At 45.5% G+C, this 72,089-nt stretch overlaps 3 pseudogenes; all 3 read right to left on the bottom strand.

The window, feature by feature from the left end:
• Positions 1-10,528: 10,528 nt before the first annotated feature.
• On the bottom strand, positions 10,529-14,141 carry LOC147724724 (uncharacterized; annotated as a pseudogene).
• A 3,951-nt stretch (positions 14,142-18,092) lies between these two features.
• Positions 18,093-21,762, bottom strand: LOC147724723 (uncharacterized; annotated as a pseudogene).
• Positions 21,763-26,021: 4,259 nt separating this feature from the next.
• On the bottom strand, positions 26,022-60,055 carry LOC147724722 (uncharacterized; annotated as a pseudogene).
• Positions 60,056-72,089: the final 12,034 nt, after the last annotated feature.

Genomic DNA, 72,089 nt, shown 5'->3' with positions numbered 1-72,089 from the left:
GAAAAGCCTTTTGGCACTTTTTGTAACTTAGGGTTCGTTAGGGTTAGCCCTAGCAGCAGGATTGCATGTGTTTTGGGGTGTTCTAGATTTTTGTAACTGAGTTCTGGGGTCTTAGAGCACTCGTGAGAATGTGAAATTTTGGTTGCAAGTCATTTGAAGAAAATCCATGGTAGGAAAGGGGGGATTTGGCATAGTTAAAGAAAGCCTCTGCCACTATTCTTAACTTAGGGCTCGTTAGGGTTAGCAGTAATTCTATTGCATGTGTTTGGGTGGGGGGGTTTTCGAGTCTTGGAGCGATGCTGGCTATGGATAATTTTGCTTGCTTGTAAGTGGTTTGAATACAATCCACGGTGGGTAAGGGAGTATTTGGGCCTACTTTTACTTTTGAAGTACGTTTTGTCACCAGTTTTCTGCTAGGCCTCGTTTTTTGAGATCTGATTGGGGGTCTTCTACATTTTTGCAACTGGCTTTAGTAAGGGTCTGGGTGGAAGCACTGCTGGTAAGGTCTAATTTTGCTCTAAAACACAGTTTACAGTACAGCTAGCTTGAGGGGAAAGATCCGCTAAATTAATTCGCCCATACTTATTTATCCTTGAAAAAGTGACTCAGACAGAGTACGCACTTTCAAAAATGTTGTACTGTCTATTAGGAAAATCAAAGTGTGACTTTTTGCACTACACAGCGTACATACCTTATATTTATTTGTCAGTGGTGTTCTAATATCACTGTTTTTCGTTCAATAATTACAGGCCAGGTTTCAGTCTGCAATGGGGAAAAAAGGATGGAGTCAGGCTTCACATTAGCGAGCCGCAATTCAGCATCCGCCAGGCAGGCAGTGTACAGGGTGACTTCTGGTCACCAACATTGATGGACGAAGCGTCAGCTGGAATGGAGGAGTGCCGCTAATAAGAGGAATTGTTTGCTGCATGCAACTTACTTACCAAATTCAACAGGACAACTACAACAATACAGATACAGTATCCATTATTTTATTCAATGAGTGTGTGTGACTGCATTTCTTGGATCTCTCTCTGCTTCTAAATTGATCCCTACAGCCATTCTGTTTTACTTCGGCAATTTTTTTAACCTAATTTAATGTAGCCCTGTACTGTCGCATTCTGGCATTCACGGTTGTCGAAAGTACTACTTACTTTTCTGTAACAATGCATTCAGTAGTGCATGCACTTCCTTTATGTCACGTAAAAGATTTATGGTTAGCTTTGTAACTAAAAATGTCTTTATGTTCAATTATTGTTTGTCCATGCTGTGCTTTTTTTTTTTCTCTCAACAAAACCTACCCAAAAAGAAACCCCCATTCCTATCCATTTTACAAACCCTAACCCTCTTCCCCCGGGTTGTGTGGTTTTGCTTGATGTGTGACTAACTGACATCAATAATTCCACACACTTGCTGGGGAGGATAAGGTCATAGCAACAGGCTGGTGAAGGAATCCGAGGATATATTCTAGACGTACTCAGCTTCAGTACTATTTCTTGTAGTATTAGCCAATGTCAAAGAAATCCTACGCAAGTACAAGTTATACTATAATTATTTTACCATTTGTTAGGCTACATTGTGGCACTGTTGTAGTCTAGTGTACTGTCACCTGCTATATTCTCTATCGTACAGTTGTAATGCTACAGAAAGGACAAACCAGGTTTCATTTTCTTTTTTTCCATAGGCATGCAACTGCCACTGTGTCAAACCACTTGTACCACCGCAGTGAGGACATTTCATCCGCTCTGGATTGCCAACCTTATTCGCTGTTTCCCGTGGAGCCAGCCCTGGGCCTAGCCCTACTTCCAACCCCCCAAAAGTCTCTAAAAAAGGGGCAAGGGACACTATGGGTGGATGCTGTTGACTTTTTGGGCCAGGGCATCAAACTCCTCGCGGAGCAAGGCGTGCTCTAAGCGGAGACCCTCCAACACGTTGGTAAAGTGTTGGAGCTCCTGCTGAAGGCAGGACACCCTCAGGGTACTGCGGCGCAGGCGTGCCTTGTAGTTGCAATGGCTGTGAGAGGCAGCTGTTGTCCTTGCTGCTCGGCGTTTGGCTTTGGCAGCCCGGCTCGGTCTGGCTGGAGCACTGTGCTGGGTGGCAGCCCGTGGGGGCACGGAGGCCGATGCAGCCGACGTTGTTATTGTGGTCGACTGCGCACTTTCGTCGTCCTCCAGGGCCACCAGCCGCCGATATTCAGCAACAGTGGCATCGATCCTCCGTTGCCGGGCCGCTCTAGCCAGCTCCTTCCTCCTTGTTGGGTTGGAAGGAGCATCTATATGAAGAAAGAAAGACATAGTCTGTAACCAATGCTCTTTAAGATTAACTCAATCATTCAGCAGAAATTGTGTTACAGTACAACTAGCAACTTGCAAGCGCATTACATAACTATTGAGGCCAGTATCTATCTAACCTCCCACTTCTCCATCCTTGCTCTAACAATAGTGGGAGTTTAAGGAACAAATTCTACGAGCACTATGGACTTCCATTGGAGTCGACTATGAAAGTACACCAGTCTTATTCTTCTTCTTGTCTCTTGTTTAGGAAAATTGGTACGTTATCTTCTGCAAGCCGGCATAATGCCAGCGCAGTGAACTTGCACCCGAGAAAAAGAGATGCACGCCATGATGAGTGACCTAGACTTGCGTTACTGTACCGGTCCAGTACATGCGGGTGGTGAAGCTCTTACTTTTCTATTATGGGTGGCACTGAGAATACTCTGTTACAAGGGCTACTGCTTAATTAATTTAACTTTCACCCTACAGTGCAAATGAGTACTAGAAATGGAAAATGAAGAAGATAAATAATCTGATTATCTATCACTTCACATGGGATGTTTTTGCTTACATATGGGATGACTTTAGGTGCTTTGCTTTTTATTGAGTGACCAGTGATACATCCACACATGAATGACTGAGTACTACTAAACTTATTAAGAGAGGTAGGGAGTGGCCACCGTAATAACCGGATCTATGCTGTGCTTGCAATACAAACTACTGCTACTATTGATGGTAGTATTTGGACAAAATTACAACTTCTTTTCCTTGCCTTTCCTACACTGGAACGGACGTGCGGGTGCAGTGTTACATGCTCTTCAAAGTTACACTTAGTTCATCCACTGACCGTCTACTCTCTCTAGATCATGGGTACTCACAAACTTTCTCTCGGGGGCTAAATTTACAGTGTAGTTTGTGGCCGAGGGCCGCACTGGTGGGGGCAGAGTCAGAGGGGGCGGGGCTAAAGCAAAACGAAAACTTGTGACCATGAGGTTGCACACAGGTCCCTGCAGCAGATGCCTTCATCCACTGAGCCACCAGACCCAGCATTTACATACATTTCTCTCCCTCCTGCTCTCCCTCCTGCCCTCCCTCTCCATCTCTCTCTCCCTCCTGCCCTCCCTCTCCCTCCCCCTCTGTCATCTCACTGTGTGTGTGTCTGTCTGTGTCAGCCTTCAGCCCGGGTTGAGACAGCTTCCTCAACGCGCACACACAGACAGCCACACCAAAGTACTTAACAGGTCTTTAAAAGACCATTAACATATTATTGAGGCTTTGTTTGTTGTAGCGCCCCTGCATCTCCACCCTGACAATCACTGCTCGCCCGGCCCCACAGAGCAGAGGCTTTGTTCTATTTCACCTCTTTGTGGCCCTGCATCTCCACTCTGCTCTGTGGGGGCCAGGGGAGCAGTGATTGTCAGAGTGGAGATGCAGGGGCGCTAACAGGTGAAATACAACAAAGCCTCTGCTCTGTGGGGGCCGGGGGAGCAGTGATTGTCTGCAAGGTCTGCGCACCGCCAAGGAAGGCTTGCCGGGCCGCCACCGGCCCGCGGGCCGTACTATGAGTACCCCTGCTCTAGATACACATATGCTATTTAAGAGTCAGATAGTAGCATGATCCAGGTATATGGACACATACAGTTTCTGTGTCACCCACCCAGGCTGTTGTCCTTCCACCCATCATTGCTTCATCATTCACCCAGCCATGCATCTCATATTCTTTCCTTCCCAGCCACGTCTTCAATCTCAATAAGTAAGGAATATATAAGAGCTTACCGCTGCCCGCCACCACCACCGTCTCAACTCTCGCAGCCGGCACTACAGCCGCCGCCTCCTCCCCTGAAGAATTGCCCTCCGCCTCCGTGTCCAGCACCACCACCTCCACGCTGGCCCCGCCACCAGATGTTCCACCTACAAAGTACATTTAAGAATGTTAGAATAAACCACTCACTAGTATTTGGTCTAGGAATGAAGACATGTGAAAACAATGTAATTTGTGACTGTCTACTCTAAAGTAAAAAAAAAGTCCCATTTTTCTCCACACAGACAGAAGATGGACTTCTAACAACAAGATCAAGTTGAATCCAGGTGAGAGCTCGGCTCGACCACAAGAAATGTCTTCAATTAATAATCAGCACTAACCACTTTTCCATTATCAGTTAAACGTTTAGTTTTATTATGACTTCATTTTAATAAATGTGTTTACTTTTAATAAAGCTTTTAAACTTAAATAGACTCTGTGTTTTTTGGTCCAGACTAGAGTGACTGAGCGAAAGGTTTTGCAATTTTTGCAAGCATGAGTCCGTGCCTCTGACACTTCTTGACTCTGACTCCGTACTCTTGAGCTACGTTGGATAATCATCATTGGGGATCAATCATCGATGAATTCGGGAGGTAAATGACTGTGCCACACTATGTAGTCAGTCAGTAAGGACATTGGGGGTTCAAAGTCTGTTATCACAGAGATATGTGGAAACTCTAACAGCGCCTATTATAATTGATAAGCAATGCACTATTTATTGTCCATAGTTCTGTTTCTGCAGAAGAATTGTCCCCGCAACAGTAGTGGTATGGATTGTCCTCATATCCAAACCAAAAGGTAGTATCTTATTCGTTCTTGGTGGTCATTCACATTTTATAGTTGGTAATTTTCAAAGCAGATAGAACACTTCAAAAGACATTATGGACAATCCCAGAGGACTGCACTAAGTTGATAGAGCTATTGCTGACTAGAATGGGAGTTTCGCCAACCATACAATCTTAGTTAGCTACACAGACAGACTAATAAGAATAAATAAGTAATACCACAGGGAGTCATAGTAGAGGCAGGATAAGAATTTAGATACAGTCTACAAGAAGATCAAAGACGATTTTGAAAAAATCAAATGAGGAACGCTAGGAAAAATAGGTACTAGTCTAAAATGAAAACCATGGTGCGGCGTATAATATTATAACAACGTGATGCATTTGGGAGATGCATCCCGTTATAAAGCCCTGCGCCATCAGGGGGCGTTCCGGCGCAAGGGAGGGCATTCCTGCGCTGGAACACATCCTAAAAGTGGCTGAGGGAAATCTAAAAAATTTCAATCAGTCACCTTTAGGACAATGATGCATCACACAAACCCTGCACCTGCTTGAAGCAGACGTACGGCTTGACCCAGCATTGGGGAGATAGGGTACCCCAGAGCATTGCTGGAGCTGCGCCATCGTTGCGACGCAACTCCAGCAGTAAAGCTTCGGTGACGTTTTGGGCCCATGGTGCGCCGCATTGCAAATACGGCGCACCATGTTTGGTGGTGGTAGCCGGCCGCACAATTACTGGCGCATCCCTGCTACTTTGCAGGGATGCGACGGTAAATGCAATTCTGTCCCTTAGGGGCATACGTACTTACGCGTTCTGGCGCATCTCAAGAGATGCGCCAGATCAAATGCGTCACACAAAACTACCCTTGCGACACGGCAGATGCGCCTCATTTACAATGCGGCGCGCCCTGGCGCAAGGGTAGGCACTTGCGTGACGCATCTCATCACGTAAGAGCGGCGCATCGCTGGAGTCACGTCGCCAAAGCAATGCAACTCCAGTAATGCTCAGGGCCACCCAATACTTAACATGCTGTGTCAGTCCTGTGTCAGTCCGTACGCCTGCTTCAAGCAGGCATAAGGAATTGAATTGACGTAGCAGCGTCGCAGAAGTGCCTGCGTTAAATCTTGTAGATTTCACGCAGGCACTTTTGTGAGGTGCACAGCCGCTGGACCGCCCACCCTGCGTACTAGGAACGCACCCATTGTGGCGCAGGCCCATGGCTTTATAACGTGACGCATCTCCCTAGATGCGTCACGCTGTAAATGACTCGCAGGGATGCGCCACGTTTAACCGCTGTTGCGTCACGCAAGGCAACGTAAACGTGGCGCAAGGGGCTTGTAAATGTAATCTGCCCCCTAGTGTCTAGCATTACGCATTTCTGTAAAGTACACTCATACATAATAGTTACTCAGGCCAATGAGACCACAAAATAGAAAACAAATAAGCATAGTACCAATGCCACTGAGAAGGAGAGCAGTGCACCTGAAATGCACAGAAGATTTTGAAATATAATTTAACTACAATGTAATCATCAGCAGCATTATTGGCTTGCTCCATGTAAAAAACAAATATTTACAATACAACAACACAGAGCAGGAGAAAACATAGTAGAAAACATAGTAGTGAGTGATGAAATAGCTACTACTACTCACCAAGCCCGGGGATCTCCAAGCCGAGCTGGTCAAGCAGGTCGCTCTCCCGGTCCAGGAGGTCCGTCCAGCGGTGGGTGGCCTGGCTGTAGGTGCGCTGGACCCCGGAGAGTTGGGATATGGCCCGGCACACCTTTTGCCACCGCTTCCGGCGCTCCCGGATGTTGTAGCTGGCCGCGATCCTGCCGCCTCCCGCGATGGTCCTGGGCAGGCGGCGCTGGACGGAGAAGACCAGCGCGCCCACTTCCTCTGGGCTGAAGATCTCCCGTCACGTCACCTGCTCCCCCCTCAATCGCCCGCATGCTGTCCTCGCACGGGGTCCAGGAGTCCTCCTCCCCGCCGCCGCTGCGGCCCTCAAGTGCCTGGGCAGCTTCACGGCGCCTGGCTTCACCATGGTCTGGGCAGGTAAGGTAGGAAGTAGAAAATTAAGAAGGAATAGGATAGGGAAGAAGAAAAGAAAAGAGTTTAAAAAAGTAGTTTTAAAGTAAACAAAAATAGCAGAAAAGACAAAAGTATACAGCTAGGAAAAGAGAGGGATAGATAAGAAGCAAAATCGTTCGAAAAAAAAATGAAAACAAGCAAAGGATGGCAAAGATAGCAAGAGGATAAACACCATGCCCAGACACAGGAAATGAATGAAAAACAAGATGGCCGCCCGTTCACGAGCGCGAAAGTAAGTTCGCACGCAATTTTCCTCGCGATCTTGCGCAAACTTGTACTCGCAATGCGCTTACTTTGCGAGATTATACATAGCGGGCGGAAACGGAAATACGTCACGCAAACAAAATGGCCACGCCCATACTCGACCTTGGGCTAAATTCGCGTGTTGCGCTGCAAGCGGCTCACGAATACTGCAAAAAACATCACAAAATAACACGCCGCAAAAAAATATAAAGCTCATTCACACGAATTGGCGGCTTCCGTGGTCGGTTTCGCACGACGCCGAGCCTCGCAAATAGCGCGAAATTACCAAAAAACGATTTTTGCAAAAGCAAAACCAATGAGCAGGTGCAAAAGGTCAATCTCATGATTTGTAACGATTCCCTGTAGTGCTTCCTGAGGGGGCCCTCCAGAATTCGGTTGCCTACTTGCAACTATGGTGTGACCCTGCTCTGACCTTAACTGTATGCCACAAAGGTCCTGATTTACAGCTAAGGGAGCAGACAAGCAGGTGCCAGGCTGGAACTTCAAATTCAGTGACACATTAATTAGCCCCTAATTCATTATTGTCAAATAAACTAACCCCAAATTAATTCATGTCAGTTGAAGCAGGGCAGGTGTGCTTGCTTTTCCCCCCCATCTTCTACAGTGATGATGAACCAGAGGGTGGTATTGATGTAACAGAGGGTGGCATGGGTGAAATAGAGGGTGGCAGTGGTGAAACAGAGGGTGCTGGGAGGCAGTGATGATGAACCAGACGTAGAAACAACATAGTCGCGACTGTTGCGAGCCGACAAGTAAGTTCGCAATTGCGAACTAGTACCAAATCCTCGCGAACTGGCAGAAACCCTTGCGAACACAAAAAAAAAATCCGAGAATTCGCGAGAATTCGCGGATTTTGCGGATTGCGAGTTCGCAAATTCGCAAAATTCGCGAACGCCAGATTCGCAAAATTCGCCCATGCTTAGTCAGCTGTCTGTTGATAATCTTGAAGGTGACTTGTTCTGGGAAGGGGAACAGAAAGATGTGCAGGAAGTTCGAGAGGTATTTGTGGTCCACCTTAGGTTTATTCAGTAAGGCGGTTATCACGACATTCTCCAAGCTCCCAGTAAAGGTTGTTGTCTGGAAGGAGATGTAGGATATGTTTGCGGAGAAGGGGTGAGATGGCTTATCTGGCTTGGTTAGAAAGGTGGATATGCCAAGGGTCAGATGGGGATCCAGAGTGAATGTAGTCCTTGCTCATGATGGTCTTCATTGCTGATGTTGTAGCAGGCAATCAGGTGAATTGAGTGGGTGTTGGTCGCAGGGGGGGCGTTCTCGTTGTGAATGTGGGGCTAGTGGAGTAGAAGCTTTTGTGTATGTCGATGATCTTACTGTGAGCGAAGTTGGCCAGTGAGTCACACAGGTCTTGTGATGGTGAAATGTCGTTGGCGCTGTATTTGGCTTTAGAGAGTTGAATTGCGATGTTGAAGTGCTATTTGCTGTTGTGTGCGTTGCTGTCTAGCCGGTCCATGATGGGTGTCCTGTTGTTGGTCCTGATGAGTTGGTGGGGTCTGCGGGTGGCTCTCTTGTGTGCGTTGTAGCTTTCTGGTGATTGTTTGCAGTGCGTGCTCCTCTACAGCTTCCGACATGTGCACTTGGAGGTCCTGGGTTCTTTGTTGAACCATGCAGCAATTTTGCCGTTGTGTTAGGTGGCGGAGGACTTGAGTGGGGCGAAGGTGTCTGCGTAGTCGTTGACCCACTGTTTGAGGCAGATGGCAGGGGTGTGGGGGTAGGTGGGGTAGGCTTGTGACCCAGGGTAAGGTTGGCTGTCAGTTAGTCCTCGGTGAGCTTGCACCAGCAGCGGCGTGGCATGGTTCATGTGCCAGGGGGTGTGGTGGGTTTCCTGAAGGTGAAGTGGACGCTTCTGTGGTCTGAGCAGTGGTGTTAGGTGGTGTTGTTGGATGAGACGTGTGGCGTTTCTGAGAAGATGGGGTCCTGTGTGTGTCTAGCAGTGTGGGTGTGGGTTGTCACGAGTTGTTGTAATCCAAGGTTGGCAAGCTTGTCCATCAGGGCGGTGGAGTTTGCGTCATTGTTGTTATGACAGTGGGAGTACATTTCCCCAAGGAGGATGTAATCCGTGTAGGCGAGGGCGTGCGTGCTGATGAGGTGAGCGATGGAGTTGATGAATAGTGGTAGTACTCCAGGTGGTCTGTAGATGAGTGTTCCTCTGAGGGTGGTGTTGGTGTGGATCTGTAAATGTATGTGCTATGCGGTGGGGAGGGTGTCGTTGGTGTTGGTAGTGACTCTGGGAGTGTTAATGTGGATGATGGCAATTCCTCCTACCACTTTGTAGGTGCGGTGTTTGCGGGAGTTGTCATTGCCTTCTGGTATGTCTATGGTGATGTCTGTTGGCAAGGTGGTGTTCAGCCTGGTTACCGTCCCCAACACCAGCCAGCCCAACTACAGTAACAACCTCTACACAGGAACAAGAACCTGACTTCTGGAGTACTTGTGGAAATCCAGGGTGCATGCACACATCTGATCCTCAACATCCCCTGCTACTGCCACATGAGCATCCGCCTGAGATACCTACATTGGTCCCACAGTCAAATGCAGGTTCACCTTCATACTCCTCAGCCACACTCAGTAGGCACTCCACAGACCCAGACAAAAAAAATTATATGGACGTCTACCATCTAACACCCCATTGCCCACAGTCCGTCTTGGCACCCTTCGCCAGACCATCAATCTTCACATCCACAGCACAACAGCATGTGGCTGCTAGTTCTCATACCTCATTACACAGATCCTGGTGCTCCCTCCATGGACACCTAAATATAAGCCATGCTCTTGACACCTCACACACTCTTCTATTACTGTCTGTCATTGCAGTATTTCAAGTAAACTCCATCTTCTGCAGGTAGTAACGATCACGGGTGAGTATTCCCATCCATGTATGTAGTTTTGGCTATCCTGTGACCTATGTGTGTCCACAGCCAGACTAAGATCCCAGTGTGTGGATGGCTAGAGTTTGCAGGAGACTGTGGCATTTGAAGAAATTTCACCTCACATATGTATTAGAATCTGGGTACATAAAAATACATCAATGAATTTGGTGCTAGTTAGATTTATTTTTGACTCTTGTGCGTGTAACGTGAGTAGGTGCTGTACAACAAGGGGGGAATCCAAAGTTCACAGCGAGAGATGTGATGCCTTACAGTATGAGTCAACAGAGTCGAGGCCACAGTGCTTGGCATCATTGGGCACACCTTGACCAGCAAGTCCATGTGGGAGAGTCTGAAAGTCAATAGGGTAATGCTGTTTCCCACAAAGGCAAGATGGCAGACCTGGTGACCTGGGAGTTTTGCATGGCCCTATGCCTCTCAACGTCTGGTGCGTGGATGACCCACCTTCCTTGGGGGACCTTCACGTGCAGGCCTTGACGATGCATGGGATTCTCCGTCTGACAATTCCTCATCCACCTCCCTCCCTGTGCCTGTTGTTGGTCTTTGCCTAGATGTTTCTGGCCTTGTGACACAGAGAGGATGCTGCATGTTGACAGCGATCAGACGGAGTGATTGGTTAATTTCCCAATGCACCGTCATGAGCTCATCCAGTCTTGCCTCCATCCGTCCTTGGTGTCGTTCTTGACTGGCATGTAGCTGGGCCTGCTGATTGGTCATTTTGTGGAGAGCCTCCACTACCAGGCTGAACTCCCTGGTGTCCCGCTGGTATGCATCCATGATGTCTCTGAGTTCTGCCATACCCGGCCCTGCAGCTTGCTGGTCAGGTTCTCGCCTCTGCCTTGCGCCACTCCCACCACCCCTGCCCACATGAGCCGGGCCTGCTTTTGTGGGCACATCATGTCGACGGGACCCATGAGTGCTGGCAGTGGAGGTGTCATCTGCCACCTCATGGGTGCACAGTGAACCATATCCCTCATTGTCAGACTGGCTCTGTTGTGGATTATGGGCAGGGCTCCGAGCTGTCTGCTGGAATGTGGTGGGAATGGGTGTGGGGGTTGGCACAGATGTATCTGTTCCAGCTGCTGCAGGGGTTTGGGATCCAGAGGGGCCTGGTTGTTTGGGGTCATCCACAGTGTGTTGAGAGGCCTCGCTGATGGTGGGGTCAGTGCCGTGCTGAGCCTAGGACTGGGATCCTTCTCCCCCCTGGTTAGGGGTAGTTTCTACATGTTCCCCTGTGGGTGTGAGAGACAAACACTGTTAATGCACTATCATGCAACATCCAAATTTAAGATCCATTGTCGTTAGCAATGTTCCCCCTGCTTTGGATTTTTGAAATTGTTCACTTGTGTATGGGTATGTTGTGGGCTGAGATTGACATGTGCTCAGGGGTGCTTGACATGTTGGGTACTGTTTACGATGACTGTCACAGCCATTGCTGTGGCTTGTGTCGCCAGCACCACACAGATCTGGCTGTGCTCTGTGTGGGCCAATCTGCACAATGCAGTGTCAATATTTATGCCTGGTTCAAGCATGCACAGGGTTTTAATGCAGCATGCTTATGATGGCAACTGAGTGGAATTTTACAGATTTCATCCAGCAACTTTTGAGAGGTGTTGCAGTGCCGTGACGGCCACCCACTGCCAACCCCCCTGGACCAGTACACCCTCTTCAGGCACTGAGCTTTAGGACGTGGCACTTCTCCTAGATGCATTACCTTGTCAATACCCAGGTCCATATTGCTACTTGAGTGCATCCACAGCATCACAGAGCTGTGGCAACAGCATCGTGTGAGAGGCACAATGGACTTGTGATTCAGCACTGTGCTTTATTTGTTTTGATACGTCATCAGATTAGTATTTTTGAGGTTGTGTTACATGACGATTGTGAGAGTGGTGCACTCCATTGTCTGTCTCCAGGGGCTCAGTTTCTGTAAGGGGTGTGTGTGACAGGCCATGCTAGTAGTTTGAGTGTGATTGGCAAGTGGGCGTCCATTGTGGTGTGTCTGTCCCCCCCCATGAAGCATGCTGCCATGATAGTGGTTGTGAGTTCCTGTGCAGGATATCTGACCTTGTCCTGGTGTTCGTGTTTGCAATGGACATAGGAGGTCCTTGTGCTGCCTACACTAGGACCCAGTGTCAGCTATCTTGTCAATACTTTCACACTCCCTGTGCATTGAGCATGGTGCATGGGTGTGTACTTGGGCCATATGGGTTGAGTTCAGCCTCTTACCCTATACCTTGAACCCTCTCACCCTCCCCTTGCAGCCTTCTGCCACTCCCCTTGCACCCCCTACTGTTAGGTACTGCTGGGAGTCATGGCCACACCCCCCCAAACACCCCCATACTGTTAGGCACTGCTGGGAGTCATGGCCATACCCCCCAACCCCCCATTCTATTTGGCACTGCTGGGAGTCATGGCCACCCCCCATGCCCCCCATACTGTTCGGCACTGCTGGGAGTCATGGCCACACCCCCCACACCTCCCCTACTGTTAGGCACTGCTGGAGTCATGGCCACACACCCCCATACACCCCCTACTGTTCGGCACTGCTGGGAGTCATGGCCACACATCCCCACATCCCCCTACTGTTAGGCACTGCTGGGAGTCATGGCCACACACTCCCTACTGTTCGGCACTGCTGGGAGTCATGGCCATATACCCCCACCCCCCCTACTGTTAGGCACTGCTGTGAGTCTTGGCCACACCCCCCTACTGTTCGGCACCGCTGGGAGTCATGGCCACACCCCCCCACACCCCCCATACTGTTAGGCACTGCTGGGAGTAATGGCCACACCCCCCAACCCCCATACTCTTTGGCACTGCTGTGAGTCATGGCCACACACCCCCACACCCCCTCCTACTGTTAGGCACTGTTGGGAGTCATGGCCACACCCCCCTACTGTTCAGCACTGCTGGGAGTCATGGCCACACCCCCCCATACTTTTTGGCACTGCTGGGAGTCATGGCCACACCCACCCACACCCCTCTACTGTTAGGCACTGCTGGGAGTCATGGCCACACCCCCTCCTGTTCAGCACTGCTGGGAGTCATGGCCATACCTCGCCACACCGCCCATACTGTTAGGCACTGCTGGGAGTCATGGCCACAAACCCCTCACCCCCCTACTGTTTGGCACTGCTGGGAGTCATGGCAATACCGCCCCTAGTGTTCGGCACTGCTGGGAGTCATGGCCATACCCCCGATACTGTTTGACACTGCTGGGAGTCATGGCCACACACCCCCACACCCCCATACTGTTTGGCACTGCTAGGAGTCATGGCCACAACCCCCCACACCCCCATACTGTTTGGCACAGCTGGGAGTCATGGACACACACCCCCATACTGTTAGGTACTGCTGGGAGTCATGGCCACACCCCCCAACCCCCATACTGTTTGGTACTGCTGGGAGTCATGGCCCGACCCCCCCCAACACCCCCACCTACTGTTATTCACTGCTGGGAGTCATGGCCACACCCCCTATACTGTTCAGCACTGCTGGGAGTCATGGCCACACACCCCCACACCCCCATACTGTTTGGCACTGCTGGGGGTCATGGGCACACACCCACACCCCCCCTACTGTTAGGCACTGCTGGGAGTGATGGCCACACACCCCCACACCCACCCCAATGTTCGGCACTGCTGGGAGTCATGGCCACACACCCCACATTCCCCTACTGTTAGGTACTGCTGGGAGTCATGGCCACACCCCCCTATTGTTCTGCACTGCTTGGAGTCATGGACACACACCCCCACACCCCCCCATACTGTTAGGCACTGCTGGGAGTAATGGCCACACACCCCACACCCCCCATACTGTTAGGAACTGATGGGAGTCCCCCCATGGTACATGAGTTGCTTGTATACTCACCAGGCTCAATGGCTCCTCCGATTCCGTGAATTCCGACCGGTGGTAGCAGGGCCATGATTTTCTCCTCCCAGGGAGGGTATTGTGCAGGTCTGCGGAGAGGCCCACCTCCAGTGTGATGAGCGTTGGCATAGTCCTCATCCATCTTGCGCTTGACCATCCTCCGCAGATCGTATCACCTGGCCAGGCAAACCGCCCTGGTGCGCCTGATGGGTGCAACAGCATTGACCTTCTCGACCATCCTCTCCCACAGGCGTGTCTTATCAGCTATGCTGGTCTGTCTGACCAATGCACCAAACTGCTGTGGAAAGACTCTGATGACTTCATCTGTAAGGATCTCCATCTCCGGGTTAGTGAACTTTGGATTCTTTGGTGTGGTTATGGTGTGGGGTGTAAGTGATTGGGGGGGGGTGATGGTGTGTATGGATGAGGGTGTGTGGGTCTGATTGTGAAGGGGTTGTGTGTGGAAATGAGATAGGGTGTATGTGTGAAGGTGTGTGGCTGCAGTTGTTGGTGTGCTGTCAGTGTCTTTACACACATAGGTATGTTGCAAAGGATGATGGGTTGTATGTGTGGGCCCTTTTATTGGTCCATTTTTGAGTGTGGCTTATTTTGAATTTTTTTGTGGGTGTGTAATAAGGGGTGGCTGTGACTTGGGCCCTCTGTGTGCCTGTTTGGATGTTGCCAGGACATTATTTTCCTATGGTGTTTAGACTGTAGACTTGTTTTGTGGGTTTGTTGAGTCGTATTTGTTGGTGCGGCTGGCAGTTACGGTCGTTCATCGGGCCCGGGGTACGTGTATGCTTGATTGTGGGGTGTGCGAGTTCTGTTTGTTGGTGCGGCTGGCTGTCACGGTCATTTATCTGGCCCGGGGTATGTGTACGCTTGATTGTGGAGTGTGCGACTCATAGTTGTTGGTGCGGCTGGCTGTTACGGTCATTTATCGGGCCGGGGGTACATGTACGCTTGATTGTGGGGTGTGCGAGACAGATTTGTTGGTGCGGCTGGCAGTTACGGTCGTTTATCGGGCCCGGGGTATGTGTGCGCTTGATTGTGGGGTGTTCGAGACGTATTTGTTGGTGCGGCTCGCTCATACGCGATGTTTTCCGTACGAATCGTGCTTCATGCGGGACTACGTTTGCCCGTACAAATCGCGTACTTGGTCCCTGGTCAGGATCATACTTGTTAGTTCGTACGCATGTTTACAAATCGTACGGTTAGAGTTCCTACGACATTTCGTACGGGTCTTCGATTGTGGTTTGTACGGTTCGCTGATATTGGTACGTATTTTCGGAATTCGGATCGTACTACGCAATTCGGACAGACTTTTTTCATTCGTACGGAAACGACTACGAATATGAATCATACGACTTTTTTTTATCCCAAATTGAAATCGACCACTTAATGTTGCAAACCAAAGCAGCAAGTGTGTTTGACTTCTCAATACTCCAGCTTATCCTGTGCAATGTTCTTTTCAATGACTTTTTCTAAACCAATTGTATTATTCCTTTTAAAAACCAGTAGTATGCACCCTAGTTTTCAATGTTAAATTATCGGAAACCACCAATCATGTCTTTGTTTTTCAAGTGCACTGAATCTCATCCACATTTTTTTCTAAACTCCAAGTTTTCAAACTGCCATTTCATTTCCAGAGCCCATCTGAGTACAACCAGATCTGCCTTCAGGATGCTTAGAGTGTGGCTTGTAGGACAGAGCTATATATTCTGGAGAGAAAGGTATGAAGCAAATAGATGCTTTCTCAACCTTGATTTACCAAATATGGATATTATGTGGATTGGCCAGAGAGGTTTAAGATGTCACCAATTGATTCCATTGGTAAAATCCTTTTTGCATCTCCCACACCCTGTCCTCATAATTGTGCACTGTAGTGGCAATGACCTAGGCACTTTGACTGGGGTAGGTCTGAAAATGCTTTTAAAGGACACCTTTGGGCAATTGATGTCACTTTTTCCACAAACTGCCTTTGTATATTTTAATATATGCCAAAGGCAAAAATGGAACTGGTCCAACCAAAATTGTCCGCAGATTAAGAAAGCAAGGAAACATGTGAATAAGTCTGTTTCTGCTTTCCTCAGAGACTATGGTATGGGTTCTATATACCATAACAACTTGCGTTATAACATGCAAAGCATCTATAGGAAAGATGGTGTACATTTCACAGATGAGGGGAATAGAGTCTTCCTTTTAAACTTTAGACTCTGCATCGGTACTTACTTGTAGGTACAAAAAACACTCAATGAACACAACCAATATCTAAACACTTGTAATATAACTGTCTTTTTTTGTTGGTTTTTTTCCACTGTGCGTGCACCTCGCAATTTTTTACAAGAAAAAACGTTTTTTTGCCCTTCGAGGTCCTTCAGGGACCCCCTGAGAAGGCCTAGGGGGTTAGGGAGACTCTACCCTGCCCCCTTTTCACGTTCTCCACTTTCGTTTTTCCCTCTCTTCTGAAACTACACAAAATGGTGGCTGAAGCGTGCGCTCAACGTGCGCGCACCTCAGTATTTTTTATTTTTATTTATTTTTATTTTTTTGCCCTTGGGGGTCCTTCAGTAACCCCCTGAGAAGGCCTAGGGGGTCAGGGAGACTCTACCCTGCCCCCTTTTCACGTTCTCCACTTTCGTTTTTCACTCTCTTCTGAAATTACACAAAATGGCGGTTGAAGAGTGCGCACAACGTGCACGGACCTCAGAATTTTTATTTTATTTTATTTTTCTTTTGCCCTTGTGGGTTGTCACGAGTTGTTGTATTCCAAGGTTGGCAAGCTTGTCCATCAGGGCGGTGGAGTTTGCGTCATTGTTGTTATGACAGTGGGAGTACATTTCCCCAAGGAGGATGTAATCCGTGTAGGCGAGGGCGTGCGTGCTGATGAGGTGAGCGATGGAGTTGATGAATAGTGGTAGTACTCCAGGTGGTCTGTAGATGAGTGTTCCTCTGAGGGTGGTGTTGGTGTGGATCTGTAAATGTATGTGCTATGCAGTGGGGAGGGTGTCGTTGGTGTTGGTAGTGACTCTGGGAGTGTTAATGTGCAAGATGGCAATTCCTCCTACCACTTTGTAGGTGCGGTGTTTGCGGGAGTTGTCATTGCCTTCTGGTATGTCTATGGTGATGTCTGTTGGCAAGGTGGTGTTCAGCTTGGTTACCGTCCCCAACACCAGCCAGCCCAACTACAGCAACAACCTCTACACAGGAACAAGAACCTGACTTCTGGAGTACTTGTGGAAATCCAGGGTGCATGCACACATCTCTTCCTCAACATCCCCTGCTACTGCCACATGAGCATCCGCCTGAGATACCTACAATGGTCCCACAGTCAAATGCAGGTTCACCTTCATACTCCTCAGCCACACTCAGTAGGCACTCCACAGACCCAGACAAAAAAAATGATATGGATGTCTACCATCTAACACCCCATTGCCCACAGTCCGTCTTGGCACCCTTCGCCAGACCATCAATCTTCGCATCCACAGTACAACAGCATGTGGCTGCTAGTTCTCATACCTCATTACACAGATCCTGGTGCTCCCTCCGTGGACACCTACATATAAGCCATGCTCTTGACACCTCACACACTCTTCTATTACTGTCTGTCATTGCAGTATTTCAAGCAATCCCCATCTTCTGCAGGTAGTAACGATCACGGGTGAGTATTCCCATCCATGTATGTAGTTTTGGCTATCCTGTGACCTATGTGTGTCCACAGCCAGACTAAGATCCCAGTGTGTGGATGGCTAGAGTTTGCAGGAGACTGTGGCATTTGAAGAAATTTCACCTCACATATGTATTAGAATCTGGGTACATAAAAATACATCAATGAATTTGGTGCTAGTTAGATTTATTTTTGACTCTTGTGCGTGTAACGTGAGTAGGTGCTGTACAACAAGGGGGGAATCCAAAGTTCACAGCGAGAGATGTGATGCCTTACAGTATGAGTCAACAGAGTCGAGGCCACAGTGCTTGGCATCATTGGGCACACTGTGACCAGCAAGTCCATGTGGGAGAGTCTGAAAGTCAATAGGGTAATGCTGTTTTCCACAAAGGCAAGATGGCAGACCAGGTGACCTGGGAGTTTTGCATGGCCCTATGCCTCTCAACGTCTGGTGCGTGGACGACCTACCTTCCTTGGGGGACCTTCACGTGCAGGCCTTGACGATGCATGGGATTCTCCGTCTGACAATTCCTCATCCACCTCCCTCCCTGTGCCTGTTGTTGGTCTTTGCCTAGATGTTTCTGGCCTTGTGACACAGAGAGGGTGCTGCATGTTGACAGCGATCAGACGGAGTGATTGGTTAATTTCCCAATGCACTGTCATGAGCTCATCCAGTCTTGCCTCCATCCGTCCTTGGTGTCGTTCTTGACTGGCATGTAGCTGGGCCTGCTGATTGGTCATTTTGTTGAGGGCCTCCACTACCAGGCTGAACTCCCTGGTGTCCCGCTGGTATGCATCCATGATGTCTCTGAGTTCTGCCATACCGGGCCCTGCAGCTTGCTGGTCAGGTTCTCGCCTCCGCCTTGCGCCACTCCCACCACCCCTGCCCACACGAGCCGGGCCTGCTTTTGTGGGCACATCATGTCGACGGGACCCATGAGTGCTGGCAGTGGAGGTGTCATCTGCCACCTCATGGGTGCACAGTGAACCATATCCCTCATTGTCAGACTGGCTCTGTTGTGGATTATGGGCAGGGCTCCGAGCTGTCTGCTGGGATGTGGTGGGAATGGGTGTGGGGGTTGGCACAGATGTATCTGTTCCAGCTGCTGCAGGGGTTTGGGATCCAGAGGGGCCTGGTTGTTTTGGGTCATCCACAGTGTGTTGAGAGGCCTCGCTGATGGTGGGGTCAGTGCCCTGCTGAGCCTAGGACTGGGATCCTTCTCCCCCCTGGTTGGGGGTAGTTTCTACACGTTCCCCTGTGGGTGTGAGAGACAAACACTGTTAATGCACTATCATGCAACATCCAAATTTAAGATCCATTGTCGTTAGCAATGTTCCCCCTGCTTTGGATTTTTGAAATTGTTCACTTGTGTATGGGTATGTTGTGGGCTGAGATAGACATGTGCTCAGGGGTGCTTGACATGTTGGGTACTGTTTACGATGACTGTCACAGCCATTGCTGTGGCTTGTGTCTCCAGCACCACACAGATCTGGCTGTGCTCTGTGTGGGCCAATCTGCACAATGCATTGTCAATATTTATGCCTGGTTCAAGCATGCACAGGGTTTTAATGCAGCATGCTTACGATGGCAACTGAGTGGAATTTTACAGATTTCATCCAGCAACTTTTGAGAGGTGTTGCAGTGCCGTGACGGCCACCCACTGCCAACCCCCCTGGACCAGTACACCCTCTTCAGGCACTGGGCTTTAGGACGTGGCACTTCTCCTAGATGCATTACCTTGTCAATACCCAGGTCCATAGTGCTACTTGAGTGCATCCACAGCATCACAGAGCTGTGGCAACAGCATCGTGTGAGAGGCACAATGGACTTGTGATTCAGCACTGTGCTTTATTTGTTTTGATACGTCATCAGATTAGTATTTTTGAGGTTGTGTTACATGACGATTGTGACAGTGGTGCACTCCATTGTCTGTCTCCAGGGGCTCAGTTTCTGTAAGGGGTGTGTGTGATAGGCCATGCTAGTAGTTTGAGTGTGATTGGCAAGTGGGCGTCCATCGTGGTGTGTCTGTCCCCCCCCATGAAGCATGCTGCCATGATAGTGGTTGTGAGTTCCTGTGCAGGATATCTGACCTTGTCCTGGTGTTCGTGTTTGCAATGGACATAGGAGGTCCTTGTGCTGCCTACACCAGGACCCAGTGTCAGCTATCTTGTCAATACTTTCACACTCCCTGTGCATTGAGCATGGTGCATGGGTGTGTACTTGGGCCATATGGGTTGAGTGCAGCCTCTTACCCTATACCTTGAACCCTCTCACCCTCCCCTTGCAGCCTTCTGCCACTCCCCTTGCACCCCCTACTGTTAGGTACTGCTGGGAGTCATGGCCACACCCCCCCAAACACCCCCATACTGTTAGGCACTGCTGGGAGTCATGGCCATACCCCCCAACCCCCCATTCTATTTGGCACTGCTGGGAGTCATGGCCACCCCCCATGCCCCCCATTCTATTTGGCACTGCTGGGAGTCATGGCCACACCCCCCACACCTCCCCTACTGTTAGGCACTGCTGGAGTCATGGCCACACACCCCAATACACCCCCTACTGTTCGGCACTGCTGGGAGTCATGGCCACACATCCCCACATCCCCCTACTGTTAGGCACTGCTGGGAGTCATGGCCACACACTCCCTACTGTTCGGCACTGCTGGGAGTCATGGCCATATACCCCCACCCCCCTACTGTTAGGCACTGCTGTGAGTCTTGGCCACACCCCCGTACTGTTTGGCACTGCTGGGAGTCATGGCCACACACCCACACACCACCCCATACTGTTTGACACTGCTGAGAGTCATGGCCACACCCCCCCACACCCCCATACTGTTAGGCACTGCTGGGAGTAATGGCCACACCCCCCAACCCCCACACACTTTGGCACTGCTGGGAGTCATGGCTACACACCCCCAGACCCCCTCCTACTGTTAGGCACTGCTGGGAGTCATGGCCACCCCCCCCTACTGTTCGGCACTGCTGGGAGTCATGGCCACACCCACCCACACCCCCCTACTGTTAGGCACTGCTGGGAGTCATGGCCACACCCCCTCCTGTTCAGCACTGCTGGGAGTCATGGCCATACCTCGCCACACCCCCCATACTGTTTGGCACTGCTGGGAGTCATGGCCACACCGCCCCTAGTGTTCGGCACTGCTGGGAGTCATGGCCATACCCCCCATACTGTTTGACACTGCTGGGAGTCATGGCCACACCCCCCCACACTCCCATACTGTTTGGCACTGCTGGGAGTCATGGCCACACCCCCATACTGTTTGGCACTGCTAGGAGTCATGGCCACACCCCTCACAACCCCCCCCCCCCTACTGTTTGGCACAGCTGGGAGTCATGGACACACACCCCCATATTGTTAGGTACTGCTGGGAGTCATGGCCACACCCCCAACCCCCATACTGTTTGGTACCGCTGGGAGTCATGGCCACACACCCCCCAACACCCCCACTACTGTTAGGCTCTGCTGGGAGTCATGGCCACACCCCCTATACTGTTCAGCACTGCTGGGAGTCATGGCCACACACCCCCACACCCCCATACTGTTTGGCACAGCTGGGAGTCATGGCCACACACCCCCACACCCCCCCTACTGATAGGCACTGCTGGGAGTCATGGCCACACCCCCCCACACCCACCCCAATGTTTGGCACTGCTGGGAGTCATGGCCACACCCCCCCCACATTCCCCTACTGTTAGGTACTGCTGGGAGTCATGGCCACACCCCCCTATTGTTCTGCACTGCTTGGAGTCATGAACACACACCCCCACACCCCCCCATACTGTTAGGCACTGCTGGGAGTAATGGCCACACACCCCCAACCCCCCATACTGTTTGGCACTGCTGGGAGTCATGGCCACACACCCCCACACCCCCCATACTGTTAGGAACTGCTGGGAGTCCCCCCATGGTACATGAGTTGCTTGTATACTCTCCAGGCTCAACGGCTCCTTCGATTCCGTGAACTCCGACCGGTGGTAGCAGGGCCATGATTTTCTCCTCCCAGGGAGGGTATTGTGCAGGTCTGCGGAGAGGCCCACCTCCTGTGTGATGAGCGTTGGCGTAGTCCTCATTCATTTTGCGCTTGACCATCCTCCGCAGATCGTATCACCTGGCCAGGCAAACCGCCCTGGTGCGCCTGATGGGTGCAACAGCATTGACCTTCTCGACTATCCTCTCCCACAGGCGTGTCTTATCAGCTTTGCTGGTCTGTCTGACCAATGCACCAAACTGCTGTGGAAAGACTCTGATGACTTCATCTATAAGGATCTCCATCTGCGGGTTAGTGAACTTTGGATTCTTTGGTGTGGTTATGGTGTGGGGTGTATGTGATTGGGGGGTGATGGTGTGTATGGATGAGGGTGTGTGGGTCTGATTGTGAAGGGGTTGTGTGTGGAAATGAGATAGGGTGTATGTGTGAAGGTGTATGGCTGCAGTTGTTTTTGTGCTGTCAGTGTCTTTACACAAATAGGTATGTTGCAAAGGATGATGGGTTGTATGTGTGGGCCCTTTTATTGGTCCATTTGTGAGTGTGGCTTATTTTGAATTTTTTTGTGGGTGTGTAATAAGGGGTGGCTGTGACTTGGGCCCTCTGTGTGCCTGTTTGGATGTTGCCAGGACATTATTTTCCTATGGTGTGTAGACTGTAGACTTGTTTTGTGGGTTTGTCGAGTCGTATTTGTTGGTGCGGCTGGCAGTTACGGTTGTTTATCGGTCCCAGGGTAAGTGTACGCTTGATTGTGCGGTGTGTGAGTCATATTTGTTGGTGCGTCTGGCAGTTACGGTTGTTTATCGGGCCCAGGGTACGTGCACCCTTGATTGTGGGGTGTGCAAGTCGTATTTGTTGGTGCGGCTGGTAGTTACGGTCGTTTATCGGGCCGGGGTACGTGTGCTTGATTGTGGGGTATGCGAGTCATATTTGTTGGTGGAGCTGGCTGTTATGGTCGTTTATCTGGCCCCGGTTACGTGTACGCTTGATTGTGGGGTGTGCGAGTCGTATTTGTTGGTGCGGCAGGCTGTCACGGTCGTTTATCGGGCCAGGGGTACGTGTACGCTTGATTGTGGGGTGTGCGAGTTGTGTTTGTTGGTGCGGCTGGCTGTCACGGTCATTTATCGGGCCCGGGGTATGTGTACGCTTGATTGTGGAGTGTGCGACTCGTAGTTGTTGGTGCGGCTGGCTGTTACGGTCATTTATCGGGCCCGGGGTACATGTACGCTTGATTGTGGGGTGTGCGAGACGGATTTGTTGGTGCGGCTGGCAGTTACGGTCGTTTATCGGGCCCGAGGTATGTGTGCGTTTGATTGTGGGGTGTTCGAGACGTATTTGTTGGTGCCGCTCGCTCATACGCGATGTTTTCCGTACGAATCGTGCTTCATGCGGGACTACGTTTGCCCGTACAAATCGCGTACTTGGTCCCTGGTCAGGATCATACTTGTTAGTTCGTACGCATGTTTACAAATCGTACGGTTAGAGTTCCGACGACATTTCGTACGGGTCTTCGATTGTGGTTTGTACGGTTCGCTGATATTCGTACGTATTTTCGGAATTCGGATCGTACTACGCAATTCGGACTGACTTTTTTCATTCGTACGGAAACGGCTACGAATATGAATCATACGGCATTTTTTTATCCCAAATCGAAATCGACCCCTTAATGTTGCAAACCAAAGCAGCAAGTGTGTTTGACTTCTCAATACTCCAGCCTATTCTGTGCAATGTTCTTTTCAATGACTTTTTCTAAACCAATAGTATTATTCCTTTTAAAAACCAGTAGTATGCACCCTAGTTTTCAATGTTAAATTATCGGAAACCACCAATCATTTCTTTGTTTTTCAAGTGCACTGAATCTCATCCACATTTTTTTCTAAACTCCAAGTTTTCAAACTGCCATTTCATTTCCAGAGCCCATCTGAGTACAACCAGATCTGCCTTCAAGATGCTTAGAGTGTGGCTTGTAGGACACAGCTATATATTCTGGAGAGAAAGGTATGCAGCAAATAGATGTTTTCTCAACCTTGATTTACCAAATATGGATATTATGTGGATTGGCAGGAGAGGTTTAAGATGTCACCAATTGATTCCATTGGTAAAATCCTTTTTGCATCTCCCACACCCTGACCTCATAATTGTGCACTGTAGTGGCAATGACCTAGGCACTTTGACTGGGGTAGGTCTGGAAATGCTTTTAAAGGACACCTTTGGGCAATTGATGTCACTTTTTCCACAAACTGCCTTTGTATATTTTAATATATGCCAAAGGCAAAAATGGAACTGGTCCAACCAATATTGTCCGCAGATTAAGAAAGCAAGGAAACATGTGAATAAGTCTGTTTCTGCTTTTTTCAGAGACTATGGTATGGGTTCTATATACCATAACAACTTGCGTTATAACATGCAAAGCATCTATAGGAAAGATGGTGTACATTTCACAGATGAGGGGAATAGAGTCTTCCTTTTAAACTTTAGACTCTGCATCGGTACTTACTTGTAGGTACAAAAAACACTCAATGAACACAACCAATATCTAAACACTTGTAATATAACTGTCTTTTTTTGTTGGTTTTTTTCCACTGTGCGTGCACCTCGCAATTTAAAAAAAAAAAAACGTTTTTTTGCCCTTCGAGGTCCTTCAGGGACCCCCTGAGAAGGCCTAGGGGGTTAGGGAGACTCTACCCTGCCCCCTTTTCACGTTCTCCACTTTCGTTTTTCCCTCTCTTCTGAAACTACACAAAATGGTGGCTGAAGCGTGCGCTCAACGTGCGCGCACCTCGGTATTTTTTATTTTTATTTATTTTTATTTTTTTGCCCTTGGGGGTCCTTCAGGAACCCCCTGAGAAGGCCTAGGGGGTCAGGGAGACTCTACCCTGCCCCCTTTTCACGTTCTCCACTTTCGTTTTTCACTCTCTTCTGAAACTACACAAAATGGCGGTTGAAGCGTGCGCACAACGTGCACGGACCTCCGAATTTTTATTTTATTTTATTTTTCTTTTGCCCTTGTGGGTTGTCACGAGTTGTTGTAATCCAAGGTTGGCAAGCTTGTCCATCAGGGCGGTGGAGTTTGCGTCATTGTTGTTATGACAGTGGGAGTACATTTCCCCAAGGAGGATGTAATCCGTGTAGGCGAGGGCGTGCGTGCTGATGAGGTGAGCGATGGAGATGATGAATAGTAGTAGTACTCCAGGTGGTCTGTAGATGAGTGTTCCTCTGAGGGTGGTGTTGGTGTGGATCTGTAAATGTATGTGCTATGCGGTGGGGAGGGTGTCGTTGGTGTTGGTAGTGACTCTGGGAGTGTTAATGTGGATGATGGCAATTCCTCCTACCACTTTGTAGGTGCGGTGTTTGCGGGAGTTGTCATTGCCTTCTGGTATGTCTATGGTGATGTCTGTTGGCAAGGTGGTGTTCAGCCTGGTTACCGTCCCCAACACCAGCCAGCCCAACTACAGCAACAACCTCTACACAGGAACAAGAACCTGACTTCTGGAGTACTTGTGGAAATCCAGGATGCATGCACACATCTGATCCTCAACATCCCCTGCTACTGCCACATGAGCATCCGCCTGAGATACCTACAATGGTCCCACAGTCAAATGCAGGTTCACCTTCATACTCCTCAGCCACACTCAGTAGGCACTCCACAGACCCAGACAAAAAAAATGATATGGACGTCTACCATCTAACACCCCATTGCCCACAGTCCGTCTTGGCACCCTTCGCCAGGCCATCAATCTTCACATCCACAGTACAACAGCATGTGGCTGCTAGTTCTCATACCTCATTACACAGATCCTGGTGCTCCCTCCGTGGACACCTACATATAAGCCATGCTCTTGACACCTCACACACTCTTCTATTACTGTCTGTCATTGCAGTATTTCAAGCAAACCCCATCTTCTGCAGGTAGTAACGATCACGGGTGAGTATTCCCATCCATGTGTGTAGTTTTGGCTATCTTGTGACCTATGTGTGTCCACAGCCAGACTAAGATCCCAGTGTGTGGATGGCTAGAGTTTGCAGGAGACTGTGGCATTTGAAGAAATTTCACCTCACATATGTCTTAGAATCTGGGTACATAAAAATACATCAATGAATTTTGTGCTAGTTAGATTTATTTTTGACTCTTGTGCGTGTAACGTGAGCAGGTGCTGTACAACAAGGGGGGAATCCAAAGTTCACAGCGAGAGATGTGATGCCTTACAGTATGAGTCAACAGAGTCGAGGCCACAGTGCTTGGCATCATTGGACACACTGTGACCAGCAAGTCCATGTGGGAGAGTCTGAAAGTCAATAGGGTAATGCTGTTTCCCACGAAGGCAAGATGGCAGACCAGGTGACCTGAGAGTTTTGCATGGCCCTATGCCTCTAAACGTCTGGTGCGTGGACGACCCACCTTCCTTGGGGGACCTTCACGTGCAGGCCTTGACGATGCATGGGATTCTCCGTCTGCCAATTCCTCATCCACCTCCCTCCCTGTGCCTGTTGTTGGTCTTTGCCTAGATGTTTCTGGCCTTGTGACACAGAGAGGGTGCTGCATGTTGACAGCGATCAGACGGAGTGATTGGTTAATTTCCTGATGCACCGTCATGAGCTCATCCAGTCTTGCCTCTGTACGTCCTTGGTGTCGTTCTTGACTGGCATGTAGCTGGGCCTGCTGATTGGTCATTTTGTTGAGGGCCTCCACTACCAGGCTGAACTCCCTGGTGTCCCGCCGGTATGCATCCATGATGTCTCTGAGTTCTGCCATACTGGGCCCTGCAGCTTGCTGGTCAGGTTCTCGCCTCCGCCTTGCGCCACTCCCACCACCCCTGCCCACACGAGCCGGGCCTGCTTTTGTGGGCACATCATGTCGACGGGACCCATGAGTGCTGGCAGTGGAGGTGTCATCTGCCACCTCATGGGTGCCCGGTGAACCATATCCCTCATTGTCAGACTGGCTCTGTTGTGGATTATGGGCAGGGCTCTGAGCTGTCTGCTGGGATGTGGTGGGAATGGGTGTGGGGTTTTCACAGATGTATCTGTTCCAGCTGCTGCAGGGGTTTGGGATCCAGAGGGGCCTGGTTGTTTGGGGTCATCCACAATGTGTTGAGAGGCCTCGCTGATGGTGGGGCCAGTGCCGTGCTGAGCCTAGGACTGGGATCCTTCTCCCCCCTGGTTGGGGGTAGTTTCTACACGTTCCCCTGTGGGTGTGAGAGACAAACACTGTTAATGCACTATCATGCAACATCCAAATTTAAGATCCATTGTCATTAGCAATGTTCCCCCTGCTTTGGATTTTTGAAATAGTTCACTTGTGTATGGGCATGTTGTGGGCTGAGATTGACATGTGCTCAGGGGTGCTTGACATGTTGGGTTCTGTTTACGATGACTGTCACAGCCATTTCTGTGGCTTGTGTCGCCAGCACCACACAGATCTGGCTGTGCTCTGTGTGGGCCAATTTGCACAATGCAGTGTCAATAATTATGCCTGGTTCAAGCATGCACGGGGTTTTAATGCAGCATGCTTATGATGGCAACTGAGTGGAATGTTACAGATTTCATCCAGCAACTTTTGAGAGGTGTTGCAGTGCCGTGACGGCCACCCACTGCCAAACCCCCTGGACCAGTACACCCTCTTCAGGCACTGGGCTTTAGGACGTGGCACTCTCCTAGATGCATTACCTTGTCAATACCCAGGTCCATAGTGCTACTTGAGTGCATCCACAGCATCACAGAGCTGTGGCAACAGCATCGTGTGAGAGGCACAATGGACTTGTGATTCAGCACTGTGCTTTATTTGTTTTGATACGTCATCAGATTAGTATTTTTGAGGTTGTGTTACATGACGATTGTGACAGTGGTGCACTCCATTGTCTGTCTCCAGGGGCTCAGTTTCTGTAAGGGGTGTGTGTGACAGGCCATGCTAGTAGTTTGAGTGTGATTGGCAAGTGGGCGTCCATCGTGGTGTGTCTGTCCCCCCCATGAAGCATGCTGCCATGATAGTGGTTGTGAGTTCCTGTGCAGGATATCTGACCTTGTCCTGGTGTTAGTGTTTGCAATGGACACAGGAGGTCCTTGTGCTGCCTACACCAGGGCCCAGTGTCAGCTAGCTTGTCAATACTTTCACACTCCCTGTGCATTGAGCATGGTGCATGGGTGTGTACCTGGGCCATATGGGTTGAGTGCAGCCTCTTACCCTATACCTTGAACCCTCTCACCCTCCCCTTGCAGCCTTCTGCCACTCCCCTTGCACCCCCCTACTGTTAGGTACTGCTGGGAATCATGGCCACACCCCCCAAACACCCCCATACTGTTAGGCACTGCAGGGAGTCATGGCTGTACCCCCAACCCCCCCATTCTATTTGGCACTGCTGGGAGTCATGGCCACCCCCCACGCCCCCCATACTGTTTGGCACTGCTGGGAGTCATGGCCACACCCCCCACACCTCCCCTACTGTTAGGCACTGCTGGAGTCATGGCCACACACCCCCATACACCCTCTACTGTTCGGCACTGCTGGGAGTCATGGCCACACATCCCCACATCCCCCTACTGTTAGGCACTGCTGGGAGTCATGGCCACACACTCCCTACTGTTCGGCACTGCTGGGAGTCATGGCCATATACCCCCACCCCCTATTGTTAGGCACTGCTGTGAGTCTTGGCCACACCCCCCTACTGTTCGGCACTGCTGGGAGTCATGGCCACACACCCACACACCACCCCATACTGTTTGACACTGCTGAGAGTCATGGCCACACCCCCCCACATCCCCCATACTGTTAGGCACTGCTGGGAGTAATGGCCACACCCCCTAACCCCCATACTCTTTGGCACTGCTGGGAGTCATGGCCACACACCCCCACACCCCCCCTACTGTTAGGCACTGCTGGGAGTCATGGCCACACCCCCCTACTCTTCGGCACTGCTGGGAGTCATGGCCACACCCCCATACTTTTTGGCACTGCTGGGAGTCATGGCCACACCCACACACACCCCCCTACTGTTAGGCACTGCTGGGAGTTATGGCCACACCCCCCTCCTGTTCAGCACTGCTGGGAGTCATGGCCATACCTCGCCACACCCGCATACTGTTTGGCACTGCTGGGAGTCATGGCCACAAACCCCTCACCCCCCTACTGTTTGGCACTGCTGGGAGTCATGGCCACACCGCCCCTACTGTTTGGCACTGCTGGGAGTCATGGCCATACCCCCCATACTGTTTGACACTGCTGGGAGTCATGGCCACACACCCCCACACCCCCATACTGTTTGGCACTGCTGGGAGTCATGGCCACACACCCCACACCCCCCATTCTGTTTGGCACTGCTAGGAGTCATGGCCACACCCCCACAACCCCCCCCCCCCTACTGTTTGGCACAGCTGGGAGTCATGGACACACACCCCCATACTGTTAGGTACTGCTGGGAGTCATGGCCACACCCCCCAACCCCCATACTGTTTGGTACTGCTGAGAGTCATGGCCACACCCCCCCAAAACCCCCCTACTGTTAGGCACTGCTGGGAGTCATGGCCACACCCCTATACTGTTCAGCACTGTTGGGAGTCATGGCCACACACCCCCATACTGTTTGGCACTGCTGGGAGTCATGGCCACACCCCCCCACACCCCCCCTAATGTTAGGCACTGCTGGGAGTCATGGCCCCCCCCCCACACCCACCCCAATGTTCGGCACTGCTGGGAGTCATGGCCACACCCCCCACATTCCCCTACTGTTAGGTACTGCTGGGAGTCATGGCCACACACCCCTATTGTTCCGCACTGCTTGGAGTCATGGCCACACACCCCCACACCCCCCCATACTGTTAGGCACTGCTGGGAGTAATGGCCACACACCCCCAACCCCCCATACTGTTTGGCACTGCTGGGAGTCATGGCCACACCCCCCCACACCCCCCATACTGTTAGGAACTGCTGGGAGTCCCCCCATGTTACATGAGTTGCTTGTATACTCACCAGGCTCAATGGCTCCTTCGTTCCGTGAACTCCGACCGGTGGTAGCAGGGCCATGATTTTCTCTTCCCAGGGAGGGTATTGTGCAGGTCTGCGGAGAGGCCCACCTCCAGTGTGATGAGCGTTGGCGTAGTCCTCATCCATCTTGCGCTTGACCATCCTCCGCAGATCGTATCACCTGGCCAGGCAAACCGCCCTGTTGCGCCTGATGGGTGCAACAGCATTGACCTTCTCGACTATCCTCTCCCACAGGCGTGTCTTATCGGCTATGCTGGTCTGTCTGACCAATGCACCAAACTGCTGTGGAAAGACTCTGATGACTTCATCTGTAAGGATCTCCATCTCTGGGTTAGTGAACTTCGGATTCTTTGGTGTTGTTATGGTGTGTATGGATGAGGGTGTGTGGGTCTGATTGTGAAGGGGTTGTGTGTGTAAATGAGATAGGGTGTATGTGTGAAGGTGTATGGCTGCAGTTGTTGGTGTGCTGTCAGTGTCTTTACACAAATAGGTATGTTGCAAAGGATGATGGGTTGTATGTGTGGGCCCTTTTATTGGTCCATTTGTGGGTGTGGCTTATTTTTAATTTTTTTGTGGGTGTGTAATAAGGGGTGGCTGTGACTTGAGCCCTCTGTGTGCCTGTTTGGATGTTGCCAGGACATTATTTTCCTATGGTGTGTAGACTGTAGACTTGTTTTGTGGGTTTGTCGAGTCGTATTTGTTGGCGCGGCTGGCAGTTACGGTTGTTTATCGGTCCCAGGGTAAGTATACGCTTGATTGTGCGGTGTGCGAGTCATATTTGTTGGTGCAGCTGGCAGTTACGGTTGTTTATCGGGCCCGGGGTACGTGTACCCTTGATTGTTGGGTGTGCGAGTCGTATTTGTTGGTGCGGCTGGCAGTTATGGTCGTTTATCGGGCCGGGGTACGTGTGCGTTTGATTGTGGGGTATGCAAGTCATATTTGTTGGTGGAGCTGGCTGTTATGGTCGTTTATCTGGCCCGGGTTACGTGTACGCTTGATTGTGGGGTGTGCGAGTCGTATTTGTTGGTGCGGCAGGCTGTCACGGTCGTTTATCGGGCCCGGAGTTTGTGTACGCTTGATTGTGGGATGTGCGAGTCGTATTTGTTGGTGCGGCTGGCAGTTACGGTCGTTTATCGTGCCCGGGGTACGTGTACGCTTGATTGTGGGGTGTGCGAGTTGTGTTTGTTGGTGCGGCTGGCTATCACGGTCATTTATCGGGCCCGGGGTATGTGTACGCTTGATTGTGGAGTGCGCGACTCGTAGTTGTTGGTGCGGCTGGCTGTTACGGTCGTTTATCGGGCCCGGGGTACGTGCACGCTTGATTGTGGGGTGTGCGAGTCGTATTTGTTGGTGCGGCTGGCAGTTACGGTCGTTTATCGGGCCCGGGGTACGTGTACGCTTGATTGTGGGGTGTGCGAGTTGTGTTTGTTGGTGCGGCTGGCTATCACGGTCATTTATCGGGCCCGGGGTATGTGTACGCTTGATTGTGGAGTGTGTGACTCGTAGTTGTTGGTGCGGCTGGCTGTTACGGTCGTTTATCGGGCTCGGGGTACGTGTACGCTTGATTGTGGGGTGTGCGAGACGGATTTGTTGGTGCGGCTGGCAGTTACGGTCGTTTATCGGGCCCGGGGTATGTGTGCGCTTGATTGTGGGGTGTCCGAGACGTATTTGTTGGTGCGGCTCGCTCATACGCGATGTTTTCTGTACAAATCGTGCTTCATGCAGGACTACGTTTGCCCGTACAAATCGCGTACTTGGTCCCTGGTCAGGATCGTACTTGTTAGTTTGTACGCATGTTTACAAATCGTACGGTTAGAGTTCCGACGACATTTCGTACGGGTCTTCGATTGTGGTTTGTACGGTTCGCTGATATTCGTACGTATTTTCGGAATTCGGATCGTACTACGCAATTCGGACGGACTTTTTTCATTCGTATGGAAACGGCTACGAATATGAATCATACGACGTTTTTTTATCCCAAATCGAAATCGACCCCTTAATATTGCAAACCAAAGCAGCAAGTGTGTTTGACTTCTCAATACTCCAGCTTATCCTGTGCAATGTTCTTTTCAATGACTTTTTCTAAACCAATAGTATTATTCCTTTTAAAAACCAGTAGTATGCACCCTAGTTTTCAATGTTAAATTATCGGAAACCACCAATCATTTCTTTGTTTTTCAAGTGCACTGAATCTCATCCACATTTTTTTCTAAACTCCAAGTTTTCAAACTGCCATTTCATTTCCAGAGCCAATATGAGTACAACCAGATCTGCCTTCAAGATGCTTAGAGTGTGGCTTGTAGGACACAGCAATATATTCTGGAGAGAAATGTATGCAGCAAATAGATGCTTTCTCAACCTTGATTTATCAAATATGGATATTATGTGGATTGGCCAGAGAGGTTTAAGATGTCACCAATTGATTCCATTGGTAAAATCCTTTTTGCATCTCCCACACCCTGACCACATAATTGTGCACTGTAGTGGCAATGACCTAGGCACTTTGACTGGGGTAGGTCTGGAAATGCTTTTAAAGGACACCTTTGGGCAATTGATGTCTCTTTTTCCACAAACTGCCTTTGTATATTTTAATATATGCCAAAGGAAAAAATGGAACTGGTCCAACCAATATTGTCCGCAGATTGAGAAAGCAAGGAAACATGTGAATAAGTCTGTTTCTGCTTTCCTCAGAGACTATGGTATGAGTTCTATATAGCATAACAACTTGCGTTACAACATGCAAAGCATCTATAGGAAAGATGGTGTACATTTCACAGATGAGGGGAATAGAGTCTTCCTTTTAAACTTTAGACTCTGCATCGGTACTTACTTGTAGGTACAAAAAACACTCAATGAACACAACCAATATCTAAACACTTGTAATTTAACTGTCTTTTTTTGTTGGTTTTTTTCCACCGTGCGTGCACCTCGCAATTTTTTACACAAAAAAAAGTTTTTTTGCCCTTCGAGGTCCTTCAGGGTCCCCATGAGAAGGCCTAGGGGGTTAGGGAGACTCTACCCTGCCCCCTTTTCACGTTCTCCATTTTCGTTTTTCCCTCTCTTCTGAAACTACACAAAATGGTGGCTGAAGCGTGCGCTCAACGTGCGCGCACCTCAGTATTTTTTATTTTTATTTATTTTTATTTTTTTGCCTTTGGGGGTCCTTCAGAAACCCCCTGAGAAGGCCTAGGGGGTCAGGGAGACTCTACCCTGCCCCCTTTTCACGTTCTCCACTTTCGTTTTTCACTCTCTTCTGAAACTACACAAAATGGCGGCTGAAGCGTGCGCACAACGTGCACGGACCTCAGAATTTTTTATTTCTTTTATTTTGCCCTTGGGGGTCCTTCAGGAACCCCCTGAGAAGGCCTAGGGGGTCAGGGAGACTCTACCCTGCCCCCTTTTCACATTCTCCACTTTCATTTTTCACTCTCTTCTGAAACTACACAAAATGGCGGCTGAAGCGTGCGCCCAACGTGCGCGAACCTCGCAAATGTTTTTGGTTTTTTTAATGTTTTTTTTGCCCTTTGGGGTCCTTCAGGGACCCCATGAGAAGGCCTAGGGGGTCAGGGAGTCTCTTCACTGCCTCCTTTTCCACGTTCTCCACAATTATTTTCCACTCTCTTGTGCCTTGGGGGTGCGAGCACCGTGTGCGCCCCTCGCGATTTAAAAAAAAATAATATTATTTATTTTTTTTTAAAATGTTTTTATTGAAAAGTTTTTCCCCCCTTTTTTCTCCATAAGACATGAGCAGGGCACAATAGCATTCAATGTAATACAGCACAGATTCATATATACACTAGGAATTTATAAAAAGGAAAAAGAAAAGTGTGATATCAAGTCATACATAGTTTTTCCGAAATGAATCATATATACAATAGATACGTAAAATTCTATACACTACGTTCTCGATTCCCCCCCCAATAAATCAGTAATCAATAATCAGAACCTTGTTTCCATCGAATGAGGGGCTCCCATATTTGCAGACCAAGTTTCTTGCCTTTTCTCCCCCTCCTCGCATAAATAGCTGATTCTAACTTTTGTATAGATAATACCTAGCCCAACCATTGATGATATGTAGGAGGATTAGGATCCAACCATACCGAAGCCACTAGCAGTCTGAGAATAGCCTTTACTACAAATACAAAGTTTTCGTTATTCACATGGGCCTCAGGATTGACTCCTAGTAACATTACCACTGGGTTTAATTCTATTGTGATTGCTAATGCACTCTGCAAAAATTTCTCGATGTCCCGTTTTATACTATCTAAATGTGGGCAAAGTGAAAAAATATGTATTAGGTCCGCCCCCGGACTACCACATCTGAAGCAGGTGGTTCCCGAAAGACCCCCCCATTGAGCAATTTTCCCAGGCGTATAGTACAAATGATATAAGGTCTTATAATGTTGAGCCTGTAAGGATGATGAGCACAACAATTTTCTTCCTATCTCTAATGACTCTGAAAAGATATCGCTATCTATATCCAGATCTTCAGACCACCTATTGATCCATTTCTCCATATCATCTTTCTTTAATATTGTCATCTCAAAATAGAATCTCTTTATAGTGCAGTCAGAGCCTACTTCTATAATATCCATCAATACATTTCTGTCAAACCCCGAAGGCCCTCCTTTCCTGTTTATTAAACAGCTCCTTATTTGAAGATATTTAAAAAAGTGTTTTGTATCTAAGGTATATCGATCCTGTAGTTCCACAAATTGTAAAATACCTTGGGGGCCCTGAATATCTCCAATCTTTCTTATCCCCCGCCTCTCCCAATCTTGGAATACAGCTCCCGAAAAGACCATGCTAGGGAGGGAAGGGTTATTTTTGAGCCTAGTGTAAAAATTATATTTCCCAATTCCTATCTTTTTCGATATTCCCTTCCAAACGTTATACGCAGCCATTATAGTCTTAAACCGTGTTCTTCAGTAAATCTCAAAAAAATATTTTCCGCATTTTTACCCAAAACCAAACCATAAATAGCATGTGACATCATCAGCAGTGGATTGCGGGTGCGCGAAATATAGTTAGTACAACTAACTATATAGGAGCAATTTCAATGGTTTTGTATGAGTGAAAAGTCCAGCTAACTATAACACCTGTAAAACTTATAGTTTTTTGAGTGAATTTTAAAAGTTTTTTAAATGCTAATTCCTAACTATATAAGGCCTGAAACCTGTGTTTTTTTCAGTGAATTTCAAAGGTTTTTTAAATGCTAATTCCTAACTATATAAGGCCTGAAACCTATGGTTTTTTCAGTGAATTTGCAAGTTTTTTTTAATGCTAATTCCTAACTATATAAGGCCTGAAACCTATGTTTTTTTCAGTGAATTTCAAAGGTTTTTTTATTGCTAATTCCTAACTATATAAGACCTGAAAGCCCACCAGGAATCTCCAGTATGCGCCAGGGGACTGCATTGCAGAGAGGTGTAATGAAGCCACGCCCCTTTTTACACCTCTCTGCAACGCAGCCCCCGTGCATCTTTGAATAGAGGGGAACTAATTCCCCTTGCATACTGGGGGCCCCTGGGGGCCAACTAGCCCACCTTGAAACTCCAGTATGCGCCAGGGGGCTGCATTGCAGAGGTGTAATGAGGCTATGCCCCTTGTTACACCTTTCTGCAATGCTGCCCCCTGGCACGTTTGCAGAGGGGGAACTAATTCCCCTTGCATACTGGGGGTACCTGGGGGCCAACTACCCCACCAGGAGCCTCCAGTATGCGCCAGGGGGCTGCATTGCAGAGAGGTGTAATGAGACCACACCCTTTTTTACACCTCTCTGCAACGCAGCCCCGTGCATGTTTGAAGAGGGGGAACTAATTCCCCTTGCATACTGGGGGTCCCTGGGGGCCAACTAGCCCACCTGGAAACTCCAGTATGCGCCAGGGGGCTGCATTGCACAGAGGTGTAACGAGGCTATGCCTCTTTTTACACCTCTCTGCAATGCAGGCCACTGGCGCGTTTGCAGAGGGGGGACTAATTCCCCTTGCATATTGGGGGTCCCTGGGTCATATCTGCCCAAACTCCGAAAATCTGAACGATTGAAAATGACTGTCCTATACTTTATAATTTTTGAAAGACTAAATTTGAGGATGCTATAAATTACTCAAGTCTGCCCGAATTGTGTGGGTAAAATTGATACCTAGTCACTTTGAATAAGAATGTACTTACGTCTCATCTAACATTTGGAAGAAATATCTAGTTATATGACAACAGGATACCGACATATCTTGAAGGAAATAAGAACGTCCTGAAGAAGTTCTGTTGTACAGAACCAAACGCGTCAGCTGGCTGTGGTACATAAATTTAAGGAAAATAAAAGCATTTGAATATACAACAAGATTCAGCTCTTCAATAAGGACTCTAAGCGATATGATTTGATTGGACTTTTTGTGCAAGTGGTGCTGTGCCAAACTTTGGAATATTCTCCACTACTCTCTACTACTTACTCTCTACTACTTCACTACTCTCTAATACTCACTCTCTACTACTCACTCCCTACTTCTCACTATCTACACTCACATGACTGAGAAAGATAATGTGAATTTACAGAAAATATGCTTTCAGTTTAGCTTATAGATCCCCTTCCAAACCACTGTGGGAAAAGCATGAGATAATAGTTTTCTTTCAAACATGATTCATGATATCCCAGCAAAAGGCTTTTTCACATGGTAAAATCACCTTAAAACACACCACAATTCCTAAAATGAGTATGGTATCATCAACAAATGATTTATAATGTAACTAAAGTCCTAAAACCCTCTATTAACTACAATGCTTTAAATGAGGTGCTATCATGTATATTGGTCCCAAGATGGCTGCCAACACTTCTTGGATGAAGTGCTGACAGCCAATCAGATCTCACGATGAGATGTGTGGTTAGGCTCCTCCCTGATATATATGTGTTTTTGAAGTTAATTTTCATAAAAACCACTGGAGCAATTTTCACCAAATATAGCAAAGGCACTTCTGCGTACCAGTCCCTACAATTTTGCCAAGTTTGGGTTAACTCCGTTCAGCGGTTCGGGCTGTAGCCTTGTCAGAACGTCCTATGGATATTAACTTGGGGACAACACGTTTTAGGACCCCCCTTCTTTTCTCAGCCCTCACTTCACGAATCTCCCCGAAACTTTCAGGGAAGGAGTGCAGCGGAGCTGGCCAAAATTTTCAGAAAATTACACGCAAATTCCTCAACCGGCGCAAAAGTTATTCCCAATAGAATGTTGCGGATTTCCTATGGTAGCTAGGTCCTAACTATATATACCTATTGGCTTTCACCAGTAGGTAATATATATATATATATATATATATATATATATATATATATATATATATATATATATATATATATATATATATATATATATATATATATATATATATATATATATATATATATATATGTATATATATTATATATATATATATATATATATATATATATATATATATATATATATATATATATATATATATATAAAAAGGGTTGCCCAATGTTGAGCCGCACTTGCAGTGGATCTTTCAAATTTCAGGGAGAGTGCAGCTGCGCCCCGCGTCTCAGCCATTCCTGACGCGTTTTGAGTGAAAACTCTTTATCAAAGGTAAGCTGACAACGACAACCCAGCATCACGGTTCTAGGATTTTGCTCTCTTTATAAAGCGTTCATAATCACTCTCAGGTGAGTTATCGCTAGGCATTCTGGGACTGGAAGTCCATTATTATTACATCACAGTGGGCTGCTGGTATGATGCAATGTCTCAATTTTAGCAACACCAGTACAGGCCAGGACTCCCCCCACTTTTCGCCAAATCCTTCCGCTCCATAAATTGCTGGGAGAGCCTCCAACAACAGACCTGCCTCTCAGTGGTATTGCGGCTCCTGATCGGGCCGGCCATCATTTATGTAAAGAAAAGTGTTGCCCCATGTTGAGCCGCACTTGCAGTGGATCTTTAAAATTTCAGGGAGAGTACGGCTGCGCCCCGCGTCTCAGCCATTCCTGGCGCATTTCGAGTGAATATATATATATTCACTGAAAAAAACATAGGATTCAGGCACGTTATAGTTGGGAATTTGCATTTAAAAAACCTTAGAAATTCACTGAAAAAACCATAGATTTCAGGGACGTTATAGTTAGCTGGATATTTCACTCGTACAAAACCATTGAAATTCCCCCATTATAGTTAGTTCAGCTAACTATAACTCGCGCGCCCGAAATACACTGCTGATGACATCACATATTACATCACTCATGACATAGTCATGAAAGTTTAAAAGCCAAGTTTACAGGTGCATAGAAAAGGGAATTTATTATTTATTAATCTTCCCAACGCCCCATGCGCCAGCACACCTTTCCAAGGATAGGTTTACAATTTACATTAAGAAGCATAATAATAACAAATATTCATCCTGGTTTTTTTTCTTCTAACAATATTTTTTTGTTATGTTTTCTATTTAGATGTTTTTAATCATGAAAATGCAAAGAACACAGTTTACAGAGTAACACTTTTTAAACTCTCCAACGTATGTAGGTAATAATACCTTATACGTGTTACGATCAAAATCGAAACCTTTACAGCTTCACAGTTTGTAACTTTTCCGAACATGTGCAGAAGAAAAACAGTTAAAATGTGAGCATGTGTAAACTGCAAAATGTGACATCTAAATAGGCGGACCCACAGCTTCCTTCCGTACACTACTAAACAACCAAAAACTATATAAACCACACCTACGGTGCAATTAGTTTAGTTTGCGCAAGTTATTTCTGAGTAGCCAATCTATGTTGCAGTTTCCGTTTTCTAGCATTGGATTCTCTTTTTGTGTCAACAAACATATTCCGGAGTTGTAAGTTGTTTCAATATGGCATAGTCATAGTACTTAGTTATCATTTGCGGCTGTTTGTAGATATTTAAACATTTATATCTAGAAAAAAATGTTATTGCATGTTTTTCGCTTTTCTCTGTAACTTCAGCAGCTTGTTTTCAGAAACAGATAGATTATAACAAAGATTGCTCCTTTTCTGGCTCCTTTCACCTTATATTTAGTGACTTTTTATATTATAATATTGACACTGTACTTCGCTTGAGAGGTGTTGTTGACCCGTCGACGCAAACCCTAAACATTTACAATCAACGTCACCATCTTACACTTGTTTATGTGTTTTCCCCTAGAGATCACATACTGTTAATATGTATAGTATAACACTAACAGTCTTGGTGATCTTAGTGGAGTTCACGATCCGTCATCACGAAGAGTAACAATAAGTAAGCAACGTTACCGGCTTGCGGTTTTCAATCTATTTTCCCCTTGTGATCATGTGCAGTGAGATTATATACATATTATTATTCTAACCGTCATGATCTCAGAGGAGTTTATGACCCATCACCATGAAGATCAATCTTTTTCACCTCCCGCAGAAAAGAAGTTCAGTAAATAATTACCGCTCAAAAGTATTTCATTTTGGATGTTCTGTTAAATACATAACTTTATTTTCCTTTTCTTTTTACTGTAACAATGGTATCAATCATAATATTATAATAGATTGTTCTATTGCTACAGAAGAGGAATGGGAGATTTTTCAGCATCTATAATACATCTTTCAAATATTAAAAAGTATTTGATCAGATATTTTATGATACAGCAGAACACAAAAATATAGCTATCATGCATACTTTGTTACTTTAAATATTTAATAAACCCTACATTTTTAATGTTATTTTCTAATTTCTATTCTTATTTGTGGTTCCAATTCACTTTCTCCCTAAAGAATATACAGGACCTGTACTTTATATAGTATATATACCATCCTATATATTCTTTAGTGAGTATGTGATTTATTAGCGGAACAGTCTGCAACCTCTAAGCACTACGACAGCACGTTCTTGAATTGTACAGAATTCAAATTTGAAAAATAATAATGCATGCATTTCTATGTAATATGAAATAATTGTATTTGACTGATTTTTACTTGTTCTCTTGATCTGAGATAATGTAGTGTGGGAGTGTTTGTTGTAGCACTTCTATTCTACTATATCTAAAAGTAACAGATGCCCTCTTACATTATCAAGAATGTGGGTAACTCTTTTACAAACTGTAGCACAAAAAGATGTATATAGCCACGCTTAACTGATATTTTATGAAATTTCATTTGTAATTGTCACCCCTTTCATATATACAGCAACAGTTTCTGAAGAAAGTTTATTTGTATTTTCTTAATAAAAACTGTTTCAAACCTAGACTGAATTTTTTGCTGCGCAACCACACCTCCCCATCAGGAAAGTAAACACCACATTATAAGTAAACAGTACTCCTAAGAAGTATGTCACCTAGAAACTTAATAAAAAAAACAGAGCCAGACACTGTAATTTTCCACCGTAATTTATACACCACATGACACCACTCCTCCACCTTATGGGCACTGTACAGTGTTAATAGTGTTCCTAACCTGCCCTCTACTACTTTCTTTCTCCATACTCTTTTGGAAAATGTATCACAATATCAAAAACGTGTTCTCAGAACACTTTAGCCAATAAAATGTCCATGTTGTTCCACAGACGAGCAAGGAATGACTGCCAAACCTTCTACTTTTAATACTTCACAGCCAATGAACATTAAGCTTCGTAAAGTCCAGCTTGGAGCATTTTACCCTAACACTCCCTGAACAGGAAGGAATCAATAACAAAAAGTTTCCACTAACTCCTTGTACGACTAACGGTTCCTATGAAAAAAATATAAATCTCCAGCACAGTAACTTTTTCAATTAGCAACATATTGTGGTGAATTTCTAACCTCTGTGCTCACGCAAGTGTTCCATGAACTGTTACTATGGTAACAGGCAGAAAAGTACTGGCTGTACAAAACCATTATATTTACCCTGGATCAGGAAAGCAAAGTAAAAGAAAACACTGTACCACATTTACAACCCCCTTGCGCCGCTTGCGCGTCCACGGCCCCCAATTAAAAATTAAAACTGTGTGCAACTCAAACCCCGAGAACAACCACCCCCGGAGATTTCTGTATTGTGTGACACAGGGTCGGTGGCCCTCCGCCTGGTGCCCTCGAGAGCCCTGGAGACCTCCATGCCCAGAGCCGGTTCCTGCAGTGTCCCGGGGTGCCTACCCCCGGGAAACTCCTGTTTGCTATGAAAAGTCTTGTGGCTCCCGCCCTCCCATAGCAAACTTAATTTGAACTTTGAAAGACACAACAGTGAAATCTGTTCTCACTTTCAAATTCAAACATGCAACTTAGCATCTCCCCATGTGTAAAAGCAATGCCGGTGTTCTATAGAGGACTGTACCCCATTGACTTGTGTATCCTTTTCACCCAGCGCATGTGTATTAATGGTGCGCATGCGCACAATACGCCTCACCACGCCCACCATCAGTCCGTGTACCCCTAATGTTTTTCATTTCATTTGCGCATGCTCTATTGGAACATAACGGTCACGAGAATTCGGCGGGATTGTGAGGGCATTGTACGCTCCGTCTTTTCTGTATATAGAGTCACGTGTGTAGTGACGTATGTACTTGATGGCTGTGGTATGGGTGTATACCAGCCAGGAGGGAGTGTGTGTGCCAATCTCACAACTAAACCTGGAACTAAGAAATTACTACAATGGAAATCTGGGCCATGCACTGTTGGAGGACCACGGTCAAGTGCAGAGATTAATTACTCAAATATAACGTTGGGGACCGTGGGAGGAGTCAGTTACCGCCAATGACTAGGGCAGTGTGTGGTAGGCAAATGCGTCACAAAATAGGCTACATACATGGTGACTGTATCGTAACTTCACATAGAAAAAAAAGAAAGCCAATCAAAATTAGCATGATGAACATAGATGTAAGTAGACAACAGCCAATCAAATAGTTTTCAGAATCTGCGGAAGGAAAGTGATTGGTCGCTAATACGTTTTCTTATAATCCTGCACAACCAATCAAAAACAGGTGTAAAAAGTTTTTGTTTTTAACATACGACTTAATCAGATACTTTGGCATGACACGAACCGAGAGGGAATTATTAAAGATGACTTGCTTTCGCAAGACCCCCAAAAGGATTGTCCCAAAAAAAGTATGCACTTCACTGCCAGACCCCATTTGAAGGCCCTAAACTTAAACACGTCACAAATCATCTCTCATCACTTTGTCTTCTTTTTTAGCGTATTGTATGAAGTAGAGTGCGTGACCCTATGCCCAGAGCCCTCGAAGATTCTAGAGACTGCTAATCCCCACGGCCAGTTCCTGCAGTGTCCTGGAGCTGCACGGCCCCTCTACCAACAATTAAAAGCCCCGGGGGGAGATGGTAAATTAATACTGAATACGTTAGTACACGCCACTCTTACGCTACCAGGAAAACACAACAGTATAAGGCCCAGATTTCCATTGTAGTGATTTCTTAGTTGCAGGTCTAGTTGACACATCGACACACACACTCCCTCATGGCTGGTATACATCCACAGCACACCCATTCAGCGCATCAGTCAATACACATGTGACCCTAAGTATAAAATAGATGGAGCACACGTGTTGTATGCCATTTTAGAGTTGTTCCCAAAGTACCGAACAAGGGTGCCCACTACTACATGCGTGGCCTCTTTGGTCACTGAGTTAGTGGTGCCTGAAGCACTGAGCGGATGAAGAACCTGCGATGATGATGATGGGAGCAGGAGTATGTCGTTAGCCATACAGATATCAAGACTCTGCACCACGTATGAGACTTCTTTGTTGTATATCGGGACTACATCATGCAGACGGTGTCTTATCCACAAAAAGGTGAGCAGTGAAGCTTGAGTACGCATCGGAGGGAGTCAGGGTTGTAGCAGACTAGATACAAAAATGCAACTTAGTATTTTAGACGAACGCACTCCTATATAGTGAATAAATTTACAAGTATACATTTTTTTTCCCAATTGCTGGAACGTTTTTATAATCACTGAAATGTCTGGAATACTACCAATACAAACAGTTTGTAGAAATGCGAAAAGGAACGTGTATAAAAGCGCGATTTTATCTAACTCCAAATTAATATGGTAACAATTACCAATCATAACAACTTTCTATTAAAATCTTTTAGATGTAGAGCTTCCCGACGGATTATGTAACAAGGACGACGGCAAAGGCACAACGTGAGCAAAGAAGTTTGTTACCGAAAGAACGTCAAGTTATCTGTGAAAGGAGAGAATGTGTAGTATGCAGCAGGCGCGCAAAACACACATTGGGCTAACGGGGCTTCAGCTAGGATGCTTCCTGGCCCCACACACTGTCGCACCAGAGTACTTCACAGGTCTTTTAAAGACATTTTGCTTGTTTATGAGGCTTTGATGTCCCCCCTTACAGCCCCTGCAGCTCCACTCTTCTTTTTCCTTGAAGTTAAGCCCCCCCGAATTTTTTTATACCCCCTGATATTTTTGACTGTGTTCCGCCTCTGGCTTCAGGCCCCAACCCCCCGTCGTGTGTCTCTCTCCCATGTTTTAATGTCCTTTTTTCTCTCTTTCTCTTTCTTACTCTCTCACATCGTTTCTCTTTCTTTTTTAAAGTTTTGGACACTGCTATCTCCAGTCTGCTATATACAACCTTATCTGAGTTGAAGTGGTGAACTCTCTTGATTACACTGAAGGCTTCTTCGACACATAGAGCACCCTCTTTCAATCACGCCAATAGCACTAGGTGAGCAAAGAATTTTGTTTCCGAAACAACAACAAATTATTTGTGAAAAGAGAGACTGGGTACTGTGCAGCAGCTTCACTGTGTAGAAATGCATAATTACCTCCGAGCAGTGACAACAGATAGGTTACAACAGTCTGAGAAACAGATCTACAAGCTTATTGCGCCACATTTGTGTCACTTTTAACATGGGAAAAGTGGCGCAAGAAGCTTGTAAATCTGCGTCTGACTTTTCAAGAAAAAATCTCAACGCCAGACTCTGCGAGACAGTTTTAATGTTGTTTTCTCTGTCCTTCTCTCTCTCACTCTCTGTGACATGATTTATTTTTCTCTTTTAAAGTTATAGACACTGCTGTCCAATTTGACGTGTAGAAGCAGAGATGTATTGAAGTTGTGAACTCCGGTGGCCGCAATGTTTGGCCGCAGTGAATATAAAAGGTAAGCACAGCGGCCTAGATATACAATGCCTCCATTGCAATGCATTAGAAATAAGTCGGCGTATTTACAATCCCGTTGTGCCACTTTTGTGTCAGTAACTCAGTAGACACTTCCATGTCGACACCACTTGAACGCGGGACTACAACAGAAATTAAATGTACTAGGCACACTGCACACATAAAATCGTAGGGTTACCTTCACTATTAATGCTTCACCTTATTAAGTTACATCTACATAACTTTAAACTCTTTTTTTCTTTTTTGTTTTGCAAATTACCTACCCAACGTCTTTTGGAGTCCACATCACAATTTGTTTATAATACTGTTTTATTAAACTTATTTTTCTAGTTGTTTATTACATTATCTTTAACCCCTTGTATGCTCATGACGGAGCCGCTCCGTCATGAGCAACGGCTGAGCTGTGCTCATGACGGAGCGGTTCCGTCATAGCCCTGCCGCCGCGCCTGCGCGGCGCTGATTTAGCGCCTGCGCGGCGTGTTCTATTAAGCGGGCGGGGCCATGACGGAACTGCTCCGTCATGAGCACAGCGCAACCGCGGCTCATGACAGAGCGGCTCAATCACGAGCATGCGAGCGCCGCTTGGCCCCCCGTAGCGCTGCGGCGGAATTGCCGCCGCACCGAAGAGGTTAAGTTACGTTTACAGTTATTGTTGTTTTAATAAAAGTTAATTAAAAAATCGATATACTTGTTTTTTTTTGGGGGGGGGACGGTCCACAACAAAAATATTTATAATTTTAAATACTATAGTAAGATGTTTGACAGTAGGGTTAAAAAGTACTGGCTGTACAATAACTTTTATTTTCTCTGGATGGACTATAACATACAAAGGAAATCAAAGTAAAACAATGTGTACCACATTTACAAACCTCTTGCGACATTTTCGCATCCAAACCTACCCCCCTACAAAAGTAACTATGTGGGCCTTAATGACGCCCCTCAAAACACGAAAATGATCACCCACCGGAGATTTCTATATAGTGTGAGGGAGGCTGCATGGCCCACCGCCTGATGCCCTGGAGTCCGCCACACCCAGGCCTGGTTCCTGCAGTGTCCTGGGGAAACACAGCCATTACAATGCGGTCTTAACCACGCGTGATCGTCACCACGAGTTCATTAGCACGCATATGGCTTTACCACACATGCCTTTACCATGCATGCTTTTACAACTAGTATACATTTACCATGCATGATAAAGCCATAAGCATGATAATTTAGGAAACAAAAAGGGTCTTGGCTGCTACACTCAGCAAGGCTGAGCCAATGTAAACTACAACAAAACAACACACTTGCCAGTGCTGAGAAAGTTATTTACACAAACTATTGAAATATATAGTGTACATGACAATGACATGGACACTTGCTTTATAAATTGCAACTTTTTAATTTTTCTTTTTTTCAGTTCTGCATCTTTTTGATTTTGTGCATGGGAATACAAAACATTCTATGTACATATATATACAAAAATGAAATACAAATAAACACACAATAAGGTATGTACATACCTTATTGTGTGTTTATATGTATTTCATTGGCAAGTGTGTTGTTTTGTTATAATAAGCATGATAATGGCTTTGTGGTGACGGACACGCGTTATAATGGCTGTGGCTTATGTGCTTCAAGTTAGTTTTTAGGTATGCGTGTGACCAAGTCTGATAACATCAGAGGCCAAGGACAAAGACTGTGGTAGGAAATCTCATAGATCACAGAGAAGATAGGCGGAGGGTAAAATGAAAGTAACAGGTATAATAAAACTAACGGAGTAAAACTACTAAAATGGCGGTGGACGGAGTATGTAATCAACGTACGGTCCCTCAGCAATACGTTTTAAATAAATATAGATAGAATATAATTATTAATATATTACAAAAGTATAGCAGCGGAAGACACATAGGTACCCGAAAAGAAAGCGGCAAATTTAATATCTGAAACGAGGAGAGGTTTGCTTGGCAAACTTGAAGAAAAAGAAAGAAACGTGGGCTTGGAAATGGAAAGGGGCGACCACTCGGTCCCCCCGAACATACTGGTATGCCCGAAGCAGCGTAGCCGGGGCGCGCCTTTTCCCGCCCAAGAGGGGTTGTCCTAGACACCTACACCGATGACCACGCCCAGTAGGCATACCGGAGGAAGGTACACGCCCTCCCGAAGAAGAATAAATAGAGCGGGAATTCGAAGAAGCGTCCTCTTGTTCCTGTGCTCTGAAGGCTGCACCCACTCGTTGCTCGTGAGCCCTCGACGGAACAAGGAGCAATTTTGACCCACCCACCAGCCCCTTATGGCAATGTTTGTTTTTGCAATAAAGTTTTGCTGTGATAGGCAATTTTCCTCCGTATAAAAGTGAATGTTTAGGTTGAGGATGTGCCTTCTGACTGTAGGATTCTGTTTTTTCTGTTTAGGAGTAAAACAGGTTTGATACAATTAGACATGCTGATATTTGCTTCCTTAGTAGGTGAACAACTGTCGTATTTATTTTTTGGTCGGGCGGTAAGGTCATGATCGGTGAGCAGTAATTTCAAGGTCCCTAGAGAGGGGCGCCTCCCACTATGGATGGGAGCGCCCGGGGGGAGGCGGCCATTGGCCCCTCCCACTGAGAGGCGGAACCCACTAAGGATGGGTCGCCTAAGGGGAGACGGCCATAGGCCCCTTCCAGGGGAGGAGGCGGCTATATGCCCCTCCTACTAATTTCCCGGGGCCCGGATATCCGCGACGGCGGATAGAGTGTGGGGATGGGGGGGAGTCCACGCTGTCCTTCCTACAGATACCTCACACGGGAGCTCGGACGACCTTTAAGATGGCGTCGAGCGGAAAGGGGGGCCCCCAACAAGACAAGGGAAATTGCAGTTGGCAATGAGGGTACAGTCATCTGCGCATGCGTCATTCACACCGTGAGGGCGACAGTTTTGGTAGTAGGGATCTGACACCGGTTAAGACCTTGCCATTGGCCCTTAATGCTAGGATGTACAATTTTAATTTAGAATGTATGGGCCCGATTCACAGAATGAACTTAAGACTCAATCCTAAACTTACTACTATTTTGGTATTCACAAAATGCACTTGCTACTTTTGGAATTCACAGAATGAACTTACTACTTTTGGTATTCCCAGAAGTTAGGATTTTGTCTTAAGTCTGTCTTAAGTCTGTCTTAAGTTTGTCTTAAGACAAACTTAAGACAAAATCCTAACTTCTGTGAATACCAAAAGTAGTAAGTTCATTCTGTGAATGCCAAAAGTAGTAAGTGCATTCTGTGAATACCAAAATAGTAGTAAGTTTAGGATTGAGTCTCAAGTTCATTCTGTGAATCGGGCCCTATGTATTTGCAGGATGTTAGACTCGGCTAGGAAACCTTTGTATTAGAGATTTCTTAAGGTTAGCCAAAGAACATGTCTTCATCGAAATGTAATAAATGTAAAATTGTACATGATTATGAAACTTTTATTTAATGTTTTAATTTTGTTTCATATTTTAATAAATACGGCCGGGAGGGTGACTCCCTCCCGCCTTCCAAAAGTTCAGAACTGCGTCCGACTTCCCATCCTTGGGGATTGTGTTGGGAGGGGGTGACAGGCATCCCGGCCATATGAACCCGCGCATGCGTAGAGAGTACAACTAGTGCACAAGAAAAATGGAAAGTTTTACATACTATCATAGAAATATAGGCACCCCGAGACACTGCAAGATCCGACCCTGGGAGGTGGGTAGACCCCAGGGCCATCTAGGGTTCCAGGAGGGGGGCCGCGCGACCGCTCCCAACATTAAAAAGCCCCGGTGAATGCAGGTCCCCGGGGCTGGAAGGTCATTTTACATATTACTGCCCCAGGAAGCTGGCTGTCCCTGGGACGTGTGTGGAGGGAGACGGAGGGGGAGCTGAAAACATTCTTTTTAAAAAAAATATTTTTAAAAAAGCCCCAAGGGGGTGCCGTTCCCTGAGGCTGCGGGGAGGTAGAGGGGGCCGTGAGCCCCCCCACATACTTCAAAATAAAACTCCGGGGGATGGCTTTTCCCAGGTCTCAGGAGGCCTTACAAGCTCCCCATTATGGAAAAAAAAATTCCCCGGGATCTGGTCCCCCCGGGGGGGTAATTTAGAATAAAATGGACTTCTAGTTTTTTTTTCCTTTTCCACCGCGTACGCGTACGATACACGTACCCTGTGATTTCTTATTTTAAAAAAATAATAATTGGGGGCCTAAAGATCCATGTGGGACCCCCTAAGCATGCCTAGAGGGTCAGGATGTTTCTACCCTGCCCCTTTCCTTATTTTTCAACTTTGTTTTACTGTTTTCTTGTGACTCGGTTCTACCGAGGCACAAGATCACTGCCAACACTTCCTGGTTTTGAGTGTTGACAGACAGTTGACATCCAATCAGCATGCAGCTCGTGCTCGTAATTGAAAAGATTTCCATACGCGAACAGTACTTCGTCTATAGATATCACTATGATTTTACTTTTGATTTTCCCAGGAACTACTGAACGGATTTATACAATTTAACAAAATGCACAATCTGCGAACCGAACACTACCTCTCTGCCAAATTTGGTGTAATTCCTTTCAGCCGTTCGGGCTGTAGCCCTGGCTAAATGTCCCTATGGAAAATTGCATGGGGAAAACACGTTTTGGGACCCCCTTTTTTCTCAGCCCCACTTGACGAATCACCCCCAAACTTTCAGGAAAGGAGCGGAACGGAGCAGGCCATTTTCTTGGAGAAATTCACAAAGATTTGTCCATCAGCGCCAAAGTTATTCCAAATAGAATGTTGTGGATTTCCTATGGAAAGTAGGTCCTCACTATAACTACCTACTGGCGACCGCCAGTAGGTTATATGTGTGTGTTTATATATATATATATATATATATATATATATATATATATATATATATATATATTACCTACTGGCGTTCACCAGTAGGTAGTTATAGTTAGAACCTAATTTCTTTTGCAAATAACTTTGGTGTCGTTTGATGAATCCTTGCAAATGTTTGAAAACTATTATGACATTCACTTTAGCTGCTGTCTTGAATGTATTGTGGTGATTCAGCAAGCGGCGGCTGAGAAAAAGAGGGTCACAAAATGTGTTTTGTTTTCTAATTCCAATAGAGATTTTAGACAAGACTACTACCGTACCACTGAATGGAATACACCAAATTTGAAAGGTAGCTGTTCGTCCAGAAAGTGACCTTTTTCTGAATTGGCATAAATCCTTTCTGTAGTTTTGGAAATATTAAGGGAAATCCAAATTTGTATAAATAGGGACTTGAACCTTCAAGGATCTACTAGTCCTTGAGCTGTAATTTGATTGGCTGCCAACAATTCAACCAGGAAGAGTTGGCAGCCATCTTGGGACAAGGCTTCAGAGAAGCCCCACAAAAAAAAGTTTTAAGAAAAGAAAGGGATATGGTAAGGGACACTCTGACCCCCTAAAACTCTTGAGGGGCGTCGCCTAGAGGGCAAAACCCCCACATTTTTTCATTAGCTTTGAGGCAAAACCAAGATCTGAAATGAGCAGAATAAGGCAAAATACTCATCAAAAACTAGCTGAAAGAGGCAAAATAGAGGTCCGAAACAAACAGAAAGAGGTGAAATAGAGGTCAGAAATTTGCAGAAAGAGGCAAAATAGTAGTTAGCACCAAGTAGAAAGAGGAAAAATATTGCCCAGCAAAACACATTGCCTAGAGAAACAGGCCAAACAGAGATCAGAAACTAGCAGAATGAGGCAAAAAAGAGTTTAGAAACGAGCAGAAAGAGACAATGTAAAGGTCAGAAACAAGGAGAAAGAGACAAAATAAAAATCAGCAACGAGGAGAAAGAGGCAAGATAAAGGGCAGAAACGTACATCCACTCACAGACCCAGTCAGACACCCATCCACCCTCTTACAGAACCAATCATAGATCTACTCAGACTCACGCCTGACTCACATACTGACTCAGGGACTCACACACCCACTCTTAGACCCCCTCAGAGACTCATTCACTCACTCACAGATGCACTGACCCTAATGCTCTCACTCACAGACTGACTAACACACTCCTGGAAGAACTCACAAATCAACTCAGGTACTCTCATACCCACTCAGACCCTCATGCACCCACTCACAGAGCCACTCAGCCACTCTTGCACCCACTCACACTTACAGTTAGGAACTTAAATTATAAAAACTTTGGAAATGTACCTAAAAAACAAAGGTTACAGGGACGTTATAGTTGGGAAGTAGAATTTAAAAAACATTAGACATTCACATAAAAACTTAAAGTTACAGGGGTGTTATAGTTAGGAAGTATACTTTAAAAATCCTTAGAAATTCACAGAAGCCACCTAAGTTTATATAGACATTATAGTTAGGCTCAGATTTCACTTGTAAAAAGTCATCAAAATTCAGCAGTTACTTGAGTTAACTTTAACTGATGTCCCCAAAATACATTACAGATCCATATAGCTACTCACACACTCAATCACAGACCTATAAATCCACCGACACGCCCACTCACAGACCCATACGGCCAATCACACACCACGCACAAAAATTACAGAATAACATTAAAAAACTTTAAAATGTGCTAAAATAAACAGAGGCTACAGGGACTTTATAGTTAGGAAAAAACATTTAAAAATGTACAAATTCACTTAAAAAACCAAAGGTTTCAGGGACATTACAGTTTGGAAACAGAATTAAATAAACCTTAGAAATGCATTGGTAGGCTCAGATTTCAGTTGTGCAAAATGCTTATGACCTTACATATTACATCACTCATGACATGGTCACTGATATCACTGATGACATTATCCACAGAACCACTCATATACCCACACCCTCTGTAACAGAATCCCTCACATACCCATTCACAGACCCATACTAGTAATCACACAATCAATATCCGTAGAGCAATTCACACATTCACTCACTCATTCAGCCACACACACACCTACTAGCTTAACCATACAGCCTCTCATGCACCCACTTACTCACCTATACAGCCACTCACACATTTATACAGGACATGCTGTATCGATACCAAGGTAGGCTACTGCTGAAACACCTCATAGTTCCAGTGCTGCTGCAATAAACAGTTGTTACTGGATCACCGCCCTCGAGTGTACTTACATTTTCAGTGTAATGGCATGCGTGCTAAAGGTATGCATGCTTCTGTTATTTGAAGCGACATATATGTTATTTAGGGCTATTGGTCCACAATCACTTATTCACTCACTCATGCACTCGGTAGCTCACTTACTCCCTCTCTCACCTATTCAGATAGTTATGCACTATATTAACTCACCCTACAAATTTCATACAGAATTTACACTGTCTACGTATGAGCCTATTTATTCACATTACAAAATATTTTGCTGGTTAACTTTTCATTAACTACAGATAAAAGGGAAAGCAGTCATTCCTCTAAAGGTAGGGAACAGGAGTGCATGCAGGGAATACCACTAGAAGCACTAGTACTTGGAAAGAGTTCCTCACTGACCTGTTTCAGGTTGGGCTCTTCAGGATTCCAGATGATGGAGCTTTCATTAATGGAAAGCTGATGACCTGCTGGGGCAGAAAGTTCAAAACTGCCAACCTCGATCACTTGTCTTTCACCAGTAGGAAATGTCACCAAGTTTATAATGTCATACTTGCCTGGCACACTGCCAGTTTCATCAAAAAAGAAATCATCCCCAGATGTTGTCTTAAAGTGAGTTTTCCATAGAAAAGTATTTAGCTGAGGAGAGAACAACATACATATTAATTACGAACACTACATATATATTAGAGGAATAGGGTGCTTCTCTTTTCACTTGGATAAATGTTTACAATGCTGAGTAAAGTAAGACCAATTTCCCTAAGGGATTTAGATGTGTTTGATTACATCATGGATTGAACCCTGTTCCCAAGCAAAAGGCTTGAAAGTGATTTTAACGTCCACTAGTTGAATCCCACTGATAACATCTCAAGTAATAATCCTATGCAACATTGTATCTCTTACAGTGATACTAAGTGACCCGTTTTGTAACCTCTGTCTAGGTCTTCAGAGCATAGGACATCAGACTACCCACTCTCAGATCACTTCAGGCTCCATATCCTAGCCTGCTTCATTGACAAGGACATTCCTCTCCTCAGAAAACTCAAAAAGATGACAAGACCCACTAACTTGTTCCACCTAACCGGACACAGATATATGATGTAGACAAAGCCGTACAAAGTATAATTGCTTTAAATTTGCATCAGCAGGAATATATCTCATAACATTTTAAATGTATACACATCATCAATGAATTAGTAAAGGATAAACAAATTCTCTTTTTAAGAGAATTGCATCTAAAGTGTGACTTTACCAACACTCAGCAATTCACCTCCGCCAGCTAAGAGTGTTCACTACTCAGCAGTGGATTCAGCCGAGGGTGCCTGATGTAGGGCTCAGTGGCCTTTCCAAGGATGTCCAGGGCCTCTATGTGGGCTCAGGGCCAGAGGTTCCTCTAGTGTTTGTGACCCATAGGTGTGGTATTCCCTGCTGCAGTGCAACATCTAGTGATAACGCCAGATGGAACTGCATACATTCTTTGCCAGCTGGGTATTTGAGCTCAATAATGCTAAGCAAATGGATACAAGATCTGGAGGGTCCCCAGAGGCGGAGGAGTTGGATTTTTATCCTATTAGTGTGAGGACTTAGTTTAACACATTGGAAATGAATTAGAAAGTCCAGTTGGACCCTGCACTAACAGTGCATGTAACATGTTCAGGCACACAGTGGCAATCCAAACAATCTTTCATTTATGAATAACACACTCAAAGACAGGACTAAGAAATGGGGACATGTAGTCCTTTATTTTGAAATCTCCTGGCTGGTGCATACAATATGTACGATAACCACATAAAATCAAAAGATAAAAGTCATTAAGCATGTAACGGTCAGTAAGAACAAGTTAGATGTTTTTAACACTGCTGACGAGTTTTTGGAATCCTACCCACCCTGATGCAATTTTAAACACTACAATCTGCCTCAGCTAAAGCACTGAATAGCAAAAACCATCCATTGATTTTGACGAGATTGATGGCACAGCATACCTTTTGAATGGCTTACTGTGGCTATTCCCTGTCAGTGCTCAGTAACAGAAGCAGGATGTGTGCTCAAAGTCAAGGACAATTCAGCACAGCTTCTCGAATGAATTCTCTGACAGAGAGCAGGGGTTCACGGTCTGCTGTGACTTCTAGCCTTAGTCCTGGCACAGAGACCTCTTCTAATCAATGGTCACATCTTGGACTTGTTATACCCTTTGACCTCTAACTTTATATCTTACATATAAAATGCAACAGGATTTGGAAGTACCAAGCCTACTGTCAGACTAACCTAACATAGCACTAAATGCATCAGCTGTATCCACATTCTTTGCAAACCACCATCTTACACTGCAAGGGACCATATTGTAATGCTGCATCCACCAATATAAACAAAAACATGTCAGCATTCAGAGTTGTGAGCCATGATAATATCAGTATTTGTGTGTGTAATTTAAGAAATGTACACTTTGTGTTGACGATGAAGAGAAGCTGACAGCAAGCATGGAATGAATACAGACTAGCACGTATAGCTACGTCACTATGTCCACAACAATTTTTCTGAAGGACCTAACACCCCAATCAAGAAAACGTCCTCTTGGAGGAAGTCGGGGGCCCTGTCATCTTCATCCCCAGTCATTATGGAAGCACTGGTGAAAAATCGGTGGATGGGTGGAGATTGATTTTGTTTCATTTGAACAGTGGCTTAGGAATGGCAGACGCTTCACTTTCACTATTTAACTTCCTGTTTGTCTGGGGAGACAAAGAATTACAACTACTCTAATTATCATAGGATTAAATACATGAAATAAGAGTAGGTGCTTTACATGGATGCATGTGAAGTGTAGGTTTGTAGGCACATTTTGTTTTATTCATGTAAATTGTTTAGGTGCATGTCTTTGTGCTGGTATAGTTATTTACTTGCTATACCTGTTAGTGGCATTTGGTGGTGGTTGACTTATTGCAAGTCATGGCAGCAGTTGATTTGAGCCTGTATGACCTGTAATATCACTAGAGAATATGCGGCTGGAACCTTTAGAAATTACAAGTGTTTTTCCTTTTTGTAGGTGCGTTTTGGTATTTAAATACCTCACCATGCCCGCTACTTTCCTATTTTCTTTCAACTTTGTAGTATCCTTTTTTAAGGTTGCAAATACTCTGCTTGCCACCCCACATTTACACATACAACACAGAATGTTTGCATAGTTTCCTGATTTGATTTTGATTTATAATTTGTAGAGCGCGACAATTACACTAAGGCATCAAAGCGCTAGAGACTGACCATCCTCAAGAGAGATGGAAAGGAGAAAAAAAACAGATAGATGCTAGACTGAGAAAAGCCAGGTCTGAGGAGGAATAGTACTAAGGTCAAGGGGAAGGGAGTTCCATAGTTTGCTTGCTGCCACCGAGAATGCTCTGTTCCCCCACTTCCTCTTTTTTGTTCTTGGTACCACCAGTTGCATTTGTAGCGAAGATCCAAGGGGTCTACTGGGTGAGTGCCAACTGGGCATTGTTTTTAATCTTGACGGGTAGGGAAGATGCACTGACTTGTGTACCATACAAATTGATTTGAGGCTAATGAGTTTTTCGATAAGGAGCCATTGCAGGATTCTAGTCCCTTCCTGTAGGATTGTTTCCTGGGATTGTCCACAAAAAGTTTTGCCAGTGCATTCTGTAGCACCTGGAGTTTATACTGCATACTTTTATTGGTGACCAGGCGTAGTGAGTTGCAGTTGTTGAGTATGGACATTATCAAGGCCAGTGCTGCCGTTATTTGTGCTGATCATTTGATAAGAGGGAAGGTTTTTTTTTAACATCCGTATGAGCCAGGAGCACGTCAAGATGGTACGGTTTATTAGGATACAAAAGTTGAGTTCAGTATCCATCAGAACTCCAAGGTTCTTAGCCTTCTTGCTCGGGACAGGACAGCATCCAAAGGATTGAGGCCAGCAGCTACTGTTCCACTTTGATGTCCCTGATCCGAATATCATCACTTCGGTTCTTTGTCCCCATTGAGTTTCAGAAAGTTAGCAGACATCCATTCTGCCGCGTTAAACATGCATCCAATAATATTTTCTGATGTTGAGCATGGACCTTTAGGGATAGTAAATATAATATTTGTATCATCTGCATGTGACACTACCGCTAGTCCAAATGAGTGAATCACGGTTGCTAGGTGTGCCACATAAAGATTAAAAAGAGTAGGGCTCAGAGACCATCCCTGCGGAACTCCATATAGTAGAACAAAGGAGTCTGAGTGAAAAGATTGTCATTTCACACTTTGGGATCTCCCTGTTAAGAATGGGGACAGGAGGGTTAGTGCTTGATGCTAAACACCAAGGGGCAGATTTACAAGCCCCTTGCGACACAATTGTGCCACCGTTGTGTCACTTCTGTAATGCAGCTGCGGCGTAAACCATGTGCCACACTGCAACTTATTTACAATGTGACGCATCTAGGCAGATGCGTCATGTTGTAATGCACTGACGCAGGTTTCATGTCAGAATTCTGTCGCAGAGTGGGCGTTCCATCACAGGAGAACCTAGTGAAACTGACTCAGTGAAATCTACAAGATTTCACTGAGTCACTTTTACGACACAGCTGCGTCATACCCTTACTCCTGATTGATGCAGGCATAGGAGTGATGCACCACGTTCAGGATGGGCGGACCCTGTGCATTGCTGGAGCTGCATCGCACTTGCGACACGACTCCAGCAATGCGCCGCCCTTACGCCACAAGATGCAACAACCATCTGCTTATCCTTGCGCCGCGAGCGCTGCATTGTAAATGCGATGCATCCGTGGTGGCGCAAGGAGAGAATTGCATGTCGCGTCTATTTGGGCGCATCCCTGCTGATTTGCACAGATGCGCCAGACCTTGTAAATATGCCCCCAAGACTCTGGAGTCTGGCCTGCAACAGAATAGGTGAAATGGTGTCAAATGCTGCTGACTTGTCAAAGAATGCTCTGTCCACAATCTATAAGAAAGGTGTAGGCAAAGATGTATCTATGTATTTGCGTTTCTGAGATTGTCAAGTAGTACAAAAGAAGTACTTCTTAACATACTATCAAAGGCTTTTTGTGTATTTGTCTCACAGAGATTATCCTTTTATTTACTCTTGTAGTACATCTGAAATCCATTAAGTAAGCTATGAATTCTTCAAGAGTAACTCACGATTACTGATACATCAGTCCTATAGGCCTGATTCACAAAGGTTTTGCTGCAACCTACTGTTGTAGTGCTCTAGAATTCTAGGGTAATCCAGAAGTATACCAGGTCTAATACCTCCTTACTCTTAATATTCAGGAGTAACTAAAATACTGCAAATGTATGTTAAACTTATTTATACAACAAGGTTTGCGAATAGGGCCTTGTGAGGCGTAAAACCCTACTCAAGCAGCAGTCAAAATCCTTGTCCGGGTGACCCAAAAAGTTACTAAATTCACTTATGCTTAGCCCTCTGGTAGCTTGACACAAAAGCACTCAGGCTCAATTTAGAGGCAAAGTGTAAAGTATTTATGCAGTACTTAAACAGTAATAAAGCAAAAACACAATTCAAGAAAAATTCCACCCCAATTTAGGAAAATACAGTAAATATTAATAAAGTATTAGCAATCACAACAACAAAAATCTAATTATTAGACCTTTAGTTATGAATTTGTACAGTTTTACATGAAAATGAGCACCTGGATTTACTGCTGCAGAGAAGAGCATAGTGAGAGCTCCTGCTAAGTCAGGCCGACCGCAATGCACTTTGGACGGATTGGTAGGTTTCAGTCTGCTTTCGATTCTCAGATCACATTTCGGCAGAAAATGTAATAATTCCAAGTTTTAGATTTGGGCTATCTAGGCACCTTTACCACCATTTCCAAGGGTCCAAGACTGGAAGGACACCACTTGGAGAGTCAGGACTCACTCAGGCTGCGTCCAAGTGTGAGTTCAAGATGGTTGAAGCGGTTTCTATCCCTAAGCTTCTGATCAGAAGGCCAACTGTGAGAAACTGGGCATTAGGTGGAGGCAGATGTGAACCCTTCTCAAGCAACAGCCACAATCCTTAACAGAGTGAACCACAAAAGTCACTAAATCAACCTTTGCTTAAACCTCTGATATCTAGGCACAAAAGCAGTCAGGTTTAACTTAGAGGAAATTTGCAAAGTATTTATGCAGCGCGCAAACAGTAATAAAGTGAAAACACAACAAAATAAAAAGTCCACACCAATTTAGAAAAATATAGCAAAATTCACCTAATTATTGACATCAAAACAACAAAAATCCAATCAGTAGAATTGGAGTTATTTAATTTCAAAGATTTAAGGTAAGTATAGCATTTAAAAGCACAACGTGCTTGTAGCTACCCGTTCTTCGCGAGCAGGACTTCCAAGATAGCGCCCGCGACCAAGCCCCCGGAAAAGGACGCAGGCGGTCTAGTCTTTCCGGAAGAGGCCGTGATGCTCCACCAAGCGGGGAAACAAGACACGGACACAGAACCTGCGGGGGCGTCCAACGCGGACCTAGAGGACCATGGACCTGACGAGACGAGCAGGAGACCGGACCAGCAAGAAGACGCCGAGATGAGCAAGAGCCCCACAGAAGAACCGCCTAGTGGCAACGCACCCGAGTCAGACCGACCCAAGGAAGAGGAGGAGGGCGGCAAGGCTCCACAAGCCACGGCCGAGGAGGGTCGTGGCCTTAGGCAAGTACCGTTTTGGGGTTTCTTCACTATGGGTTGGTGGCGGTCAGGAGTGTGAGCACGCACCCGACTAAACCGCCTTTGCTCCTTTTCTTTGTTTTGTTCTATTCTACCTCCACCCCTACCTGAGCACTGGTCTGCCTTCCCGATATTGCACACTGATGTTTGGGGTGTCAGTGACGGTGTACTTACTTTCTACAAACCTGAGTTACTGATTTTGATATCCCCTTGTCATTTTGTGAGGGTAACAGGCTGGCACAGACCTCCTCTGCCCAGACACCCTGAGGAACAAGGGAAGAAGACAAAAAGAACACCTCATCATTCCTGAAGTTCTTTCAAGACCCCTTTTCTGCGGTGTATGAACAGACTGTCTGCCAGAACTTTCTATTCCCCCTTCCGTGTTCCTAATATTAAAAACCCCTTTTGCCCCCTTTCTTTCCGGAATTCCACCAGATTTGAATTGCCTAACAAAAACACTATTAAACGAAAATAATAATCACTATTCCCAGTCTAGCCAAAGTGTTCTGTAAACCTGGGGGATCACAGTGGTGTCAGAAGTGGGATTGTGTCATTGGACTAAATGACTCAACCCGTTACCATAGAACACATGATCCCCCAGTTATCTGAGGGTCAGAGACACTTACAACTGGTTATGGAACGCCAAGCCCAAGTAGCCCAGAAGGAAAGAAAGACCTTCCACTCTGCCCTGAAGGAGCAAGATACCCTGTTAGTCACAAACCAACAAGTACAGGACACAGTGATTCTACGACTCACTGACACAATATCCGTAGCCCGGGTCCACACTAACGTACCCAGTTCAGTGCTCCAGAAATACCAAGAAGGGGAGGACCCCGACTATTTTTCCGTAAATTTCGAGAAGGTGGCCACAATGGCGAGCTGGCCTCCTGAACGGTGGGGTCAATATATAGCCCCCATTTTATCCAGGGAGTTATAAGCCGCCTATCAGGCCGCCAACCCCTCAGGCGTCACACCCTACCCCGAGATAAAGAAAATCATTCTTGAAAGCTGGGGTATGACACAGAATATTATAGGTCTAAATTCAGCAAGGAGAAGTGGGTGGCGGGCGACAACCCAAGAGCCCTATATTACCGGGTTAGAGACCTGGGGGAAAGGTGGTTACAGCCTAGCCACTCTACTATGGAAGAGGTTTCAGAAAAAGTATATTTGGAGCAATACCTAGAAGTCCTTCCTGCCAACACCAGATCTTGGCTGAGACAAAACCCACACCTGACTGTACAAACGGCGGTGGACCTGGCCTGTGCCTACTACCGATCCCCAGACTTTAAGACCCAGCATATGAAAACCCCTCCAACCATAGCCCCAAAAACCTCCTTTAGACAGACCGAAAGTAGGAGTGCCAGTTTAGGGAGAGGGATGACAAGAGCATCTACACAACCCTTTCCTTCGACATCCGGACCTCAGTGTTTTAGGTGTCTGGACTGGGGACACATAGCCAAAAACTGCCCAATAAAAAGTGAAGTATCAGAACCAATGAAGGTCCGTTTGACCCGGGAAGGGTATTAGCTACAGGAGGAATGGAGCCCCATTATAGAAAAACCATTCGGTTAGACGGGAGGTCTGTTGATGCTCTGTAAGATACCGCTTGTCACCACACTGTGATATCCCATGACCTAGTTCCTCAGAGCCACATTAAAAACGAAGCTCAAATACAAGTGTCCTGTGTTCATGGGGATGTCCGGCTATATCCAGTAGCTAATGTCCTTATGGATATTGACGGAGACCCCCGGATACGAGCAGTCGGCATAGTCCCAACCCTTCCAGAAAGTCATATTAGGAACAGACCTGCCCCGGTTTGACAAGTATTTGGTTACAGTGTCTAAAAAGCCCCCTGAGACAGAATGGTAACAAGAAACCCTTTGCTACCTCTGAATTTCGGCAAAGCAAAATCAAGGTCCCGAATTCCCGGTCCGAAAAAAGGAGGGAGCGAGTGGCCTTTATGAAGTCTTTATGTTTCCCTGTTACATGTCTCCTTTCCTCCCCAGAAAAGAGCGGGTGGCCGGCCCGTAGCTTCAGGACGGCTCAACGAGATGATAAGAAATCCCCATTAAAACCCTTGCCTATAATTGACGTCCCCTTTAAATGGGTAGGCATGGGCCTGGTCGGTCCCGGGGGCACAGATATTTACTCATGGTTGTCGACTATGCCAACCGGGACCTCGAAGCAATACCACTAACAAGCATGACTACCACTGTAGTCGCCCAAGCAATGTTCTCTTTTTTTTCAAGGGTTGGATTTCCCATGGAAATTCTAACTGACCAGGGAACCCCCTTTATGTCTAGGCTGATGAAAGAAGTCTGTGCCTTACTGGGTATTCACCAGCTCCGTACCGCCGTTTACCATCCTCAGACAGACGGTCTGGTAGAACGGTATATTCGAACCATAAAGACCATACTCAGAAAGTGTATAACAGATTCTGGGAAAGACTGGGACCAAAAACTTCCATTGGTGCTTTTTGCCATACGCACTCATGAACAGTCATCAACAGGGTTCAGTCCCTTTGAGCTTGTTTTCGGCCGAAAACCCCGTACCCTGCTCGACATGACGGTGGAACAATGGACTAAAGAAGAAGAGGAGGGAAGTCCCCTGCTAAAGTATTCCACTGCTTTAAAGAAAACCCTAACCTCCCTGCGGGAAGAGGTACACCAAAATCTTGAAGAAGCCCAACAACAACAAAAGACAGCTTATGACAAGAACGCACAGGTCCGTCAATTGAAGGTTGGGGATAGAGAACTCATACTAATGCCCACCACAGAAAAGAAGTTGTTAGCAACCTGGTAAGGCCCCTATACCATCACCAGTCAGGTAACCCCTGTCAAGTATAGAGTGGCTATACACAGAACAAGAGCCAGAGAATAGGTATACCACATCAACCTACTAAAAAAATGGGAAGGACCCCCCTCAGGTTGAAAATGATGTGGTATCGGTAAACCCCATCCCTTGTACGAGGCCACTAGAAATACCTGGTTATCCCTTAACTCCCTCAACAGTAGAACGACCCAATATTGGGGAAATGCTTACCACTTTAGAAAAAGCACAGTTGTATAACGTGTTGGATAGCTTTTCAGGGGTGTGCTCCAGTGCCTCGGGAAGAACGGACCTAGTCAACCATGATATAACAATCAAAGCAGGAATAGTTGTACAGTTAAAACCTTACAGTATACCAGCAGCTAGACGACAGGCTGTGGAGCAAGAAGTGGACTCGATGTTACAGGCAGACATTATTGAACCCTCCCAGAGTAACTGGTGTTCCCCAGTGGTGTTAGTGCCCAAGCCGGATGGTAGTCCACAATTTTGTACTGACTTCCGCCAACTCAACGCGCATCCCAAGTTCGATAGTTATCCCATACCAAGGGTTGATGAGATCGTAGAAAGGCTTGGGGGTGTTCGTGTGATGTCCACTATTGATTGAACAAAGGGCTATTGGCAGATTCCTCTCCATCCTGCTGCCAGAGAGATAAAAGCATTTTCCACTCCCTCCGGTCTGTACCACTTTAGGGTCATGTCTTTTGGACTTCACGGAGCACCCGCCACGTTGCAGAGACTAATGGACATTATTCTGTGAGCCCATCAACAATATGCAGTAGCCTACCTGAATGACATTGTGGTATACAGCCCTGACTGGGAGACACACTTAGACCACCTTAGGCGCATCTTCTTGACTCTCCACCAATCGGGTTTAACCCGCAATCCCAAGAAGACCACCCTAGGAACCTACCACATAGAATACTTGGGCTACTCCTTCCAAAACGGTACGATACAGCCACAACACAGTAAATTAAAGGCAATACAGAACATACCTCAACCAACCACAAAAAAAGACCAGACTGTCTGCCAGAACTTTCTCTTCCCCCTCTCTTGCTCCTAGTATTAAAAACTCATTTTGCTTCCTTTCTTTCTGGAATTCCACCAGCTTTGAATTGCCTCAAAAACCACTATTAAATAAAAATAATAATCTGTATTGCCAGTCTTACCATAATGTTCTGTACACCTAGGGGATCACAGTGCTTCTTACTATTTTTTTTTCATGAGAGACCAGGTGAAAGTCACAAGTTCAGGTCGAGCACAGCGGAGCACGGGCTGGATACAGGCACCAGGCAGTTCCTGCTGAGTTACCTTCTGAAGCCTAGTGTGAAAAAGTCCAGTTTTCTGTGGAGAAGACTGCACGGAGAAGTGAGATTATCGAAGATGATCATCACTATAGCACGAAGAGCAGGTCTGGTGGCATGGACGGTTGCTGCTGTAGCGCAAATACCATGTTGAGATGCGCAAATGGTGATTGCTGGGATTCGCTTTATGGCTCTCTGCAGGCTGTCAATGCTGTAGTGTGAAATGCAGATCTCAAGTTGCCAGTTGTCGCTGTAGCGTGAAAAGTCAGGTTAATTGGAGCTCAGCCTTGGCTGTTGGTGCAGGCAGCAATATCTTGACATGATCAGGCCCATTTGTGGTCGAAAAGAGCCCAACGCATCAGGATTTCTTCCTTTCTTCAAGGAAGAGCATCTGATAGCACACTAAGGTTCCAGGACAAGATGGGCACCCCTTTGGAACCAAGAACTCACTCCAACAGACCAACAGGGATCAGGCTATTACAGTTGCAGGTCTAGGCAGCAGTTCCAGGCAGCAGGTCAGCTGGGTAAATGCAGGGAGGCCTTTGAAGCTTGTTATAGCTATTGCGATTGCTATTGCTAGCTATTCATTAGCTATTTATTTGACGTTGAGCACACAATTTTTATGAATTTGACTACATTTACAATTTTCAAGTTACCTAAGTAGTCTTCTAAGTAAGCCTTAGTTACTTACCTTTTAATCTACTTCTAGGTGATTTTGTTCTTCACATTTTCCAAATAATAGCCCACCTTTTATTGGATAAGTATTAGTTCTATTGTTTATTTGATTATCCTCGGAGCAGGTCACACTACTCTTTTTTCCTTCCTTTCTTTGCACGGGTGTATCCTTTTCATTCATCTTTCACTGGTATGTAATCTGTGGATTATTCCATTTATATAGGGGTCATTCAACATATGAATTTACCGTCCTGAAGAAGGTCTAACTGATGGCTTCACTACCTAGACCGAAACGTCGACAATTACACCTATTTTCTTTGTGAATTGTTTCACTAAAGGATTTGTTTTCTGTTCAAACAGTCACAATTTCCTTTTGTATATATTGTTTGATGAAGGTTTCCAAATCAGTAATTATGAGATGCTTATAACAACAAATGATTCCTAAATCTCACTCCCAATGTGTTTATGTTTGATTATATAAATAACAGATTTTGTGTACCCTTTAAGAAATTCTTTATTATAAATTCATGTTTTCAAAAGCTTACACCCATGTGATATAATCTTTGGTGGATTTATTCAAGTTGAAATAAATCAATTTAACTTCTGAAATTACTCGACATTAGCTACTGGTTAGAGCTCACGACCAATGTTTGCTTACAGATATTAGACTGAGTTGGGAGAAAAAAATCCCTTGTAGGTATCTTTCAAAAGGTGGCATTTTATCAGATTTACGACTGAAAAGCTGACTGTAATATTGAAGAAGATTTTAAATTACAATTCCCTAGACACCAAACATGATATTTCTAACTGCTCCCAAACATTAGTATTCACTTATTAAATGTAATAAATTAACCCAATGTCATCCTATGAGATATGTAGGCTTCACAGTAGTGAAAAACGCAACCCACATTTTTCACTACTAGGACATGTAAAGCTGAAAGGTACAAGGCAACCTCTTAGGCACAATGTACCCTGCACTATGGGCTATGTTAGTGGCCTATTTGTATTAAAAAGTGACTTTTAGGTTTAGCAAAGGGGTAATCTCGCCAAGTCAAATTGACACTTTAAACTGCACTTCCAGCTGAAAATGGCAAGCCTTTGACATGATTAGGAGGTTTATTAAGTGGGTGGCACAATAAGTGCTGCAGGCCTATTAATATAATTTAGTGTACAAGCCCTGGGTATATGGTATACCACCTTACTAGGAGCCTTTAAGTAAATTAAATATGGCAATCAACCATGAGCCAATGTTACCATGCTTTAGAGAGTGGACACAAGCACTTTAGCTCTCGTTGGCAGTGGTCAAGTTCACAGAGTCCTAAGGCCAACAAAACAAATTCAGAAAAATAGGAGGAGAATAGGAAAGAAGTTTGGGTGAAGACAACCTTAAGACTGACAGGTTTTTCAGCCCCATAATATTTAAATTGATTGAGATAATTATGTTTTGCATTTCAAAACATTTCACCCCATATTAATATTTTTGCCCTAATCTAGTCTCATGACAACGAGGTGCTTATTGCCTTTTCTTACTGTGTCACCTGTTTTCACTACAGGCTTGGACATTACACAAATCAGCAGCAAGAGTTAATCACAATTTCATTTATAAACTAATTTTGAAACTATCACAGAGTTTAAAAAATTATACATTTGACAATCAATTGCTAATAATGTTTGGAATGTAAATGTAAATGTATTGCGATTTATATAGCGCACGTATCACCCGAAGGCATCAAGGCGCTTGCCTTGGGAACCCGTCCTGGCTTTTCCCTGTGAGATAACTCCTACTGGGCATCCCCAAGGTGAAAGGCAGGCATCCCGCAGCGGGTGGGTCGCCGTAGTGGAGATTAAGCAACTATTGCCCAGAGTTGCAGCTTGGGACCCCATGATTAGAATCGGCACCGAGTCCGTGGACATTTTGGGCTCAGGACCCTGTCGCGTCGGGAATTGAACCCTGGTCCCGGGCCAGACCTCTGCATCAGGGTCTGCCGCTCTAATCAGTGAGCCACACTCCTCCACTGAATCGGGATACACAATGTGGTTTCAGCTCCAACGTGCACAGAAGGGTGACCTCTTAGGACACGTACATGAGCCTTGCACTCTCTTGTCACTGGAATGAAGGGATAATCAATGTGTGCTCCTCTCCTAGACATTTTTATGACAAGAGACTGGCTGTCTAATACTATTTCAAATAAGAGACAAGCTAGTCCTTCCTACTGACAAGGATGTGTTGAATTGGACACAAGCAAGTCAGGATGTGCCACAGGGGTGCTCTCGTACTGAGACACGACCAACAGTTACCATTTAAATCACCCATGGGGCAAATTGCACCTCACAACATTTTGATGTATATTATTGTCCAGATTGCAACTCAGTGTCACTGCCCAAACACACATTTCTTGATCAACTTGTTCTGCTGTGACCAATATGCTCTTTGCCTCTGGAGAGTGTTTCTCCCCTCAGGATAAAAGGCAGGTAATGTATTACCTAAGCTCACCCCTAGCTGCTACATCTGTAGAGGCCCCATTCCTTCTCCAAAGAAGGCGTCGTGGTTATTTTGTAATTAGAATCAAATCTGTTTATAAGCATGAATCTTTTCCAATTAAAAGGAAATGCTGAGATGTTCAGGGCTATGGATTCCAAGCATAAAACTCAACTACTACTCGACTTCATTTTATTATTAACATGGCTGCTATGTTCTAATATTCATTGTGTGATTATATTTTTCATTGACACTATATGCAGGAAAAATGTGCACTATTTGTTTTGTAATGACATGTTGTTTTCCAAGAACTCCAGAGAAAGCCTTTAGATACTTTTGAAGACGTTTCCTGCTGGCACACTGTAGGCAGTTCACCATGACTCTTTCCATTGTTTATGTAACCAGCTTTGATCTGACACCTCGAATGACATTAGGTCAAAAGGAGCTCATAGTTTTTCGTTTAGTGGGTTAGTGCTAGGATGGCTGGATTACATGACATTTTTAAAGTTGAATGTTGATGCAGTTGTATTGATCCATTTTCTCACCTCCTACTGTAAATGTGATTTCCATTGCTTTCGAAGTTGAAAAAGTCCCTCTATTTGGCAGCGATTCTGGCATTTTTAGGTCTCCACTAGGGATTCTGCTCTTTTCTCTACCGATTTGCTTGAGATTGTGGAGTTAACCTATATTCCAGGTTGCATTTGTTCATCTATTTTAAATGCTAACGAGCCTTAATGACAATTACTTTCTGTGCCCTATGATTGATTTATTGAGCCTGAGTCTTATGAACTGCATGTATTTTAAAATGCTAATACACCAGCATCACAAATGCCACAGAAGAGTGGTAAAACCTGAAACTGCTGAAGGCCCTGCACCTTCCCCTGGATGGGTCTCCCACGAGGCCAGTCCTATGTTGGGCCACATATCAAGAGGAACGCAAGCCTTTGGGCCCAGCTTTCCAAGCAACTTTACAAAACAAGTTGGCTCTGTCAGTGAATGTTTGCCTTTGACTTGTGATCTTAACTGCGGATCCAAAGTTTAAATACAGGGAATAATAACACCTGTTATTTGGAGGAAGCAGCGGTATGTAATGCTTTAGAAAAATGTTACTCCTGTTATGTTAATTTCACGAATAAACACCATGACCCTCCATTTGTGCAAGCAAATACCTTATGCACATTCAAACCACAGCATTCAAGATAAAGTTGGAGACAATTCTTTTGCTTTTAAATTTAAAAACACAGCACACATATTTACATTTTGATAGCATAATTTCAAACCTGACTCAGTATGGGGAATAGCTGGGAATTATATTTCTGTGGTTAGATACTGCAAATTTACCAATACCTATTAGAGGGATTCAGCTTATCTGCAACATTAACATTTATTAGAACATTGGAATGTTGGGAGCTCCATTGAAAACAATGGGGTGCTCTGGGCTTATAATGGCTGGTATGAACCTGGAGCTCCAACATTCCAATGTTTCTTTGTTCGCTGCTCTGGCTGTGAAAAAAGGCTTCAGGGAACCTGAGGGGATTCCATTCCCCTCACGCTCCCAAAAGGCTTTGTTTTTTTTGTTAGAACATTCTGTCCTCTAGTGACAGAATGTTCTAATAGCCTTATAGCCCTTCGTAGATGGGCTATACCGCTATTAAAGTCCCTATCCCTTGTTAAAGGCCCTCGCCTTCGGCTCGGGGCCTTTAACGCTGGAGAGGGCCTTTAATACCCGGCATAGCCCTCTACGGCGGGCTATAAGGCTATAATAGATTCCTCCTGCCGACCGTTGTGCTGCAGTAATTCATCCGATTTCATTATGAGAGAGGGGCAGAGCAGCACACCTTGGGAACTGACATGTGTGAAGACTTAAACAGCACTGTTAAAGGGTGGTAGAGAGGGAATCCGCAACGGAGGTGGTCATAGGGGCGTCAACAAACATTGTTGCACTGAGCGCCACCAGTGCTACAGCCGGCCCTTCAAATGTGTCAGGGCTTTTGTATGATAATTGCATGTTAACATACAAGATAGTCCTAGTTGCATGTAAACATGACTTCATGTAATATTAGGAATGTGGGCAGCAGGCTTCAGATACCACTCAAACTAACACTGCAAAAAAGTAAATCTGTCCATTCTATGGGGGGTAAGAGGAAAACGTAGCATTGTCTTATGTAGCTTCTCCACACTCCTGCAAAGGGGCATTGTTTGCACACTTTGGTAGTAAAACTGAATCTGGACATGTGAGAGCAAACACAAGGAGATGATGGACGGAGCGCTGAAAGTTTTCAGACACTCACCCCCAGTAACAGATTTGGGTTGAATCATCATCGTACTTTAGCTCACTTTGCCACCCCAGTTCAGACATAGCTATATGCAAATCATTCTTGACCCTTTGCCTCATGGGAACAGTCCAGCCCGAACTGCCAAGGCATGTCTTCCCTGGACCGGGAAAAAGCATCCTGGGACCGGTTTCGGGCTGACAGCCTTCATCAGCCAGGATAGCTGGCATGTAGAGCACTGGACCCACGTCTGGGCATACCCGTCCCACTTGGGGTGACAAATGCAAAAAGAACAATGGATGGACAGAATGCAGAGCAATGTCATACATTCACCCCAGTACAGAGATATGGGCCTATATCCATAATTTTCTTGCTCATCATGGCTTTCCAGTTTAAACCCAGCCATATGCAAATCAGTCTTGACCCTGCGCCCAATGGGAACAGTCCAGCATGAAATGCCAGGCCAGGTCCTCCCTGGACTGAAAACAAGCATCCTAGGACCAGTTTCGGGCTTTCGTGACTTTGATCCTGTTTAATTCTATTTTTCTAGGGAACATGTTCTGTCCTCCCCTTTTCTAATTCTCACTCTGTGCACTAGCATGCCATCTGGCTAGCCACATTCACTAAGATGCTTTGGATAGATACAATTCACGAAGAGGTCACATTATATAAGCTTCCACTCACAGTAGTGTTTTTATCTCCACAATGTGATTTCTCTACCATCACCGTTCGCGTATGATCATTGTTGGTAGCACATTTGTGTTGGTCACCATTTTTTAAAGAGAAAGATTCGAGTTTTGGGTTCTCTTTTGCTCCAGTGACTTTTCAATTGAACAGGATCAAAGTCACGACAATTATGTAGACCAATATCCAGTCACCTTTTGACACATATGTCTCTTCGATTCTTTTGGATTTTCCCCAGCCCTGAGGAAGTCGGGGAAAGATTGTTCTAAACACGTGTCGGCTGGTTTGTTTTGAAAATTAAAGACTGAACAAACTCAACAAGAAATCATTTCCATATTTGTTGGCTTGCATAATGTATTTTACATGTTGCCAATAACAGGACATTATATCCATTTAAATGTGTGCCTAGTTTAGTGTTTGAAAATGTTTAGTAAAAAATTTGAAATTTGAAATATAATTTTAGGAGCGGGATGTTGGATTTATAGAGGATAAAGGTGGGTAGTGTTTTAAAAATATTATTGGTAATATATATAACATTTAAAATTTTCATCTTTAATTTAAAATTGCATTTTGGAATTTAGAATTATATTTTTAGGGGCAGGATATTGGGTTTATAGGGGATAAGGGTGGGTAGTGTTTTACAAAAAATATGGAAAAATATATTTCAATGATTTAAAAATTAAATATTTAGGGCCCCATTATGATGGCGGGCGAACTTTGTCCGCCCACCACCGTAATGGAAAACGGGCCCAACTGCCAGAGGTGCGGCGATCTCGTGGGGCCAATTAGGATGCAACCCCCACCCTCGCGATGGCATCCCACATCTTTTACATTGCGGCAGGCGGTGCTGTAAGCAGCGCCAACCCCAATGTATACGTTACATGTTGTGCATTGGCATGCACAACATGACAGGCACTGCACAGTACCTGCCATCTTTTGTATGTCAATGAAGGAGGGTACCATGGGTACCCCCCAAGTGCAGCCACCCACCCACCCTCCCCCCTGGTGGCCCGCAACAGGCCCCCAATACCATTTACCATATGCCTTTCCATGGTGGAGTCTCAGCCATGGAAAGGCATACGCACCACATACATCATGATATGGATGAAAAAGCACACAATATGGTGAAAGCACCGCCACCATATTGTGTGCCTTTTCCACCTGGCCAGCAATCCGACCGGTGGAAAAGCGGCGGATGGACTTTCAGTCGGCCTCAGTCCCCCTCGCCATAATAATATGGAACAAATGGCAGGCGGATTGCTGACGCCGGGCCGGTGGCCCCTTAGTTTCTGATTTTAAAAATGTAATTTAGGAATAACATTTTAGGAGCGGGGATAAGGGTGGGGAGTGTTTTAAAAATATTGTTCAGAATATTTGAATATTTAAAAAAATGTAATTCAAATTTGAACACAAATTTAACTTTTAATACATATATTTTGAGAAGTGGGATGTTGTATTTATAAGGTGTAATGGTGAGAATTTTCTTAAAAATATTAAGAAGTTGTTTTATTGTAAATTTAGAAATTTTATTTTACATTTAAAAATTAGAGTTTATGAGTATAATTTTAGGAGTCTGATGTTGTGTTTTTAGGGAATAAGGGTGGGGAGTATTTTAAAAATATTGTGAGAATATTTAAATTATTTTAAAATTTAAAAATGTATTTGGAATTAAAATGTTATAATGATGAAATATAAATGTAGGAATGGGATGTTGGCTTTATAGGGGATAATGTTGGTGAGTGTTTTAAAAATACTTTTTTAAGCAAATGTTATTTCAAAATGTTTTAATCTAATATAGAATTCAACATTTTCATTTAGATCTAAATACTATGAGGGGATGTTGTATTTATAGGCTTTAAGGGTGTAACATATTTTATAAATATTGTTCAGAAATATTTATCCAATTTAAAACATGGTATTTTGGTTCAGAGTTTTAAAAATTATATAATTGTGTAAAGTAATTATTAATGCAATAGTTTTTGTAGTGTTGGTATTCCCATATATTAATTAACGTGTTAGTCTTGATATTTAGTTCATATTTCTTGTTGTGTTTATAGTTAGATATACATGATTTACATAATGTAATTCTGTATGAATTGGGAAAATTTAATACATTAAATTTAGTGTTCAGCACCTACCCCAATTTATTTCTCATTGGAGTGGGAATAGAAAATTAGGGGCCGATTAGGATCGCGGACGGACTTGCGTCCGTCCGCGACCCCAGAGCAGGAGGGAACCTCCGCATGGCATGCGGAGTTCCCTCCTGTGCAATTAGGATGTGACCGCCACCCTGGCGGTCACATCCTCTATTTTTAACATTGCGGCGGGTGCAGCTTCAAGCTGCACCCGCGGCAATGTTAAAAATGCACGCATTGCTTTTGCATGCAGAAAGAGGCAGGCACCGTGCGGTGCCTGCCGCTATCTGCATGCAAATGCAGGGGGGTACCATAGGTACCCCCCATGTGCACCCCCCACCCCCCCTTCACCTAGGGGGCCCGCAACGGGCCCCCGCAGTGAAGTTCCGTATGCTTTTCCACGGCGGGAAACGCGCCGCGGAAAAGCATAATTCAATGCCCATCCTAATATGGTGGACGGTGTCTGAGAGACACCGTCACCATATTAGAGCTTTTCCGCCGCGGTTGTAAGCCAACCGCGGCGGAAAAGCTGCGGACGGAAACCAGGACCCACCAGCCATCCTAATGTGGCGGTGGGTCCTTGGTCAGTCCGCTGCGGTTTTTCCGCATCCTCGGGGCCGGCGGTGGCTTCCGCCGGCCCCGAGGATGCGGAAAAACCGCAATCCTGATCGGCCCCTTAATGTATCTTAGTGTCCAGCAACTACCCCAATTTATTTCTTATTGTAGTGGGAATAGGTAATTAATTAAGTTTCGTGTCCAGCACCTACCCTAATGTAATATTGACTGGAGTGGGAATAGTAAATCAATTAAGTTTAGTGTCCAGCACTTGCCTCAATTTAATTGTGACTGGAGTGTGAATAGTAAATAAACAAGGTTTAGTGTCCAGCACCTAACCCAATGTAATCCTAACTGGAGTGGGAATGGTAAATTATTTAAGTTTAGTGTCCAGCACCTACCCTAATTTATTTCTGACTGGAGTGGAAATAGTAAACTAATTAAGTTTAGTGTCCAGCACTTACCTTAATTTAATCCTGACTGGAGTGGGAATAGTAAATTAATTAGGTTTAGTGTCCAGCACCTACCTAAATGTAATCCCTACTGGAGTGGAAATAGTAAATTAATTAAGATTAGTGTCCAGCAACTACCCCAATTTATTTCTGACTGGAGAGGGAATAGTAAATTAATTTATGTCAGTGTCCAGCACCTACCCCAATGTAATTCTTATTGGAGTGGGAATAGTTAATTAATTGGGTTTATTGTCAAGCACCTACCCTAATGTAATACTGACTGGAGTAGAAATAGTAAATTAATTCATTTTACTGTCCAGCACTTACCTCAATTTAATTCTGAATGGAGTGGAAATAGTACATTAATTAGGTTTATTGTCCAGCACCTACCCCAATTTAATCCTGACTGGAGTGGGAATAGTAAATTAATTAAGTTAAGTGTCCAGCACCTACTTCTATTTAATTCTAATTAGAGTGGGAATTGTAAATTAATAAATATTATGAGTGGGATGTTGTATTTATAGATTCTAAGGGTGTGACTATTTTATAAATATTGTTAGGAATTATTTATACAATTTAAAAAATGTTATTTTGGTTCAAAGTTTTAAAAATTATATAATTTTGTAAAATAATTATTATTGGGATAATTTGAGTAGTGTTGTTATTCCCATATATTAATTAACATGTTAGTCTTGATATTTATTTTATATTTCTTGTTGTGTTTATAGTTAGATAATCATTTTTGTTTCCCAGATTTACATAATTTAATACTTTATGCATTGGGAAAATAAATTAAATTTAGTGCCCAGCACCTACTCCAATTTATTTCTCATTGGAGTGGAAATAGTAAATTAATGTGTTTAAGTGTCCAACAACTATCCCAATTTAATTCTTATTGGAGTGGGAATAGGTAATTAATTAAGCTTAGAGTCAAGCACCTACCCTAATGTAATACTGACTGGAGTGGGAATATTACATTAATTAAGTTTAGTGTCCAGCACTTACCTCAATTTAATTCTGGTTGGAATGGGAATAGTAAATAAACAAGGTTCAGTGTCCAGCACCTACCCCAATGTAATCCTAACTGGAGTGGGAATAGTAACATAATTAAGTTTAATGTCGAGCACTTACCTAAATGTAATCCTGACTGGAGTGGGAATAGTAAATTAATTAGTTTTAGTGTCCATCTCCAATCTCAATTTAATACTGACTGGA

This window comes from Lissotriton vulgaris, chromosome 4_1 (genome assembly GCF_964263255.1).
Source record: "Lissotriton vulgaris chromosome 4_1, aLisVul1.2, whole genome shotgun sequence".
Taxonomy (NCBI): Eukaryota; Metazoa; Chordata; class Amphibia; order Caudata; family Salamandridae; genus Lissotriton; species Lissotriton vulgaris.
Note: the sequence above shows the minus strand (reverse complement) of the source record. Positions and strands in the feature narration are given on the sequence as shown.